Below are 72,089 nucleotides of genomic sequence, written 5' to 3'. Positions count from 1 at the left end.
AAACTTTGAGATGCAAGTCATGTGAACAGCTTAAAGAGTTTCCTGGTGACATGAAAGATCTAATCAGTCTTCGGCATCTTATAAGCAAGGGGGGAAAACAATGTAGTCAAACTCCAAGAGAGGTTGGCAAGTTAGCTTCCCTTCAAAAATTATCAGCATTTTTCGTGGGAACAGATAATGGATTTGGTATTGAAGAGTTAAAAGGATTGAATTTCCTTGGCGGTAAACTGGAGATCCATAATCTGGAGAATGTAAGAGACGGAATATTTGCCAAGGAAGCAAATTTGAAGGATAAACCAAGCATTCGACGCTTGGAGATGCACTGGAATGATAAAATGCTCATAATGGTAGTCGCAGTGACTATGCAGTGTTGGAAGGTCTACAACCCCATCAAAATTTGAAGAGTTTGGGAATTCATAACTTTGTTGCTTTGAGATTCCCCTCATGGTTGACGAATGAGAATCATCTTCAAAATTTGGTTTCAGTTGTTTTGCGGGGTTGTAATGGATGCACGCAGTTCCCAACACTCGGGCAGCTTCCATTACTCGAGGTTCTTCAAGTACGAAAAATGAATGCTGTTACACAGATTGGTAGTGAGTTGAGTTCTACAACAGTTCTCTTGAGTCCATACGAATATGTAATTGCCCTGCTTTAACATCTGTACCAGATTTATGGGGTTTGGGTTCTCTTCGTAAGTTATGTATCATAGAATGTGAAAAGTTGAAGGCTATACCAAATGGTATACAATGTCTCACCAAAATGGAGGAGCTGTACATCGGTGGGTATTCGACAGAGTTAAGTATTCTTCCTTTTCCTGCATTCACAGAGGAAACCTGTCATACATGCCTCGTATCACTTCGTTCATTACAGATTCATGGTTGGTCTCAGCTCCGTTCTCTACCGGGCCAATTTCAGTACCTTACTTCATTACAAGAGCTCATATTGTACGATTTTCCTTCTCTGGTGTCTCTACCAGTACTACGCCTTCTTCGTTGTGACTTTTTACGAGAAAGATGTTTCAGTGAAGAATCACACAAGATAGCTCATATTCCAGAATTTCTGTGCGATAAGATCTGTAAATGAAATGTTATTCCTCACACAGACTTTCTTGCAAGGAGCAAATCAGGTCAGGCATGGCTAAAATGTCCGGGTCAGAAGCCGAGTCAGATTTCGTCCGTTAATTTCCCACACATACACAAAAACTTTGCTTCTTCCAGAAGGGTCAGAAGCCGAGTCAGATTTCGGTAGACGAGAGTTACTAACCTTATCAGTTATCACGCCTGGGGCGTCTTGGCAAAAATCTGCTGCACTGATTCATCCCTTGTCCAGCGGTCCTCCATGGAGAAGGAAAGGATTTTTTTTTCTATTTACGGGAGATGAGAAGGATATTCCTGGTATCTTCTTGTTCTGCCGTCCTGGAGACGAACAATGGCGTACCAAGGAAGTACCCGGAAATACCTGTCCTAAAGGCTTAGCCTGCATTGAAGGTAAAATATATGTTAGGTGTGTGCTTACTTGCTGGTACTCCGTGGAGTTTTGTGACGATGAATCCCTGTTTATGAAGCCGACGAATCTATTGGATGACCAGGCAAACCCATTTCCCTTTGTAGTAGGGACGATGCCTGCCCTCGAGAGGCACTACGTGCAATGTTGCAATGAAGTCTTCCAGGTTATTAAAGTTTACGAGTCAGGTTCTCGGATTATTGATATTGCATCAATGATGATAATGAAGATGAATTTCTGTTTGATGGATTGGGAAGAGGTTAAGGATTTAGGTGATTATGTCCTATTTTTGGGACGAGAAACCACGACATCTTGTTTAGCATCTGATTTAGGTCTTTCAAGAGGTTGTGTTTACTATACACAATCGGATGATGGGAATGTGTACAGATTTGATTCAGAGAAGGGAATTATCACCGTAACTTTGCCGTGTCCAAATCTACCTAGGCCATGGTTTTCACCAGAATGGTTGATGCTTCCTCCAGTTGATGACAGAAATATAAGAGATACTTCAAGTTGCAGAGAAGTGGAGGACATGAATAATGGCCAAAAGGAAAATAAAATGTCGAAAAGCAGGAGTGACGACGAAGAAGAAGATTTAGAAGAGATGGAAAAATTTCCGATTATTCTTAGCAAGGAAATGCTAGAGATGATTGAAGCTTATCTCCATCCTATGGATTATATGCGCCTTAGATCCACCAGTAAAGCTGCCCATTCGCTTATGCATAAACCGAACTGGCAATATGCTGATATTCGCCAGGACACATCTTTATATCCCTTACTGGTTTTCCTTACAAAATACGATGGAGTCTTTAACTTCGTAGACCCGATGAATATGATGAATGAGAAGTATCTCATGAACTTATCGGAATTTTCAGATTCTGATATCCATTACTCTAAGGGTGGTTGGTTGCTCATGTCTGATGGTGAGAGTATAGTGTTACTCAATCCTTTCGCAGGACGGAAAGTCTTCCTTCCAAACTTACCGACAGAAGGTGGAGATTATGTTAATTTTGGTTATGATTTCAAAGGCATCTCCTTCTCATCATCGCCGACTTCTCCAGACTGCATTGTTGTTTCCATCCAAGGATGGACCAACCACAGTGTCGTAATCCACTATACTAAACGGGGAGATGACCACTGGAGTCATGGTGTCTTTAACAATAGTGGATTACCTACTAATGAAAGAAAGTCTATGGGATTTAAGCCGCGTCGATTGGTCCCAGTTTTCTATGATGGAAGATTCTATTGCTTAGACTCGAAGGGAGCTTTAGCAACTTTCTATTTAGAAAATGGTGCGCATTGGAGAGTCTTGGAAAACCCGAACGACCTTGTAACACTATATATCAGTGTTTCTTGGTAGAGTGTAATAGGAATCTTTTGTCCCTCTTTGTAGGACATATGGGGAAGTGGGTACGTATTCTCTGCAATGACATGGGTTGAGGTCGAGAATTTAGGAAAACATATGTTGTTTATCAGCTATACTTATTGTGTTTCGGCAGTTGCTCCGGTTAGTCGTATGGCCAACAAAGTTAACTTCCCTCGATATAATAATGGCGAAGGGGTTTTGTATTATTCTCTTGATACCGTCCTGTATCACTGTTAAGTTTGGTAATTCCCTTGTGTTTCATTCATTCATCACGTTTCAATTTATACAAGACTCATCTTGGGTTCCAAGATACAAACCCTAAACCTACCGACTTGAGACCGATTACTTGGGTCTCAAGATTGCTACGTACGGAAACGGACTCTCTACATAGACTGTCCAAGTCAGTCCATCTAAATGGACTGTCCAAGGTGGTCTCAAAACATGGTCTCAAGACATATTCTTGATCCCAACACTACGTATCTCTTAATACCCCCCCTCAAGACGGAGCATGTAGGTCACAAATGCCCATCTTGGACAAAAGACCTTGAAATTGAGCTTTCCCTAATGATTTGGTGAAGATATCTGCCAATTGCACCGCCGTAGGAGTGTAAGAAGGGGATATAATCTTTTGTACTATAGCATCTCGAACAACATGACAGTCCACTTTTATATGTTTGGTTCGTTCATGAAAAACTGGATTCTGAGCGATGTATAATGCTGATTGACTATCACACAGGAGCTGCATTCCATGTGGATGACGAACCCCCAAATCACCAAGTAATTGTTTCAACCACTTCAACTCACATGTTGCTGCTGCCATGGATCGATATTCTGCTTCAGCTGAGCTACGCGAAACAGTTGGTTGCTTCTTTGTTTTCCAAGACACCGGGGAATGCCCAAGACGAACAAACCATCCTGTCAATGAACGTCTAGTCAAAGGGCAACTTGCCCAATCTGAGTCACACCACCCTTGTAAACTCAGGTTACTATCAGAGCGCAACAAAATGCCTTGCCCAGGATTCTTCTTCAAGTATCGAACCACTCGAAGTGCAGCCTCCCAATGTTCGATTCTCGGTTGTTGCATAAACTGAGACAGTGTATGCACCGAGTATGTAAGATCAGGTCTAGTCACGGCCAAATAAATCAGTCTACCAATTATTCGTCTATATTTTTCAACATCAACAAACAAATCTCCCTGCGCCAAATCCAGACGATGATTAGTCTCCATTGGAAACTCAGCAGGTCTAGCTCCTAATAAGCCCGTTTCCATGATAATATCCAATGCATATTTCCTCTGGCATATATAAATACCCTGTTTACTACGAGCTATCTCCAAGCCGAGAAAATATTTCAATTTTCCCAAATATTTCATCTTGAAACATTGTTCCAAGTATGATTTAAATGTATGAATCTCCACTAGATTATTCCCCGCAATAATCAAATCATCTACATAGACCAAGACATTAAGCTGTATGTCTCCCTTGGTCATAGTAAAAAGAGAATAGTCAGAGTATGCTTGCCTAAAGCCGTATTTCTTCAAGGCTGTTGATAGTTTGGCAAACCAACAACGAGGAGCCTGTCTTAAACCATATAATGATTTCTTCATTTTACACACCATATTTGTCTGACCCTTAGCAAATCCAGGTGGTATCTTCATATACACCTCATCCTCCAAGTCTCCATGAAGAAATGCATTATGTACATCCATCTGATGTACTTCCCAGTGTTTAACTGCTGCGACAGCTAAAAAAGTACGTACCGTTGTCATTTTTGCAACTGGTGCAAAAGTCTCTTTATAATCCAATCCTTCAACCTGATGATTCCCAAAGATCACCAAGCGTGCTTTTAATCGTACCAACTTCCCATTTTCATCATACTTCTCCGTGTAAATCCATTTACTTCCTAGTGCTCTCTTGCCCGGCGGTAATTCTTGCAATTCCCAGGTACCTTGTTCTTCCAAAGCTTGGATTTCTGCTTCCATGGCTTTCCTCCACCCTGGATGCTTCATGGCTTCTTTAAAGTTGCGTGGTGCAGATCCAGCTGTTATAGCTGCAAGATATTTCTTATGCACAGCAGAAAATTTATCACAACTAACATAATATGTCAAAGGATACGGCGTACCTGAGGATGATGATTGTGTAGAATGAGGATGAGGTAGACTGTTTTCTCGAATGGTGTGCGTCACAAATCCTTTTAGTCTGCTAGAAGGGAGCTTCTGACGCTTCCCTTTACCCATCTCACCATCAACAACATTATTGCGAGAAGCAACATTTTCTGCATGCTGCTTATTCTCGGACGCAGCTGAAACACCTGCACCCTCAGTCTCGGTAGAAGGAGCAGCATCCTCGGTCTCAACTGAACCATCAGTGCTGCCTGTCTCAGTTGAAACTCCAACGTTGTCCGTCTCAGTTGTATCCCCACCTTGAGGAGCTAATACAACTTCTTCTTTGCTTTCATCATCACTCCAGTACTCATCAGGACTGTACTGAAGCTTCTCAGCCAATACACCGTGTGGATCAGTCACAGATGAAGTATTAAATCTCGACTGCATCATCTCAGTCGCCATCTGACGCGATACAACCTCAGTCTTAAATGGAAATTGATGTTCAAAAAAAACTACATCTCTTGACACCCTAAATTGTTTCGTGTCTAAATCATATACTTGCCACGCCTTTTTACCAAACGGATACCCAAGGAAGACACACCTTCTTCCTCTACTCGCAAACTTATCCCCTTTACCACTTTGATCATGCACATAGCACATGCATCCAAATACCTTCAACTGATGATATGGGGGATGTTTTCCAAATAAACACTCATACGGAGTTTTATGATCTAAAATAGGTGTAGGCGTGCGATTGATTAAATACGCAGCTGTCAATGCACATTCCCCCCAAAACCTTATTGGCAAATTGGCTTGAAATCTCAAAGCCCTTGCCACATTCATTATATGTTGATGTTTTCTCTCAACTCTTCCATTCTGTTGTGGTGTACCGACACAGGATGTCTCAAACACTATCCCATTGGTTCGAAAGTATCCACGCAATGCATTGAACTTAGTTCCATTATCACTTCTGACAATTTTGATTTCTTTATCAAACTGACGCTTCACAAGGGAAATGAAGTTAAGAAATGTCTGTTCAACTTCAGTTTTGGTTCGAAGCAAATAAATCCACACACCCCTTGAAAAATCATCTACTATTGTCAAAAAATAATGTGCTCCACATGATGACTGAGTCTTATACGGACCCCATAAATCTATATGAACCAACTCAAAAATACAACTGGATTTACTGAAACTACTAGCAAAACTACTCCTATGATGTTTTGCTCGTGGACAGATATCACAAGCATCATTATTCTTCTTTATTAACCTACTCATTCCTTGTAACTTTTGCAGCACTTTCTCTGACGGATGTCCCATACGCCGATGCCATAGCTCATACGTATCTCCAGTAACAGCCATAACTTCAACTTGAGGCACACCACAGAAAATATACAGTCCACCTTGTCTCTCAGCCACTCCAATCATCCTCCTCGTCAACCGGTCCTGTATAAGACATAAACTGTTAGTACATTGGATAATACATCTTTTCTCATCAATAAGTTGTGTAACCGATATTAAGTTACAAGTTATCTGAGGCACATAAAGCACATTCTCTAGTCTCAATCCCCCAGGTAGAATAACAGTTCCTATCTTCTTAGACAATGCAGACTTCCCATCTGGAAGTCCAATATTGCATGCCTTTATATCTTTTATCTCTATCATGTCATCCTTTTTATATGTAACATGATTTGTTGCCCCCGTGTCTACAATCCACACAGTTTTATTCTTCTTACCTTGGAGTTGAGGCGTGGATTTCTTGGAGTTTAAAAACTCAAGCACCTGTTGAAGCTGTGTTGCTGTGACTCCAGTCAGACCTGACGCTTCTGATGAGGATGCTCCACCTGAATGCCTTGCATCTGATATGTTGAGGTTGTTTGCTCGAACCTGGTTGCCTGCACCTTGTCCTCTACCTCCTCTACCACTGGTAAAGTTAGTGCCACCACGCCCTCTGCCATTGGTTCTGCCTCCTCTACCAGATCCTCTTCCACCTCTAGGTCTGTCTCCCCACCATTCTGGATATCCAATACGTTGAAAGAACCCATCCTCTGAGTGTCCATCTCTGTTACAGTACTTGCAATGCTTGTTAGGATCATATGTATTGTTAAACTGACGTTGATCAGATTGCACTCTGAATGCCATCACATTGTCATGTACCTCCGTGGATATAGCTACTTCTCCTATACGCAGACGCTCCGAGTTGACCATTGTCTGGTATGCTACATCTGTTGATGGCAACGGGTCTCTAGCCAACAGCTGTTCTCGCACGGAACTATACACAGAGTCTAATCCAATCAAAAAATAGTGCAAAAAGTCTTCTTCTCTCAACGTACTTACTTGTGATGCGATATTACAAGTGCAATTACCACACTTGCACTGAGGTACCTTCATGTATGTCATCATCTCATCCCATATCTTGTTGAGTCTCCCAAAGTACTCAGCTACACCTTCCGCTTTCTTTTGTTTGCACTCACTTAACGAAGTTTTCAACTGACATATTCTTGTTCCGCTCACAACACAGTACCTTCTCTTCAACTGTGTCCACAGCAAGTTTGCATCATCATAGTCTCCCAAGCTCGATCTAATTGATGAGTCTAACGTGTTGCTAATCCATGAAACAAGCATCGACTGGACAACAATCCACTCTTCCAACTGGTCACTATCTTCAGGTTTCGTGATTGTTCCATCAACAAAACCAAACTTTCTTTTAGCTATCAATGATCTTCTTATGGCTCTAGCCCATTCTTCATAGTTACTCCCCTTTAGAACAATCGGCGTGATGATGATACCTGGACCATCACTTGATCCTAGATGGTAGACTGGGTTCTTCTTCTGCATATCATACTCTATATTTTTCCCTTTGGATGATCCTGTTTCACCCTCCATTGTTTCTGTTAGGGTTCTTAACCGGCTCGTGATGCCATGTTAAGTTTGGTAATTCCCTTGTGTTTCATTCATTCATCACGTTTCAATTTATACAAGACTCATCTTGGGTTCCAAGATACAAACCCTAAACCTACCGACTTGAGACCGATTACTTGGGTCTCAAGATTGCTACGTACGGAAACGGACACTCTACATAGACTGTCCAAGTCAGTCCATCTAAATGGACTGTCCAAGGTGGTCTCAAAACATGGTTTCAAGACATATTCTTGAGCCCAACACTACGTATCTCTTAATAATCACTCTTTTGGAGATCAACAGCAACCATCTTTTCAGGATTTTTACGGTACAAAGGAGCAGTTATATAGTGGTTGGCTTGAACCTAAGTGGTCAGAATACACACATGATGAACTTACCTGGCAGATACCTCTCTAGTGGAGTGATGAGATGCGCCTCCAGTGGAGTGATAAGATCGTTGATTGCTTGCTGGGACTCACAAGCTAATGAGCACGAAACTCATCAGTATTTTAGTTCTTATAAACTGAACAAAAAGTGATGAACTAGTATTAATTAAGCCATTGATAAGAAAGGAAACCTCTGCCAAGTGTCTACCGTAACCTCCTGATATTTTTCTTTGGTGTGTGTTTTTGGCCTGAAGCTTGGCTTTAGGTTGTTTGTATTTTTTCCTCTTTTAAAATCTTAGCCCTTTTTCCTCAAAAATACAAAAAACCGATATCTGTTTGTTATCTTTGGTGTGTGTGTTTTTTTCTTCCTGTTTTCTGAAAATTTCTACTAAGTGATTGGGGTCAACTCATTTGAGGTTGCCCTTGACAGGGATATGTGTGCCTCCGTACACTAATCCCAAGTTTATTTTTCCTATAAGAAAAAGAACGCACTAAAGAAAATGATTACACAATTTGTGAAACAAAGTCAGGGGTACTGCCAATCCACTTAGGGTCCGGTTGGCACATCAAAAATGCATTGCAGGTGACTAGCTGTATAATGAAGATGGGAGCACATTAAATATACACATGTACCAGATCACTACGAAAGTAGTTTTCATTAGTTTTCTACTTAATAGTTGTAAATGCTAGGAGTTCTTGTATGTTTTCGAACCGTTCTTATGTGAGCAGTTAAACACTATGGTGCACAAAGCTGAAGTGTTTGAACAAAGATGATACTTCTTCCTCTTCACTTTTGCATATGGAGTTGGCACTCAGATTATATATGTATCTGTTTGATTTTAATGTAATATTGTGCAAAGAAAAAGATCTTGAAACCTTATGTTTTTCTTGTCACATTTTTGTATTATTTTGTTTTTGTAGTAGCTCCAGTTACATTGCATGCCAAACACCTAAAATGGAATTCCACCTTTGTATTATACCTTTTTGATAAGCATGCCCAGGGGTTGAGCCGGAAAACACTATGTAAGGGGCTAAATTTTTTTATAGAAATATGGGGGACTGAATGCTAATATTTGGTAGACTAAGTACTAAATAGTTGATAAAACGAAGGGTGCTTATATGGTTTTGGATATTTTCGGGGGTTAGAACCAGGGTTAGTCAACCCTCGGCTCGCCACCGAGCATGCCAAACACCCAACATTGAACTACATGTAGTTCTAATGCATGACATTGCTCGTAATTGACAATGTTATGCATTACTAAAACTTGGCATTGCCAAATGAACCCTTATTGGTTACGAATTCAACTCACCATCTCAGTTGGTTATTTTAATTTCTCAAATAGGTGACTTTCTTGACTGAGGGAGGATCCCCTCACATGCTTAGGTCGTTTTGACACCCAGAAATACATATCTTATGCTGGGTTATCAAGAAAATACAGTTAATATATGTTTAATTATCTCTCTCTAATCCTAATCTTGGATTGAAACTACTAAATCTTCCTTGATTTTAGGAAGCTAAAAACGTAAGGTTATGGTATACTCTAAAATAGCTATCATACCAATATCACCTAGGTTAGACGGTTATGTAGGTAATTTTTTAAATTATTCAATATTTTTCTTAAATTTTAAATTATTTTTATCTTTTTCTTCATACAAATTTTTCCATGATATACAATTATTCTTTACAAAATATGGGATTGGTTATTTAAATTATTCTATAATTTTCATAAATTTGAAACTATTTTTATCCTTTTCTTCATAAATTTTTTTCTATGATATAGAATTATTCTGTAAAAATATGGGGTTAGAGTATGGTGAGACAAACATAATATTGATAAACCTGGGATGGATATAACAGGGGGACAAGCATCTTTATTAATATATCTTATAATAATCCTAGTCAAGTTAGAGAAAATTCTTCCCTAACATGGCCTTGAATCACACCATCTCACATTTTGAGAGACATTGTTGTTAATAAAACCTACACAATAACAGATTTGAAACTAATATTTTGGAGATATGTTCCTTTTGTAAAGCTCTACATACTTAATAATAATGAGCATGTTCTGAGACGTGTAACACTATCATCTATTACATTGAAAACCAGTCGTTCTCAATCGTTGAAATTAAGTTTGATAGATAGAGAGGTTTGGCATTCAGAACGTGCTCATTTTTGGCAGATACTTTGTAAGAGAAACATATTCCCAAAATATTAGTTTCAAATTCGTCACCGTTTAGGTTTAATTAAGAAAAATGTCTCCAGATAGTGTAAGGGGAACCTCCCTCATAGATAACTTGACATCACTATGGAGACAAAAATATGTGGATATTCTTGTTATTTATCCCATTTATTGCCCTTCAACTATTACAAGACTCTCTACCTCTTCAACTGACCTTGATATACCTTTGATGTCGTTTATCCTTTGTAAACACCAGTCAGTTCAGTTATAGTAAAACCTATGCCAATATGATCGAAAATGCTATTTGACACGCTCAATAACAGCTAGTTAACAGCTGATTTTGACGTGGCATCATATGTGGAAGAAAGAACTGTTTATCTATTATACACGTCATGGATAATATTAATCTTTTTTTTTTGCTTCCATTCGTCTGTCGCACTTGTTGTCATCTTCTTTTTATGGTTTGTGTTAAAAAAAGCAATCAATAAATGTTTTGATTCCCGGGAAGTGGACATCATATATGTATATTGATCTGATTGACACAAATCAAAAGGCATAAAAAAAAGAAACAAAAATAATGAGATTAGTTAGATCTGATCATACTAATGCAAAAAGCATCAAAACCCCTTCTTCCTTCTGAATTCGATCATTAGATTGATGGAAAATTCCTAATTTTTGATTGATTTTTCTACTTAAACTAAACTTGGGTTAATTTTCTTTGTGATTCTGAAAGATCGATTAATGTTTTAGCAAAACAGGATTTGTTTTCGCAGTTCAAACTACAGACTTTCATTAAAAAGAAATTAAGTACATGTTAGAGAGAAAAATTACATAAGAGAGAGATATTGCATCAAACTAAAAATTGGATAGTGAGAAAGAGTAATAAGAATGTGAAGCTCATGGTATCTTTTGGTTCTTCTTACCATTTCAGATTTTGTACGAACAGTACTAATCTAAATTCGATATATTTTTTTATCGATGTTTTTCCCTTCGTACGATTTGGGTCAGTAAAACCATAGATGTTCTTCCACAAATGGTTCGAGTTCTTTGTTAAGAATATATTGAATTCAGATTAGACCTCTGAAGGAAAACTCAAACCATTTTGTCAATCAGACATTTTTTTTGTTTTTGTTTTTCAGAAGAAAAACTCAAACTCAAAGGCATAAGAAAAGAAACAAAAACAATGAGATTAGTTAGATCTGATCATACTAATGCAAAAAGCATGAAAACCCATTCTTCCTTCTGAATTTGATCATTAGATTGATCTGATGAGTCATTTTTGAAGTTAGAGATTCATTTTAAAAGTCAATGTTCCACGGTGCGTTTGAGATCGATGACATGGAGAATGAGTCATTTTTCACTCTCACATACATGTCATGTCCACATCAGTACAGCTGTCAACTAGCTGTTATTCAGATGGTCATGTAGCAGGATTGCAATATGATTAGTATCTTTGTTGAGACATGCATCACAATATAACACAAACATAACTATGAGGAAGATCAACGCTGGTATTTCAGATGGGATTTCGGAGTGATAAATCTTCAGTAAAAGAAATTTTATTTTCAGCGATTAGCTTTGTAGCATGTCGGCCAATGTTTGTAGGATTTAAAGTTTTCTTCTGAAATATTTTTAAACATCAGTTTTTTCAAATACACCAAGAAGTGGTTATGAAGCTGAGTTGACCAGAACTTTGGTTATTGCTTAACACTTCATAATCTAATCCTGGATTGTGATATCTGAACCCGAGTCTTGTAACACTGAATTATCAAAAGAAATAAAGGCCGAAACTGCTCTGGCAAAGGGCAATGCAAGAAAATATACGCAAGACATAAAGTAAAGTTTTCCAATTAGACCTCAGATTCATTAGAGTTATCTAGGATAAAAATATCCTCGCGTTTTTAGGGGCCACTCAAAAGGATTTAGGGGTCAACAATAAAACAAAATAGGTCACCCAAAGGGAAAATGTAGCCAGCCCTTATCTCGCGTAATTCGTAATGGCAAAATTACCCTTATATATTCGGAGGATATGATAACATTTTTATCCTCCGATTTCAATCGGAAGCCAAAATATTACACAGACTTCGATTGTAGTCGGTGCAGTATTAGAATGATTTCTGTTTCATTTTTTCCATTTCTTTTTCATTTTTGAGTTGTTAGAGTTATAGAGAAGAAGGTGAAGGAAAAAAGGGAAAACCCATTTTATCACTACAAAAATGGATGGATATGAAGAAGAAGGTGAGAATCATGGCGAAGACGATTTGGGGTATATGTTGAATGATCCAAACTTTTGTGGAGAGGAAAACCTAGACGACCCTTTGATGGAAGAAAATGGAGAATCGTCTGATATTGAAGCTAACGATGCATGTAAAACATAGGTATTGTGTTAAGAAACTCAAATACTCGATTTGCATGCGTTTGTGTGCTTTTGTAAACAAGAAAAACCGATTATTGCATGCATTGAATGCCATGAACTACCCAGATTCGGTAGATAATTTCTCGAATAAACTTACGAATATAACACACAGAGTACCAAATATGTATATTCGGTAGTTCCAAGATAGTAGTTTACTGTCGAATATGAGAAAAACCCCCAAACTGGTTTTCCAAAAAAATCTACATTCGGTAGTTATGTAGAGTTATTTACCCCCAAATGGCCCCAAAAACGAATTTCTCAAAAAATTTCAAAACTCAGAATTCTTATCCTTTACAATCGGTAATAGTTTAACATTATTTGACTGCCGAATATAACAGTGGCCTCAAAATAAAATTTACGAAAACTTGAAAATCGGATGTTTATCGATTAAAGTTATCTCCCGGTTATTTATATTCGGTTGTTTTACTATATATTTTAGCTTCCGATTATATCATTTTTTGCACTCAGTAAACTGTGTACATTCATTTGCATAAATCGGGTGTTTTGGGTAACCGATAGGATTCCGAATATAGTATATTCGGCAATTTGACTTATTTAATAACCTCCGATTATTGTATAATAATTTGTTGCTTTCATATGCAGGCCGTTGAAGAGTTTGTTGATGATTTCTATTTGAGGCCCGACACTTCCCTATAATATGCAAACGATTTGGTATACTCATTACTACTTTTTTTTTCAAAATTTATATGTTAAATGGTTATGCTTATTAGATTTGTTTTGTTTTATGCACGTTTAGACATTTGGAAGTAAGAAGGAGGCAAAGGAATGGCTTATGAACAAGGCAAAAGATAACATGTGCGTGGTAGTTCAAAATAATCATGTTAGTGACACTCGATTTGAAATGATTTGTGAGCGAGGTGGGACGCGAAAGAGTCACGAGGGAAAGAATAGTAAGTACGTACGGAAGACGAATAGGAAATACCGAAGCAATACCAAGAAGATAGGATGCCCATTTAAGATTGTCTTCTATAAGCCCGATGGTATTAAAGGTAAAGAGTATAAAATGTATAAAGTTGATAACGGTTGTCACAACCATGATGATCCGTTGGATTTAATTGGACATGTAATGGTTCCAAGTTAAAACCACATCAAATGCAGACGGTGAGGTCTATGCGGATCCAAAAAGCGAGTGCGATCTTAAGTAAAATAAAGGCGGACGACCCCGACAACTTGTCTTCTTTGTCTACAATTAAGTCGGCCCTAGCTACGATCAAAAGGACTGAATGGGATGGTAGAACGGTCATGCAACAATCGGAGTGGTTAGCGGAGTTACACGGCTACACCTTGAGAAGGGAAGAAAAGGATGGTATAGTGGTTCGTATTTTCTTGGCACATCCCGAAATGATCCAATTGGCTCAATGCTTTCATCAAATTTTGTTGATAGATGCTACTTATAAGACAAACAAGTATAACATGTCGTTGTTGAACATTGCTTGCCATACTTCGGACAAAAACACGTTTACGATTGCATGGGGTTTAATGGATCATGAGAACAATGTGAGTTTCATTTGGATGTTGGAGACGTTGAGGTCCATTTATAACGGTGATAATTTTCCAAGGGTTATTGTAACGGATAACGATCAAGCCTTAATGCATGCAATAGCGGTAGTGTTTCCGGAAGCCCAAAACTTGCAATGTACGTGGCACATTCAATGCAATCTCAAAACCAATTGCCATCATCATTTCCAGGCTAAAAGACCAAGGAAGGGTACCAAGAGGTCAAAGGAAGAGGATGAGCGCATTAGTAAATTAACCGTGGAAGAACGTAAGGAAGAGGATAGGTTATTTGAAGAAAAGTGGAAGGAGGATGGAATTATTTGGAAAATGTTCATGAAATCATGGGACAAAATCGTTTGGTCGAAGACCGAGGAAATTTACGAATGTAACTTGAAGAAATTTGAGGATGAATACGGCACGGACTACCCAAAACCGGTTGAGTATTGTAAAAAACAATGGTTAACGATTAAGGAGAGGTTTGTGTTTGCATGGACATATGAATATCGTAATTTCAAGAACGAGGCGACAAGCATTGTGGAGGGGTCTCATGGTCGACTAAAGAAAATACCAATTGGTAGTCAAAATGGAGTTGTGTCGATCCAAGAAGCAATCCATGAATTCACCAATCGTGATCTCGTAAAGATTAGGAAATGTATGCAATTTAGTGTACACCAATTCCCGCTTCTAAGGGGAGTTGTTCATAAAGTTTCAAGATGGGCAATAAATCACATAATGAAACAATTGAAGTTATATAAAACTTATGATGACGAGAATACGGTTTGTGTTTGAAAGGATATGATAGGTATTGGACTCCCGTGTGGTCATAAGTTGGGTAGGTATGTTGAAGTGATTGATATCAATGATATTCATCCATTTTGGAAGCAATTAAATTTCACTCCGAACACCCCGGTAGTTGATGGTCCGTCTTTCTTGGAGTCGGAATTGTGTGCACGAATAGCCGAGCGTTACGCTACATCAAACGGCACCAAAAAGCAAATATTGATGCATAATTTGGAGGAAGACCTTCACCCTTCTTTAAGGGAGGTTGATGAACCTATTAAGCAAAAGAACACCGGTAGGCCGAACGCCAAAGTGTCGAGGACCATCCAAAGAAAAGAGTTGAAGGAGTATTTGTCTAATAAAAGAATATTGTCTAGGAACGAGCGTTCGGAAGCCGAATTTGAAGATGGGCCGGAACCTAAGAAAAGAGGTCGTCCAAGAAATGATCAAAGTGGACCAACCACCCGACAAGTAAGGCCAAAGATCTCTACAGAGCCTTCTCAAGTAAGTAAACCCAATGTTGTCGAAGAAGTTGTTGATCAAATGAATGCCTCGCAACAAACCCAACCAATGGAAATTCTTACTATAAAAGAGGACAAAGGTACTCTTCGTTTACCTAGAGATCTTAATGGAAGACCAAATCGATCCACATATACAATATACAAAGAGTATTTGGAACAACTCCCTCCACTTATCTTCGAAGTATGTTGTCGATTGATGATGGACTTGCCATTGAAAAGTTTTTTCATTCTGATTTTTTACTCAATAATAACTGAGAGGGGTTACCCTCCTTATATAGATTAGAGTTCCAACGGCTCTAATTTTTGAAAATATGGCCGTTGAGGTCTCTGAAAATATGGCCGTTGAGGTTTCGTATCAATGATGCACTACAATCGGTTGCTAACGATACACGTATTTCCTCCGAAAAAGACATTCGGTAGCGAACTTAAATTTTTATCTACCGATTAGGTTGGTATTTCTAAACACGACTATATTATTCGGAGGCTAATTTTTTTTGTAAAGTCCCGAATGTACGATGGCCCAAAAATCAGAATTTGGGAAAAACTGATACTTTTCAAATTTTGAACTTGCAATAATCGGAAGTCAACTCAGTTACCCAAACTTCCGAATATGGGTTGTCTAACCTTCTATACTGGCCCTTGAAACCACCTAGAGCCATGGCATGGTTTGTTTTGAACTTGTAATATTCGGAGGATAATTTTTTTTTGTAAAGTCCCGAATGTACGATGGCCCAAAAATCAGAATTTGGGAAAAACTGATACTTTTCAAATTTTGAACTTGCAATAATCGGAAGTCAACTCAGTTACCCAAACTTCCGAATATGGGTTGTCTAACCTTCTATATTGTCCCTTGTAAAGTCCCGAATGTACAACACAAATCATTGTCATTTATCTGCTCTTCTTTACTTTACGACCATGACTACCTCCCAGTCCTGAACGACCACGGGTTTGAGCACCTTCAGTTGGAGCAGCTTCAGTTGGAGAACCTTCAGCGCTCGATGAAGCTCGAGTTCTTTTACCCGTCTTTGATACTGCCACCTTGGGCGGATGCCTCTTCGTGACTTTCTCCCCAAACTGGGCAGCATAATCTTCGTTATCCATATTATCAACTAGGTCTCTAGCCTCTTTGATCTTCTCAGCTGGCATGGGATCTTCGCTCTTCAGGCATGCAGTTAACATTTTGGAAACACACTTGAACCTATTCACCTGTTTTTTATACGTAATGACATAACATCAAACGGTAATTACCTAAGATTTATAGGAATAATATAAAATGAACAAAAATATAAGAACACGCACCAGTCTATCATAACCAGCTGGTTTGTCTTTGATGATACAATTATAACTTAAACCCGACGCAGTATTGTTGGATTTGATTTCACGGATAACAAAAGGATGTGATACGTTGTTATACCAACTCATATAGTATGGAGAATTTTCATCACCTCGGGTGGTTCGTCTACCAGTGTCGATAATGAAGTCATTCCTCTTATCCCAGTTATCAAGAACAGTAGGTGGGCCTGTGTGAACAATCGTGAGATTGTCACCACTAGAAGAGCACAACTCCAACTCCAATTTGTAATAATCCCCCATTTCCTCCACAGGTTGATGTTGTATATACCCGTGTTGTCGCATCACCCTAGAGGGGTTATACATCACATATCCTGTGGGGTGCCACAATGGTCCAAAATAAAGGGACAAGTCCGACCGAACATTTATATGCCCACTGGCTCGATCTTCCTTGTATGGATCAAAGCATACGTCCGAGGCCTTCAATTGGTCCAAAATCTCCCTCATACGAATCAGCTGCTGCTCTTTTGTCTTCAAATATATACTTTGTTCCTCTATGATTACCTTTGCACCACCCCGGGTTCTCTCCGGCCAACTTCAGGATAGGGAAGTGGTCATAGATCCATGCCTCTATACATAAGAAACCAAGTTTTAGTAAATAGATTGTGTATATTCGGTAGTAATTTCCAAACATTATTTCCGATTATATATAATCGGAAATAAAACTAAGTACCTATCCACCGAATAACCAACATTCGGAAATAGATATGGATCATTTCCTAACGAATATGCGTCATTTGGAGTTCAGTAACCTATAGTTTTTCTGGCCTGTATATTCGGTTCTAATATCAAAAGTATATTTTCGATTATATATAATCGGAAAACAAAATAAGTACCTAGCCACCGAATAACCAACATTCGGAACAAGAGATGGATCATTTCGTACCGAATATGCGTCATTTGGAGTTCAGTAACCTATAATAATTTGGCCTATATATTCGGCAGTAACTCCCCAAGACTAAACTCCGATTCTAAACAATCGGAAGTAAAACTAAGTAACATGTTCCCGAATATGCATAGTTTGGAGTTATGAATATGCATCATATGTATTGTCTACCGAATATAACTATAGAGTGAGTTACAGAGTTAAAGAAAAAACCTGCAATAGAGCCACGTTCCCGACAACTTGGCAGGTTCCTAGCCTCGAATCCTTTCTCAACTCTTCCATCAAGAATGCTAGGCATGCCGTGCCCCAAGAATAGTCACCGACTTCATGGAGAGGATCCAAAAGTTGTATAAGGTTGGCGTTGATACGGTTTCCAGAAGTATTTGGGAATATGACACATCCCAATACACAAAGGAGATATGCGGTGGCAGCGTGGTTCACTTGCTCATCAGTTAACGTTCCATTCTTTTCCTTCTCCAAGGTGCCTCGGAACATATTCATCAAAGCTGTAATGTTGATCTGTCTTGTTCTGTAACTTGCATGCCTCCTAAACTCTGCTGTTGTTGTCTCTTCGTCCCAACCTAAGCACTTTTTAGTGAGAGCATAAAGTTGTGCCCAACTTAACTGCTTTGTGTAGTTAAACTTCACATATGTGCCTTGTTCGGGAAGGTTAAGAATCTGCACAACATCATCCAGGGTAATCGTCATCTCCCCAAACGGCATATGGAAAGTATCGGTCTCAGGATACATTCTCTCCACGAACGCCGATATGGCCACACGATCATGTTCCAACAATGAATTCTCGGCGGCATTAGATAACCCCGAGTTGGCAAAAATTGACTTGAACCTTTCACATTCACCGGATAAAGGCCACGCAAGCATTTTTGTTGGTGCGGCGGTAGGTTTGAGTAGACGGGCCGCATCTTGATGATCCTATTAAAGTACATAAAAAAATCCTTAATACAAATATTACGATATAACACATAGACAATACATTAATAAAAAATAGTAATTTTATTACCTCGGTTTCGTATATTTCTCTGGCCCATGCGTCTTTGTATCCAAATAGCAATTTTCCTCCATCCGCCGGTAGCCCAAGGATTGTGCCTGCTGGAATACCCTTCTTCTTCAAGTGCTGAGGGAAAAGATGTGATGCTTTCTTAGCAATATCCTTCTTTACACCATCTTTTCCTTTTTTGGATTTTTGGGTACCACTTGGTTGCCCTTCTTCTTCTACTCTTGGCACTGGATCAACTGGTTCAATTTCATGGTGGGGTGTAACTTGTGGAGCAGTTGGTTCTGCACTTTGTTGAGCGGCTTGTTCAACACTTGGTTGCACCCCTTGTTCACTTCCTTGTTGTTCTACACTTTGTTCAGCACTTGGTTGCACTCCTTGTTGACTGCTTTGTTCTTGTAAGCTTTGTTGAACACTTGAATTATCTTTGGCACTCCTTTCCCTCCTAGCACTGGCTGTCACTTTCTTCCTCCTTTCTCGACTTTGTCTAAACAACAAAGAAAGGAACAATATTTACAAACTATACAATCGGAAGACAAAGTATGGAAATATAACCCGAATGTACACATTCGGATGTAAGAAGACACATACTGTTCCCGAATACAAAACAATCGAAAGCTAACTAAACATATTTACAACCGAATATGCATCAATTGGAGTTCAGAAGCTCTAAATTTTTCAACCTACACAATCGGAAGACAAAGTACACAATTATAAACCGAATGAACAAATTCGAAAGTAAGAAGACACATATTTTTCCCGAATGAAAAACAATCGGAATATATTTAAACATTTTTACAACCGAATATTAATCAACTGGAGTTCAGAAACTCTAAAATTTTATCCTACACAATCGGAGGTATAAAACATTATATTGTCTTCCGAATAAATACTGGCCCCAAAATGGGATTTTTCATATATCAGAAATTTTGAGATTTTTTCAATATATATATATATATATATATATATATATATATATATTCGGTAGTGAGTGTACTTTCGAATACTGTGTGTCTACTTAAATATATTCGGGATCCAAAAAATTCATTAAACTACCGATTATTACCAGTTTGTATCCAGGAAGATATGGCCAACAATATTCGGCCAATAACCATCAAATATTTCTCCCGAATACTGTCGATGTTCTTGAGAAATAAAGAACACGACTACATTCGGAAGTAAATAAGCATGAATATCGCCCGAATCTGGATAAATAACCGAAAACCCTAGAAATTTTTTTTCTCGATTCGTCGAATTAAAGCGAAATAATCCCCAAAAATGATAGATTCTTACCTAATTGGGTCCATTTGAAGTTGATGAATTGTTTGACTATCGGAATCGCCACCACCGACTACATCGACGGGTACTTCTTCTTCGCGTTCTTCGCGTTCTTCTTCATTTGCAGCAACAATTTCTTTATTTCTTGCTAAAATCCCAATCTTTGGATCGATACCCCAAGCAACGTTTTTGGTTCTAGGTCTGTGGGTTTCATTTCCCTTATCCATTGTTTTATAAACGAATCTACGATGTTTTGATTTTACGATTCGCGGCGATGTTTCGGTTGAACACAAGAACGAGGGAAAGTTTTTTTTTCTTCCACAATCGGAAGATAATATGAAACTTGAAGAAGAAGAAGAGTTGAAATGAGTAGAATTTTTTTTGATTTGGTTTTTATACAGTTTTACCAGAAGGGCATTTATGCAACTTCAATATCATATAGGGTACCCCTTAACTAGAGTCTTTGGCTGGGTATAAATTGATGGCCCCTAAACCCTTTCGGGTTCCCCTAAAAACGCGAGGAAAAATATATAAAGGAAAAAAGAATCTAGAAATACATTTATCCAATGTTGATAGTTAAGAAAAATCATTCTTTTTAGCTATAAAGTCAGTTGCATTATTTCATGACCTCTGGACATAATTGTAACCCAAAAATATGTTGCTGATTAAAGTTTGGTTTCGAAGATTTTCTAGGCAAAACTTGTGGCGTGCATTCAAGCCGTGAAAGGAAAGAAGGGAGCAAGGTTAGGAGACACAATTATCGCATCACTGAAAAAAGCTCAACCTCGTGGCGAAGTGAAGAAAGGAGACGTCGTCCGTGGTGTTGTTGTGCGTGCAGCCATGCAACGAGGCCGTTGTGATGGGAGTGAGATAAGGCTCGATGATAATGCAGTAGTCCTTGTCAACAAGGAGGGTGAGCCGATCGGAACTAGAGTTTTTGGACCAGTACCACATGAGTTGAGGAAGAAAAAGCATGTAAAAATTCTTATTTTGGCAGAACATATTACCTAATATTTGAAGTTTTTCCTAGGTCAGGATGATTATGTTGCTCCTGTTGAAGAAATACACCTGTCTATTTTGAAGCATACAACTCTTCTAAGTTAAACTTTTTGTGAACACGTAAATCACGAAGGCATCTATATGTTCAGAAACAATGTTCGCATTCTATACACTTGCTCGCACTGATGAGACGATTGTATTGATTCCTTGGCTCAAAACCTTCGGGTTTATCATTGCCTCGTCCAATATCATCACCATAGGCGTTCACATAGAGGAAGATAAAGAAAACGCAGTGTAAAAGTAATACTCGTGGAATATGAACTGGATGTAAAGTGATGAAATGTAAATAAGACTGGGATTTACGTGGTTCAGCACTAAGGCCTACATCCACGGGGTTGTCGTTTTCACTATGCATTTGATGATTACAGAGGTAGTCGAATGACTTTGTAGTTTACATAGGTTTGCGAATTTTAAAAGGTAAACTTACTCTAACAATTCTTCTCTCGACTTCTCTCTAAACCTCTCTCTATTTTCGATCCCCTTCTCTCTTGGTGGAGAGGGGGTATTTATAGGGTTAGAGTGTGGGACCCGTTTCTGAGAGCCGTTGGAACCTTACCTTCTTGTGCTTTTTTCCCATCACGCAGAGGTCTTCGTTCATTGCTTGATCACGCAGAGTCATCCTCGTTCGTTCCACGGGTTGATCGACACGTACACTGCTCAGAGTGTTTAATGCGGGTAGTTGAGACGCATGCTCGTGTCAGACAAGTGTCTTATGCCCCTGTCACATCCATGTCAGTCAACCTTCTCTTCACCGTTGATCTTGGATTCTTTTGGGGATGAGATAAATTAACTCTTCGGGAGTTATTTGGTGCTCCGCAGTACACCGTGCTTTTGGTACATCCTTTAACTTTTGTTACATCCTTTAACTTCCCATTCCTCCATTAACTTCCTTCTTTTTCTTTCGAGTATATAAAGGAGAGGAGAAAAAATTAATTTCATTCTTCTTGAAAATTAATTTCATTCTCCCTGTTAGACTTCATCCTTTGTTCTTCAACCATTAAATTCTCCCTGCCCTAGCATTAATCACACTCGTTTCTTCTTTGTTTCTGGTTTGTTCTCTCATTTGTCTTCTTTTGGGATTTTGTTTGTGGTGGTAAGGTTTCTTTTCTTCGTTTCTGTTGTTTAAAATTTTGTGTTGATTGTGTTGATTGTAAATTTCCTGCTGCTGTTGTACCTTGTTTGTGATGAAGAACATATTTCGATGCATGTATGCTAGTTTGCCCCTGTTCTTCTTCTCAAGTCGAGGAGGCCAGTGTTTCAATTGTATTGATTGAACTGTTAATTTTAGGGTTTTAGGGTTTTAGGGTATACATGCATGTATGCATGTATACTAGTTTTAGGGTTTCTGGGCTATGCTGAGATGAACTGTTAATTTTGTGGTTTTTTTTGATCTTTTGTGATGCCCTCGTGTTTGCTTCTAACTTGTTTTTTGTACCTCCTCGCAGCCATGTCTGACCATCCGCGGCTTCCTTATCAAACTCCGTCTTCCAGTCTGCCGAGATCCCCTCCGCGTAGAGAGTCTGATACATCTCCACATGGGGGAGATCTCTCTAAATTGTCGCAGATGGATCCCCGCGGTAATAGAGTTTCGTCTTCTTCTGGGACGAAGGCTTCACCTCCTAGAAAGGGGGATCCATCGAAGGGCCCTTCCCGGTCTCGATACGCTGCCATCCGTGCTCCTTCTCATCCTCGTTATGAATCCAGGTGTACGCAGACACCTCATCGCGGTGACACCTTCGATATTCCCCCTCTTCGTTCTATAGTGCTCGTGCAGAACCCTCTGTCGCCGCCTCCAGTACTTTCTTTCAAAGGGAAAAACTCCAAAGGTGCTGTGCCGAGAGCTGAATCATCTAAAAATCCTCCTTTCAAAAGAAAAGCTTCCGAAGCTTTTGTTGGTTCTTCCGATCCCGCGGAAGAAGAGGAGGCTGTCCCGGTGATACGCAGCGTTTCGGTTAGCAAGAAGAAAGTCACGTTTAAGCACATTGACCTTGAAGTTTTCAAGGAAAAGAATGAGCTCCAAGCCTTCGAGGTTCGTTTCTATGCCCCTGAGGATGATATTACTTACGAGCTCATCTCGAAGTATCAGTTTGATGAGTTTCATCTGTTGACTACGGTTGGAGCCTTCGAGGCGGGTCTTATGCTGCCATTGTATAAGTCTGGTGATTCCTTTTATTATGATGTGCTGGCTGGTCGCGAAGGCTCTTCCACCAATACTCATAGTCGTTCCGTGTCGCAATTATTGGGGAATTATCTTCGTGCACTGAGGGAATGTTATCTGCGGAGTAAGGGGGAGACGACGATGACATGTTACGTTCCAAATCCCGCTGAGAGGGAGTGGTATACTCCTGAAAACTTCAACAGCTCCTTTGGGGATTATGTCAATAGTAGGAACCGTAAACCGTGGAGTGTTAGTCTTCGTAACCTCGCTGCTCCTCGGGCGAAATTCGTCTCTTAAGTGAGGTGAGCGATGCCAAACTGAAATACGTTCCAGGCACCGAGGGGTCGGCTCAGCGGAAACTTTTTCCTGCTCGTGAAAGGATCAAGCGTGACCATGATTATGAGTGGCATGCCACTGTTATTGAAATTGTTGGTCCTTGGGCGTATGGTTGGATTCCCGGTCCGCGCGGTTGGCGTCCTTCTGAGAGTAGCAGGCCTCGTGAATCTCCTCCTGCTCGTTATGGAGATTTCTGTCCCTGGCGTTTAAATTTCGAGGGCATGAACTTTCCTTATGCTCTCGACGTTGTTGATGGAGACGAGGAAGAGGGTTCTGGTGCTATACTTCCACCGAAGAGTGCCGCTACTACCAAGGTATGGTTATTGCAGATTCTGGCCGGCCCCTCCTTTTTTGAAAATCAAACTTTGTGTATGAGGAAATAACTCTTTTTGTGGAACGTGTATTGGTTTGCAGGTGTCGAAAAAGAAAAAGATTGGGCCCAAGCAGTCTTCTACCATTGTGACGGGTGAGGCTGAGGTTCATGAAGAAGTTACCAGTCCAGTGAACGAAGAGTTTGCCGAGGATGAGGCAATGTCTGATGGGGAAGAACGCACTGATACTTCCCCTCCTGATGTCGAGGAAGAGGTTGGTGCGGGTTGTGATGGTGTTGATGGGGGAAATAATACCGCGGTGGCCGAGGGAAGTGTTACCGCGGAAATGTCTGCTCCTGCTGGTGATAACCCTGGTGGTCCGGAATTTATCGGAGGGGGTGAGGCTGCGGAAACTCTCCCCACCATTTCTCAAGAGTTCTCCTTTGACAGGATATATTCCGCAAGGGAACTCTTTGATGATGCCCTCGGTTTTCCCGAAGACTTTTCTTTGCTTTCCCCCAATGATGATTGGGATGTGCTCGGGGATTTTGGTAAGGAAAATGCTGCTGTTCAGAATGAGGGCGCGGATGATCACATTGCGCGTGGTGATGCCGAGACTTGTGCTGATGGGGAAATGACAGCAAAGGGGAAGTCTGTGGTTGACTCACCTTCCGAGGATTTCCCTCACTCGCTGATGTTTGAGGGTGAGGATGCCATAATGGATTGGCTCAAGAAAAAGAGTCTGTTTTGTTCCCCATCCTGCCCCGGTGGTTGCTGGAGAAAGATTCTGATGCTTATACTCGTCGGATGATGGAACTATCTTCCGAGGCGCGTGTTGCCGAGATGTGGGGGAAAATTGAGTGTTCCAGAGGCTACCCTCGTAGCGGACCCTCCATCTTCTGTTGCTGAAATGATGGCCATAGCCGATGGGTACCAATATGGTTTTCCCCAGCAGCGTGTCTTGGAGGTAAGTCCTCGTACATATCTCTTCGTGACACTCGAATCCTTCGGTGTAATAATGTTTGCCGTTTGATGTGTAGATGATGAGGAGTGAGCATTGTAACCATGTGTTGTATCAATTCTTTAAAGCGAAATCTTTGAAGCTGGAGGCTAAGCTTCGTCACAGGGAAAAGGCATTATCTGCGGCTGAGGTGGAGATAGAAGAACTGAAGAATAGCCTTAAAGAGAAAGAAAGGCTGGGTGAAGCGGAGGCTGGTCTTTCGTTCAGAGCTTGCCACCGTTCGCGCTGAGTTAGAGCAAACTCGCGGCAAAGTTTCAGCTTTCACAGGTTTAGTTCTTCTCCATCTTTTATCCCTCGTAATTCCTTTCTACTACTTTGTTGTTCTGTCTGAGTCTCCCCACCCTATCTTCAGTGGGTGGAGTCCCCGAGCTGATATGGCTTCGGAATGAAAGGGCACGACAAAAATCTCGTATCAAAGAGTTGGTCGAAAAAATTAAGAGCGAAGCCAAAAAGTGGGACGCTCGGGCTGAGGGATGGCGCGCAAGGCATGTTCAGATGGTTGATATGCAGAATCTGTATAACCATGACCGTATTTTGTTCAATGGTACGCTGCTGTGGACACGTGAGAATCTGCGGGAATCCCGTGAGCGTACTTCGTTATTAGAGGCTAGAATACATCTTCTGGAAGAGGAATTACGAAAGGCTCGCTCCCTTCCGTTTCCGGGAATTAGGGAGAGTATGTTGTGTCTTACCAGAGAAAGGGACGATGCCAGAGCCGAGGTTGGGGCTCTCAAAAGCCCTTGCTGCGTCTCGCGCTGAAATAGCCCGCCAGGCTGAGTCTGAGAGAAATCTCGAAGTATGCATGTACAACTTAACAAAGGGGTAACAGAGATAAACAACGAAGTCAACCATCTTCGTCACATGGATTCGATGAAGCAGGTAGAATTAGATGCAAGTCAATTTGCTCTCACCAACCTTCAACTAGATTATAAGAAACTATCCGAGGAATATGACTATCTTGACGAAGCGCGAGACGCGGTTGTTAATGAGTATGAAGAGGCTTCGGCTTGTGTCGAAGGTATAACCTCATTTCATCGAGTGTGATTATGTCTTTTCTGTGCTAACTCCCTTGTGTTGTCTTTTTCAGAGCTCGAGGGACAACTCCGCGCTGCAAATGAAAAATTTGAAAAGGCTCAATCTTCCTTAGTGCAGCAGGAAGGACAGACTAATTATTTTAAGAGTCTGGTGGCATCCCGCGAGGAGGCCGTTGGTGCTGCTTCTAAAGAAGTGAATCGTCTGTCCTCGTTGTTATCTCAAGCCCACCAGCGAACGACAGTTATTATGCATAAGGCTCGGTGTCAATTGGCGGAGGAGACAAACAAGATGCTGGAGAAGATTGAGCTTGGCCTTAAGACCGATCATGGCCTCGTCAAGAGCTATCCGCGTCGTCCTGTACCTGCCTCCTTGCCTGGCTCCTCGGGACCCTCTTCTGGTGGGAGCGTCCCTTCAACTCTTCGGAACAACCCTGCTGATGGGGCGGCATCTTCCAAGTAGAAACCACGACATTAGCCTTCAGTTAGATTTTGCTAGTATTTTGTAAAGAGAATGTTTTTTATGTGTTTTTTTCCTTGAATTGGCCTTGCCTCTCTTTGTAACCAACCCTTATGAAATGGATCATTCTTTTGGTATACCTGCAGTATCAGTTTGTTTTTTATTTTAAGCATTGTGAGGAAGGACATCAAAAACAAAAGAAGAATGTTTTAAATGTTTGGGTGCGATACCGAAGGGAGGTACCTTCGTGATCGTCTTGAGACCTGTCACCCCGCTGGCGAACCCTGGGCCAGAGGATTCCCAGACAGTGGGGGACAAGGCAACGTTCTAGGATATGGGGTTAAAATATTTACATACACCCATTCCGTCGACCCGTTTCCTTAAGATTGGTTGGGTATCTCTTTCTGCTGGGTGCCTTCCCCCTGGTCTTACACTCATAGACACTGATGGGGGAGCCCTGAGAGATTGTAGATTAACTACTTTCCCCAGTATTGATAGTTTATTACTCGATGTGCCGTATGTACAGGTGCTCGTCCCGTGGATCTGTTTGTTCATCCCGCGGAATTGCTTCGGCATTTGCAAAGAGTTCGTTTGATTGATAGATTGAGGTCTGCTAATCCTCGTCCATAGATAGAAACATGTAAAGCGGTTACGCTGCCTTCTTCTTCTGGTATTCTTCACGCAGATGCAAAGCTGCGTTGCTCCTATGGGTAGTACGGTTTGAGCCACTTAGCATTCCAATGATGCCGGAGGACCTCGCCTTTCAGATTGCGAAGATAGTAGGAACCGTTTCCCGCAATTTCGTGTATTATAAAAGGTCCTCCCCATGTAGGTGCTAACTTTCCCCATTTCTTCTCTCGTTGATACTGTGGGATTGTTCTTAGCACATACTTCCCCTCTACAAAATTTTGAAGCTTTACCTTTTTGTTGTACTCCCTCGCTAGTCTTCGTTGATAATTTTCCATCTTCTGCAATGATGCTTCCCTCCTTCCTTCCAGGTCGTACAATCTCTCTAACATCATGTCTGTTGTGAGATTTTTCTCCCATGCTTCGGTCTTTGTGGTTGGCATGAGGATCTCTGTTGGGATGACTGCTTCAGCTCCATAAGTGAGGATAAATGGGGATTCCCCAGTGGAAGATCTTCGTGTTGTCCTGTATGCCCATAACACATTGTGCAGCTGTTCACACCATCGCCCCTTATGTTCGTCTAATTGCTTTTTGAGGATAAGGGCGAGGGTCTTGTTAGTGGCTTCCGCTTGTCCGTTGCTTTTTGGGTATATGGGGGTGGATTTGTTCTTCCTTATTTTGAAAGTATCGAAGAGCATGTCTATATTTTTCCCCTGTAATTGCTTACCATTATCGGACACGATTTCCGCTGGTATGCCGAACCTGCAAATGATGTTTTGGAATATGAAAGTAAACACATCCACGTCTCTGATCCTGGCTAAGGCTTTAGCTTCCACCCATTTACTGAAGTAGTCTGTGGCTACTATCAAAAATCGTCTTTTCCCTGATCCTTCAATGAAAGTCCCGACGATATCTATGCCCCATTTTGCAAATGTCCACGGGCTATCTACAGAATTTAACGTTGTTGCTGGCGCGTGTATCTTTTTGGCGAAACGCTGACATTCTTCACATCGTCGGGACATTCTTGCGGCATCCTGTATCATTGTGGGCCAGTAATATCCTTGCATTTTTGCTTTGTCGGCTAGTGATCTCATGCCGCTATGATTCCCTGCGTCACCATAATGGATGTCGTTTAGAATTCGATGCCCCTCTTTCCTGGATAAGCAACGTAGTAACGGTCCGAGGAAGGATTTCTTGTACAGGACCCCATCCCGAAGATCATATCTTCCTACTTTGGAGAGTATTTTCCTGGATTGTTTATGATCCGCGGGTAAGGTTCCATATTCGAGAAACGCGTGGATCACCATTCTCCAATCATCTTCGTTGCTGAAATCTTCGTCTTGATTTGCTCTTGACAGGATATCTTCTTCGTCAAAATCGTTATGGATGTCTTCTCCTACCTGATCTTCGATATTTTCTTCCACTGTATCTTGATTGGTAGCAAAGGAGAATTGCGATGCAATTGAAGGCTCGTATACCCTTTTTATTTTAATAGCTTCGATTCTTTTGTCCTTCAGCATGGATGATATGTATGCTAGGGCATCCGCGTGCCTGAGATCCCTTCTGCATAAGTGCCGGAACTTGATGTTCGGAATTTGTGATGCCAATGTTTGGTCCAAGGCCATGTAAGCTGAGAGGGTGTCGTCGTACACATTGTACTCGAGCCCTATTTGCCATATGACAAGCTGCGAATCACTTGTCAGTCTTACATCAGTTACCCCCATCTCTACTATTAAGCGGAGGGCATGTACGACTGCCTCGTATTCGACAATGTTGTTAGTATGCTCTTTGAATTCTATCCTGAGTGCATGTACGATCCTTTCTCCAGTTGGGGTGGTGATAACAATGCCTATTCCTGCCCCTTCCTTATTTTTGGAACCATCGACGAAGACTTCCCATTGTCTTTGACTCGCGGGTTCGAGGACATCAATTGGATCCTTGCTTTCTTCATCGGCTTCTGGTATTCCCTTAATCTCTTCGTCGTTGTCCAGGGGGAGGTCTGCTAAGAAATCCGCCAAAACTTGGGATTTTTGGGAATGTTGAATTTCATGAATGATGTTGAATTGGTCCAGGTGGGTGTTCCACTTGGCTATTCTGCCTACTTTTCCCGCGCTTTTGAGGACTGCTTCCAGTGGTGCTTTGCATGGGACGCGGATGAAGTGAGTTAGGAAATAGGTTCTCAGCTTTTGAGTAGCCCACACCAATGCCAGGATAAGTTGTTCGATCTTCGTGTAGTTCCTTTCCGCATAATTGAGGGTCTTACTGACATAATAGATAGGTTGTTCTATCTTCGTATTGGTTTTGACCAACACTGCGCTAACTGCGTCTTCTGTCGCTGCTATGTACAATGCCAAAACCTCATCAGGATCAGGCTTCTGCAGGATTGGAATTGAAGCCAGGTGTTCTTTGATTTTTTGGAAGGCTTCTTCGCATTCTGCGGTCCATTCAAACTTACTCCCTTTTTTGAGAATATTGAAAAAATGTTTGCATTTGTCCGAGGATCGGGCAATAAATCTGCCCAAGGCTGCTATGGACCCATTGAGCTTCTGCACTTCTTTTAAATTCTTCGGGGTTGGCATTTCTACTATGGCATGAATCTTCGTTGGGTCTACCTCAATTCCCCTTTTTGTTACCAGATATCCGAGGAATTTCCCTGAGGTGACACCGAAAGTGCATTTTTCTGGATTTACTTTCATGTGATGTTTCCTCATTGCTTCGAAGATATCTCTCAGATCCTGGTGGTGATCTTTGCGCAGCTTACTTTTGACGAGCATGTCATCAACGTAGACTTCTAAGGTATTACCAATCCATGGCCTGAAGATAGCATCGACCATTCTTTGATACGTTGCCCCTGCGTTTCGAAGTCCAAAGGGCATTCTAGTGTAGCAATAAAGGCCATGTGGGGTGTAGAATGCTGTGTGTAGTTGATCTTCTTCTGCCAGGGCTAATTGGTTGTAGCCAGAATATCCATCCATGAATGACAGCTCTTCGTATCCTTCTACTGCTTCAACCAGCTGATCTATGCTTGGCAGGGGATAGCTGTTGGTAGGCTTTAAAGGATGTAAGAAAATAAGAGCAAAGAGGAAGCTTATTTGTTAACCGCAAGTGCACGGTGTCGATTGTAGCTTGTGCAAATACGGGTCGAATCCACGGGGACTAGGGTGTGAGTTGAAGTTTCCTAAGTTAATTCTCTAAGCAGTGAACTAACTAAACAAGGATATGAAAACTAACCGAATTAAACAAGACAAACAGGACATGAAACATCAAATATTGAACAAACTAAACAGTGATGGATTTTTGGATGAAAGTGAGTTTTGGAAACTAGGGCTTGGATTCCCCTCTCCACCTAAGCTAAGTCCTCCAACTATGAAAGTGAGCTTCTAGGCTCACTGATTAACTAGATGACAGTTGTGGTTCAAAGCCGGCTATTCATCTAAGGGTTGGTATAGAAAGATTACTAAGAACACTAAGATGAATCTAATCCTAGTAGTAGTTGGTGCTCTCACACTGCAACTACCCGCAGAGAAGCTTGCTTAGTGTTTTAACAACCTAAAAGGATATTCAATCCTAGACAGTTCAAGCACAACAAGATCAGAGCATGGATGGGACAAGTACAATTGAAATTTACAAAATAATTTAAACTAAGAACTAACCCTTGAGGCACTGGCTGTTCCAGTCCTCTTGGGTGAAGCACTGGCTAGCCCAGGCATATCTTCAACACAACACCCACAACATCTATTTATAGTTACAAGCACTCAATTAGGGTTACAATAATTTTCCCCCAAATCAGAGAAATTAGGGTTTCTAATTTACCTAATTTGATGGAATGATAACTACTCCATACGTCGACCCATTCTTATTCTGAATCTCCTGCTCCTCTCCATGCCTTCCAATTTCTTTTCTAACTCGACCTAATTCATTAATTTCTCTCCTAGGGTATCAGAGAAAGAAAATAAGAGAGATTGATGAAATAGATAGGTAGAGAGGTAGGGAAATGATGGGAAAGGAGATGGGTTGTAGTTGGTTTGGTTGTGGAGTGGTTGAGAAAGGTGGTGGAGGTGATGATGGTGGTGCAGGAGATGGGGAGTGGTTCTGCAGACGGGGGTGAGGGAGGTGAAGTCGATGGAGAAGAAGGAGGGGAGTGTTTGGTTGATGGGTATAAGTATTAGGTACTTGGGTGTGTGGCGGGGATAGCAAGCTTGATGATTTGCGAAGCTCAGCCGTTGGATGTGGAATTGATAGATCAATCTGACGGCGAGATAGAAGGGAGCTTGTAGCGACCGTTGGATGTATAATACATCAAAATTAACGGTGCAGATTAGAGTTAGGTGCTGTAGTGTGAAGCAGGATCTTCAGATTTTGATGCACGACGATGAGGCGACCGTAGGATGCTGAGATGATCCAATCTGACGGCTGAAGATGAAGGCGGGTATGGATATTGGAAATGGGTTTGGGTAAGGGTTTTGGGCCTTGGATATGCTAAGCCCATATCTCCTTTAAGAACAATTCTTCCTTGTTAAGTCCATTTATAGCCTTTTGGTCTTGTGCACAACATTCTTCGCGGCTTCCTTGCGTGATTCCTATCGGCTTCCACCACTTTTCTGCTCTTTTCGCTCTGTAATTCCATCCAAACTTTATTTAGAACCTGAAAATACAAAATTGATTAAGAAAAGTATTTATTCTTGAAAACAATGAAAATACAGAATATGGGATAAAATGGAGAATTAGAGCACAAAAGATGAGTTAAATGCCAAGAAAAATATATAAAAATATGCACTTTTTAGCACTCATCAGCTGTCCTTTGGACATGCCTTGTTGAGGTTAGTAAAATCGATGCATATCCTAACCCCTCCATTTTTTTAGGAACGATGACCATGTTGGAGATCCATGTAGGGTACTTGACTTCCTTGATGAACCCTGCTTCTAGTAGTTTCCGAAGTTCTTTTTCCACTGCCTTATGATACTCCGGTGCAACTTTTCTTATTTTCTGCCTGAAAGGTGGCGTGCCTGGTTTGATGCGCAGCTCGTGTTGGATTATTTTCGGGTCAATCCCCGGCATGTCTCCTAGCTTCCAGGCGAATACATCCGCGTATTCTTTAAGTAATTTGGTTAAGGAATCTTCTCTTCTTTCGTCCATTATGGTCCCTACTTTGATCATCTTCGGGTTTTCTTCCGTTCCTATGTTGATTTCTTTTACGGGCTCTACTGGTGTGAACACCGGCTTCGGATTCCCGAGGACTGGGACGTTCTTTGATTGCTATTTGGTATGTTTCTGTCCTTCGTTGGCTGCTGAAGTACATGTTCTGTGTTTAGGACATTATCATCTTTTGTCAAACCCCTCCCTGCGGTTTCCTTGAGGAACAGGTCTATGGCCTTTTCTTTCGCGGCTTCTTTATTTTTAATTTTTCGGGTTTTTCGCTGCTCTTCTTGTTCGTTGTTGATACGATCCTTAGTGGTTTGGCACTCTTTTGCAGAGACCCGATCTCCCTTGATTTCCATCACTCCCTCAGGTGTAGGGAATCTGAGATATTGGTAGTAAGTTGCCGCCACTCCTTTGAGTTTATGTAACCACTTTCGTCCAATAATGGCGTTATAGGGGGATGGGGCGTCAACCACGCTGAATTGTGTTTCTACTTTCATGGGTCCGGCGTTAACCTGCAACACGATGTCTCCCAATGGCTTCGTGGGTGCTCCATTGAATCCGTAGAGGGTGTAATAAGAGGTCATTAGCTGTTCTTCATGGATCTTCATTCGTTTGAATGCGTCTTAGAATAGAACGTTTACTGAGCTTCCCCCGTCTATGAGGATCTTTTTGAGGTTACATCCAGCCACTGGTAGTGTTAGGACCAAGGGATCGTTGTGATCTTCCATATCTTCTTCGATATCTTCAGCATCGAAGATAATAGGTGCGTACATCCACTCTTCGTGCTCGTCCACCTCTATACCATCAATCTTATATAATTCGCAGTAGTCCTCGAACTGCTTCCGTAGCCTCTTTCCTATCTGCGATGTAAGGGAGGGCCCCGCGGCTTCGGAACACGAGATGGTGTTGATTGTGTGGTTTCCCTCTGGAAGTTGGACTGGCTTGGTCCATTTGGATCTATCCTCGGCGACCTCCTTTCGTATGTAATGTTGGAGTTCGCCAGCATCAATCAGTTTTTGGATCATTATTTTGAGGTTTTTGCATTTCTCGGTCTGGTGTCCATTGAAGCAGTGATATTCACAGTAATCTTTAGACTTCTCGATTCTTGGGGGATGTTTTCCCTTAAACCACGGCCACTCCAAATTTTCCCTTTCTTTGATCTCTCGCAAGATCCGAGCATAGCTAGCATTGAGCTTCGTGTAAACTTGATCTTCGAATTTTCGATCGTCTTTTCGTCGTTCATCTCTTCGTTCCTTCCTATCTTCGTGAGGCCGTTCCACTGAGCTATTTATTTTGGCCCCATTGGTTTGTTCTGCGGAATTGGTACGGTGAGACCTCTGCGGGTATGCCCTCGGGTTCTCACGCTGGATTTCTTCAAGACGAGCGTACTTTTCAATAATTATTCGAAGATCTCCTTCTGTCTTTGGCACGCTTCCATGAATCTCAACAAATAGTGGACTCATTAGGTCTAATCCCCACTTGTAGCAGTTGATACTTACTACTGGGTCCACACTCCCTATGGCTTGGCAGATCTTGTGCCATCTGTTAGTGTATTCCCTCGTGTTTTCCTTGTAGCCAATTGCCAGCGAAAAGAGCTTATCCACTTGTTATACATGTAAGTTCTTAAGAACTTTTCTGCGAGTTGATCGTAGGAGTGGATGGAGTCAGGCGGCAAATTATCAAACCAAGACAAAGCCGATCCCTTCAGGATTGATGGGAAGTATCTACAGAGTACGGCGTCGTTCTGTCTCCACCTGGCTAAGACACGGTTATAATACCGAATATGTGCAGCGGGGTCACTGGATCCGTCATAGCATTCGAAGGTCGGGACAGGGCACTTCAGCGGAATAGGGGTGTTGGCCAGGCGATGAGTTAGGGGCGTGGAGTTAGCCTCTCTCATGACCTATTCTAACCTTCCCCCGCCTTGTCTAGTTTTTAACTGCCTGATCTCAGCCATCATTTCATCACGCAGCTCTTCCATCACGCGGTGGTGCCCTACGCTCTCCTGCCCGTGATAGTCTGACTCTTCGTCATTATAATACGGGTCGGATGCGCTACTTCCCCTAGCCGCGTCTGCTACGATGACTCTTCGGTCCCGTTTAGGTTCTGGTGCCTTTGAATTTGCTTCATCAAGTTGTTAGCTGGTCTTCGTGCTTAGGTCAATCCGGTCTTTTAAATATTGATTTTCTCTGGCCAGCAAAGCTACGACATCTGTGTAAACCTGCTGGCTCTTCTTCAATTCTTCAAGCTCAGCCATCAGTCGATGTGATTGGTTTGACCCCTGATTAGGAGTCCCAGCTCGTGCTACTACGTCCATGGTGCCGCCGTCTTCTACGGTTTGCACTAAAGGTGGTAGAGGATCAGCTTCGATTGTTGGCATTTCAAAATTTGGTCTTTCAGGCTGAGTGCCCATCTGCGGTGTTAGAACCGCCGGCACAGTTTGATTCTGATCGTTTGTTGATGGCATTCCGAAGGTTGGCAGATGCGCGGGTTGATGTGTTCTGGATTCAGCCACCCTTTCTTTTGGTTGATGGAATTGATTCGTAGCAAAAGTTTTGCTGGTTTCTGCAGCCTTCGGGGCTGCCGCAGCCGTACTGTACTTTGTATCCGCTGCTCTGAGAGCCGCGGCTGCAACAGAGTTAGCGTTCATAGGCGAAGTGATTTCCGCAGTATTCTGCCTCTGACTAGTCATTTTGGCTTTGTCTCCTTTCTGTTTGCTTCGGGTGATGACCGGGGTTGTCCTTGGTGCTTCCTTTGACGAGGCTTTGGATTTTCCTGCCTCCTGCGTCTTTTCCATCTTGGGTCCTTTTGTTGCTTTCTTTTCTACACAAGGGAATTTCAAACAGCGAGAAACAGAAATGTCCGTGTGGATCGGTTTAGTTTGCGAAATACCCTATTCCAAGATGGGGAGAAACTGCCCGAGGGCCACAGAGAAAACTTTAGGGAGGCTCATTTGATTAAAACATATGATTTAAAATACATGGGTTAAGGTCTATTAAAAGTGTGGACTCATTGAAAACACATGAAAACGCGTGAAGATCCCTTGGAAGATGCACGTAGATCCTTTGAAAATGTACGAAAACCCACCGAAGAGACAGGTCCGTACGAGATCTAAAAAATGTAAATCCGTGGATCTAAGCAATAAATCTTTTAACCAGTTTAAACTGCATCGATAGATACTGCTAGAGATAATGAAGATAATGGGTGTGTTTTTGAAGATAATAAAGTTAACAAAAGATAAATACTGCTAGAGCTAATGAAGCAGAGCAATCATATGCTAGTTTAAGGTGAAATCACAGGATAAGATAAATCTTTTACCGGGACGAAATCCCTGTTTCTAGCGCCAAATTGTGAACACGTAAATCACGAAGGCATCTATATGTTCACAAACAATGTTCGCATTCTATACACTTGCTCGCACTGATGAGACGATTGTATTGATTCCTTGTCTCAAAACCTTCGGGTTTATCATTTCCTCGTCTAATATCATCACCAGAGGCGTTCACATAGAGGAAGATAAAGAAAACGAAGTGTAAAACTAATACTCGTGGAATATGAACTGGATGTAAAGTGCTGAAATGTAAATAAGACTGGGATTTACGTGGTTCAGCACTAAGGCCTACATCCACAGGGTTGTCGTTTTCACTATGCATTTGATGATTACAGAGGTAGTCGAATGACTTTGGAGTTTACATAGGTTTTCGAATTTTAAAAGGTAAACTTACTCTAACAATTCTTCCCTCGACTTCTCTCTAAACCTCTCTCTCTTTTCGATCCCCTTCTCTCTTGGTGGAGAGGGGGTATTTATAGGGTTAGAGTGTGGGACCAGTTTCTGAGAGTCGCTGGAACCTTATCTTCTTGTGCTTTGTGTCCATCACGCAGAGGTCTTCGTTCATTGCTTGATCATGCAGAGTCATTCTCGTTCGTTCCACGGGTTGATCGACACGTACACTGCTCAGAGTGTTTAATGCGGGTAGTTGAGACGCATGCTCGTGTCAGACAAGTGTCTTCTGCCCCTGTCACGTCCATGTCAGTCAACCTTCTCTTCACCGTTGATCTTGGCTTCTTTTGGGGATGAGATAAAGTAACTCTTCGGGAGTTATTTGGGGCTCCGCAGTACACCGTGCTTTTGGTACATTCTTTAACTTCTGCCCTTGGATTTGTTCGGGCGAAGATCCAACGTCGACGGGATGGGCTTCTTGGCTGTGGGCGTGTGTCATCATGTTTTGATGACTTGGTCCGCATGCTCTCCACGTGTCTTCTCACATACACGTGTTTGATGATGAAATATGTACACACACTTTTGTTTGATGCTAAGCATTGGATTGTTGGTATCAATTCGAAATAACAATTCTCTCTTGTCATTTATACAGAATTAAGCAAACACGTTTCAAGATATAACCGAGCTTGTACCTGCAGCTTAATAAGACTCCCTCATAGTGCTGTGGTATAACCAAGCTTCTTCACAAATGCATCTTCCTGTTATCATCGAGAGGGGAAACAGAGAATGGTAATGTTGAACGATATGAACCGTAGGAGAACAAGCTGATCTACATCATCTCCCTAATCAAATTATTGGACTCGGCCATATCATTAACATAGAGTTCTTTAAGAAAGTCGAGCGATTTCTTGAGATCATACGGTAACGACTCCTCCAATTTGTTGTTATCGTTGATAGTTAACTTTCTGAGAGAAGTCCATGATCGTAAATCTGGTATAGATATCAATCTATCACATCCCTGTATACATAGAATCTTTAGGATAGGGAAGGATCGGTAAGGTGGTGGCGGAGTAAACCATTTTTCTAATTCTCCAAAATATTTAACACTCAACTCAATTAGTGAAGGGAATGCTGTTGTTGTAGCACCTTGGCTTTCTTCCTGTTGGTTTTCTTGGTAATAAAACTCCTCACCCAAACACTTGACAGAATTCATTCCCGACAAGAGCAGAACCCTGAGACATGGAAGCATACCTAGTGCAGAAAGCTTCTTACATCCATTGCAATGTGATAAATTTAATTTCACTAAATTCGGGAGACAAGAAAATGAACCCATCCACTTTGGAAGTTTAAAACCAGAGAACTTAACTATCAGCAATTCTTTTAAATTAGGATGAGGTTGGAGACCATCCAACACCATATCAGAATTACCAGCAGCCTCATCTTCTTCTTCTTCTTCTTCTTCTTCTTCTTCTTCTTCTTCTTCTTCTTCTTCTTCTTCTTCATTCCAATAAAGACTCAGTTCTCGAATGTTTTGCTTGTCTATTATTAACTTAGCTCTCTCGGCGTGTATTTTACCTCTCACATTTTCTACATGCCTTATTTCTAACATCCGAAGAGAATTAAGGTTCGCTAGTTCCTCAATCCCGCTTGAATCACTTCGGACGTTGTTCCGAACCGAGTAGAAATCTAATACTTCCAGACGAGTTAGCATTTCGATACCTCTAGTCCCTCCATTGTAACTGATCAGATGTCTCAGTTCCACCCAATTCTTGATATCTTTGGGAATCTTGCAACGAAACTCAAGGATCACCAACTCTAATTTGCAGACGTTGCTAGTCAAAGAATCTGGCAGTTCAGTTATTCTACTCCTAGACAAATCAAGAGATCTTAATTCTGTCAAAGCTCCCAGGTTACAAGGCCCACTGCATGCTTTCAATACCAACCTCTTTAAATTATGTATCAGACAGATTGAATCAGGTAGTTCTGTGATTTTTGTAAATGAAATGTTAAGAGCATCCACAGTGGGCGAGTATAACCAAATTTATGGGATGAGATCCTAACACAGTGGGACGGAGTAAAGATCAAATTTGGACCAAAAATCAATTTCCAGACCAAATATGGTCGCGACCAAATCCCAAATTCTAATATAGTCGGGCGTAAATTTAAAGTACGTTTGATGCTGGGCGTAAATTTAAAGTACGCTTGTTAACGGGCGGAGATTTAAATTACTCCCGATGAAAATTGAAATTAAATAAAAAAGAAAAAGAATGAACGGACTTTTAAATTACGCCCGATGGGATTTTACAAAAAATGGGCGGACTTTTAAAGTCCGCCTGATGGAATTTTGCAAAAAACGGGCGGACTTTTAAAGTCCGCTTGATGGAATATAAATGGGGCGGACCTTAAAAGTCCGCCTGATGAAAAAAAAAATGGGGCGGACTTTTAAAGTCCGCCTGACGAAATTTTAATCATGTACCGTTGCGTCACAACACGGACTAAACCCAAAATTTGGTCTTTTTTTTGATCTTTGATCTTTGGTTTTGATCGCACCACTGCAGTTGCTCTAAGGGAAGAGAACCAATATTTATGGGTAACTTCTTGATCTTCGTATCTGAAATATTTAACGTCTGCAAGTTTGTGAGCCGGAGAAGAGAATCTGGTAACACTTCAACATCTGAGTCCGAGAGATGAAGATGTCGTAAATTTCTTAAAGAACCAATTCCGTTGAGAAGCATCTGAACATTCTTGGCGTAAGAAAGGTTGAGAGTCTGCAGGTTGTAGAGTTGAGCGATGGACGCACCATGAGCATCTTCAATTCTAAAATCCTCAAGATCAAGGAACCTCAAGTGTATAAAAGGGAAAGATACATTTATCGGACTACCATAATCACCAAGAAGATACAGTACACGTAAACGCTTATTGCTCGGTAGATTCTGATCAAGAAAACGCCCTTCTTTGCAGAAAATTGTCCGCAGTTTCTTTGCATGGATCAAGGCGTTAGAGACTGATTCAGACGCTCCTTCTTTGATAATTAACTGTAAGAGACGGGCTTGAGATACATCATTCTCCATTTCACTTGCATTCAGACACGTAACTTCATGACTGCCAACGACACCTCGTGCAAAATCATGTACTAAATCGTGCATTTTGAACTCTTGAATATCACCAAGTTCATCCTTTTTCACATCTTGAAAGAAAGAGTTAGATAACAAATCAAGAAAATAATCATTACCGATATCTTCTGATGAGTGTCGGTTTCGTCCATTAGGGGGAAGGAGGAACCCTTCAGCCATCCACAGTCGAATCAATGTTTCTCTCTTATATACCCAATCTTTGGGAAATAAACAACAACAAGAGAAACATTGTTTCAAATGGGAGGGTAAATAATCATAGCTCAGTCTCAATATCGGCATGATTCCGCCACTTTTTTCAGAGGTTACTAAGCTTTGGTTGTCTCTGATAGATATCCAGTGACTTTCACTATTCTGTGAGTGCATAAGACCACCTAGAAAGGTTGCCGCCAGCGGCAAACCTCCACACTTTTTAGCTATCTGTGTTCCTAGATTCTCCATAAATTGAGTCTTAGATGCTCCACCTGGAGAAAAAGCTTTGTTCTTGATAATGGACCAACACTCGGCTTCTGATATTACATTTAGATTCTACGGAGGAATTACACCCCGTACCACAGATGCAACTTCTTGTTTACCAGTGGTGACAATGATTTTGCTGCCAACTGCGCCAACGTTTAGGTAACTTTTAAGTTTATTCCATTCCATGAAATCTTCAGTCCACAAATCATCAAGTACCAGCAAATATAGTTTGTTTTGCAATTCTTTTAGAACTTTATCTACCAATACATTAATGTTTGAAAATTTTGGGCATTTAGAACTAGTACTGGACTCCATAATGTCTAGTAAGATTTTGTAAATATCAAACTCATCAGACACACAAACCCATAGTCTTTTTATGAAGTGTTTTTCTACTGACTTGTAGATGGACTGAGCCAAAGTGGTCTTTCCAAGTCCCCCCATGCCTACTATGGATATTACAGAGACTTTTTCTTGTTGATCAGGACTTAGTGAAGATGAGGTTAACAGCCTTACTATCTCTGAGTTATCATGCTCTCTTCCTACAATCTCTAAATCTCCAAAGAATGAACGAGTTTCTCGCTGACGTTTCTCAGCAGTTTGGTCATCGTACCGACTAGTGGAACTAATCGATTCAAACCCAAACTTTTTCATATCAATTGCAATTTGGTTTAACTGTTTGTTGATAGCTTTGATTTTGTGAGCCATTTTAAAACTAGAGGCAACTTGGCTGGAGGATGAAAAAAAGTCTTTTACCTTACTGCAGCTCTTTTCAGATTGACGCATAGCTTCATAAGAACATTCATCTAGAACATCATCAGCATCGTAAGCAACTCCCTTGAGCCTTTTTATCCAGAGTGAAACTTCAGCATTGTTCCCCTGCCTCTTCTCTGCATTAGATGTTTCAGCCTTGATCAACTCCAAATTGTCTTTAAGCTTTTTCAGTTCATCCTCGACCCCCCAAGCCAGACTAATCTCACCGGAAACAACAGAAACCAGCCTTTTCAAAATTCCTGATGCACCACCAACAAGTGCATCCTCGACTGCCATTATAGTTAAGAGGACTTTATAAAGTTAAGATGATGAGAGTAAGATTAGATTGTCTATATGAATGCAGTAACAAATTCAGAACAAAAAGCAGAAGTTTAGAAAAGTGATACGAAATCTTGTTGTACCTCTATGTAGAAGACAGAAAACTCACTAATCAACTACCGCCATCAAAAAAACACCCAGTCAACAACTTGACTAGAATTTAATTAACCAAGTTGAAATAAATTAAGTTCATTTGGAACAGTGAGATAAGCCCACAACTGGCACCAAATTTCATGCCAATAAACACGATACCGACCACAACGTGGAGGACAGATAAGGAATTCATCTCTAAGACTTTCAATGAAGTCATGACATAATTGAATTTTAAACAGGTTAGGTAACTGTAGCTTTAGAGCATAACTTACCTTCTTCCAGATGATTTAAACAACTTCACCGCCACCACAACCACAATAGCCATAGACGTTACCACTATATCCATCAACACTTCCATAATCATCACCAAGAACTAACAAGTAAACCATCATCATCTCAATCGTTCGATTTGATGAGAACGAAGGGTTTGGATATCAATCAAAGTAACCCCATAGATATTGACTCGTATTCAACACACTAGAATTTAATAAGTATTTTTGGTGAGAAAGAAATTGTTTCTACAAGGCTTCACTGTGAGATAACCACACTCTATGAATCTTCAAGACTTCATAGTCTGAGATAACCACAAACAAATAAGAACAACAGAATAACAATTTAAAAATCTTTTTCAGAGCATTAGTAATTAGTAGTAAGTAGATCCCTTTAAGAAAGTGCTTCACTATAGGTAAGTTAGCCATACCTAAGAAGCATAACACAGTATATTGTACCTAACAGACAAATAGATTAAGTTAGGCATAATTTTGTTGCAACTCCTTACCTATATGACTAAATTTTCGAGAAAGAGATTTAGCTACAGATGACTTAACTTTCAGGATCTCCCAACACTTGGGGACCTTAAAATATGGAAGGATGAAAAGATTTACCAGTTGTGGTTTGCTTTTTTCCAGGGAACTCATAAGCAATCTGGGGAAGCCAATCTTTGACTGGTGGGACGGTTCCAAGTGTAGAAATTCGACTGCCCAACTCCAGCAAGATTATATCAAACAAATAGAGGTTCAGCTCCAACTAGATTCGTCTACCTTGGCATCAATAACTCTACACAGTGGATAAGAATAACATGGCAACTCAGATGGATTTGAACCATCAACCTCCGCAAACCTTGTAATAGGCTTGGGCGCTCTACCGTTTTGAGCTTATGAGCCCACCCTTAAATTTAAACTTTGTCAGCCTGAGTGAATTACAACTTTAATCCAGGCCAAGCAAACTTATCAGTATAAGTTTGAAACACGGTCGAAAGTGAAGAAAGATGTTTAAAATCGAGCAACAAGAACAATTTGATTGTGCTAGCAAGCTGCAAAAGTTCAGCATTAACTTGATTTACACTGTTCAATAGGGGGGCATCTACTTTATTTTCACTTGTACAAAAAGTACACTTCATTATACTTTTTAATCGCCTTTTCCCCTGATTATTGTAAATTCTAGCCTTTGAAAAAGAAAAGATAAATGAAACTTCTATCCAACATGAGCTTATAGCAATGTATGAACAACTCTATCATAATTTGCGGACAAAAACAGAGAACACTTTGAGCACTTAAGATTTCATGTAAAGATGAGAAATGAAATCTACAGCTAAAAAAGTTATGTCATTTCACATGAATCCCATAAGACGTTCAAATCACCGATCACTCTTCTTTCTACACCATTTAAAAATGTGTCTCGTTTACCTGCTACCTTGGGAGCTGACAAGATAATAAATTAAAAGTTCGTAAATTCTGTTAAAAAAAACTTTTCTCACATTACCTGGTGAGTGGAATTTCGGCATTACAGCAAAAACATCTGCAAGCATAATTGCAAAGCTCACACTGCACTCTCTAGGATCTATCGAGCAGGCTCAGACCATATAAAACTGCACCGAGAGGGGAATTAAGTTACACTTACAGATGAATGATAACAAGAAATTTTTAGCCCTCTTTTTAAATTACTAGTTCAGGCTGTAACTACAAATAGGACTTGGCTACATATCTCCCGATGACTCCTATCTAGCCAAAGCTTAGGAATGCATAATCAGGTGTCCCACTTTCACCAATGGTATGCTCCAGACTTCCCGCTCAGGCGTACACAAACAACTCATGCCATCGACAAAGCATAAGGCCGCCAATATACTAATTCAATACACTATTCCCTTTTTAAAATTTGTTAGCTTCGCTTTCCTTTGAAATAATTGGCTAAAGCTAAGACCAATCTTCAGACCCGCACTCAGATATAGATTTAACGAGCTAAGGAAGAGTGTCCTTTAAGGCTCTTATCGCAATAGCTATAAAAGGGGCACAAATTCAATAGGAAATGCAATAGAATTTTAGTTTGTAACAAGATTTCATTTTGAAACTTATAAAGAAAACAGGCTGCAGGCGCCATCGTGATCCGCAATATCATTTTGTTAGGTTACCCAACAAAGAACAAGGATGTATCTCTAAATTCTAGTCAATGAAAGAGAAATGATAGGCATCCGAATCTACAAATTTATCTGATTTCAAGGAGTTGAACACATTGGCATTTCAGGTAATAGATATGTAGGTCCAGTTTCTAGTTTCCTTCTTCTATGGTTTCTATCTAACATGCAAATGTACTTGCAACTGCAATTTGTATTGAAGATAATGTTATATTCCAACTAATCCTCCCTCATTATGGGTTTACAGACATGGCAACAACAGAAAAATGGCTTGCTGCAATCACAACCTAAACAAAAACAAATAAAAGACAGAACAAAGTAAAAATAAATAAAAAGTTACCTGTAGCAGATGTTGTGTGCTTGATCTTCATTGGTAATCCCTACCAAGTCAGAAGGTAACCCTTGATGATTCATCATGAGGAGGTAAAGGAGTCAGTTGAGCAAATGTAGTCATACCAGGTACCCCCCATTTACTACCATGGGGGGGGGCACCTGGGAAGACTACAGTAGCTAAACCCATTTAAGGTTAGTGTATCAGTATAAGTTTGTTTTACTATTTTCAGATTAAACCTTTTCAGCAATTTCACTTCGATAGTATTTGAGAAGAGAAGGAAAAGAAGTAATTGGATCTGGAATTATTATTTGCTGAGCATATGAATCTAATTATGAAAGAAAATAATGAAAAATTAGGGCTTTTTTCAAAGAGTTTGAGAGAGAGAAAAATAGATTAAGATGATGGCACTATGAAGTATGAAGTATGAAGTGCTCTTGGTGGCTGATAAAAGTTACTCGGGATCGGAGTCTGACTCGGAGTCTGATTCGTATTTAGTCAGATGTAAGATCGTCTGACTGGATTCAGTATTTCTATCACCCTCTTAGGGTAATTCTTGAATCTTGATAAGGTGACAAAGTGGCGGGCGTTTGGTCATTTAAAACATCTAACTTTCTGATCAAACTTCCTCTAATACTAGAGCACTTACTACTGACAACAAAGCTGAATTCAGTTTACTAGATCCATAAGATGATATGTGCTGTAGTATAAAAATAATGTGTGCAACAGCGATCAAGTTAAACAGACTTGAGATAGAGATAATCTCGATATATTTACAAGCAAAACCAGCTAAGTAATTTTATGCTGAAAGCCATAATGCGACGAATGAATTTGCAACAAAAACCAATCAACTGTGAATGGAGAGGTCCGGAGCTATTTCTTTGAGTTCGCTGATAGCCCATTTAGGGCTATGTTCGCTTACTTCGCAAAGGTTTATTTGTTTTAGCTTTGCTAATAGCCCATATAGGACTATGAGGTTGGGCATCCAATTCACAACCGATTGGCGATTAGAAGTCCAATCCTAATACACTATAAACATAGTTCTGATTACCGCATTCTTCTATGTGAGACTATTATTTGGTAGATACTCGTCGACAATGGCAAACCAAGTACACAACAAGGAGAATCAAAACCAGATGACGATCAACAAATCTTCGAGGCCGAATCATAGACTTAATGGACGTCAAGTATGTATTGTTGCTCAAGATACGGATGCACCTTTTCCTCTCTCATTGCTGTCTGTACTCTTCAATTTCCGATTCTTCTCATTTTTTTGCTCAAGATACTGTTTGATTTACGTTTTCCTTGGGAACTTCTTGTTTGGGAATTTCCTTGGAATTTTGTTGTCGTTAATGGAATAGGTAATCTTCTTGATTATACTACAGCGCAACGGTATCAGCTGACAGATTACTTGAACATGTCGCTGACCAATTGTTTTGATTACATAGATTTTTGATGGGTAATCTTCTTAATTACACTGTATTACATAGATTTTTACGAGCAAATTTAGCTAAAACATCTGCAGGATGTTACAGGTTCTGTTGATATAATTTACAGAGCAATAATCAAACAAAGAAAGCATCTCTCTTATGTACTTGATGAGTTGAAAATCTTCTCTTCTGCAGCACAATTCAAGTTTAGAAAATAGCTTCCGCCACTCATTTATTGTCTTTCTGTACAATTAGTTTTTTACAATGCATTTGTTGAGACCATTCTAGACTTCCCAAGACTGCAAGTGCTTCTGCTTGATCAATGTCACACACCTCTGTTGAGATGGTTTTTGCAGCTAAGAGAACTCCTGCATCATTACGTATAACCAGACCCGTATCAGAAGAGTTGCTATTAGTAGTAATCATAGAAGCATCAACATTGATAGAGACCCATCCATGTGGAGTAGGAGTCCGGTGCATATGCAGATGTTTTGGCCTAGTACTGCCTACTGATGCATGATGATCTATATGAATAGTGCTGATTGGATTATTGTTTAATGGCCTGGAACACTAAGGAGCAACGAGCTTTCCATACAAACCACATAGTAACCACCACCAGATTGGATAAATGATCTGCCTGAAATGAGACTGGATTCTGTTGTTGGGTCCACGATGAAAACCACTCTTGTAGGTTGTTAACTGGAATAAGATGATGCCATAAATACTCTGAAGTGGCAAACCAAACATCTCTTGCGAATGAACATTTTAACAGCAGATGAATTGTAGTTTCAACCTCATTCCCACACATTGCGCACATCTGACACTTTTGAGGAGAGTATTTATATATCACGGATGCAACAGGTAAAATATTGTGTGATAGTTTCCTCATAAAGAACTGAAGTTTGCTTGGGATTTTCATATGCCATAATTTTAACCAGTAATGTGCAGAGAAAGTTGTTGTATAATTCATACCTTGCTGGTGTTGGATAATTAGCTGATTATAAGTAGAACCCACAGTGAACTTGCCTGTTCTTGTGAAAGCCCGCTGCAAGTTGTCTATGGCTTGAGGAAATAATGGGATTTTCTGTATTTCATTGAGGGTTGCTGGGGTAAAATAAAGTTGAAGCTGTCATAAGTCCCACTGCTGATTGTTGTTGTAAAATGAGATAGAGTCGAATACTGAGGCTGATCCAGTTGAGGCTGAGGAGAGATTGTTAGCCAGTGGTGTTTCCATGGTTGTATTTGGTGACCATCACCAACAGCCCAAATATAATGCTGTTTAACTATCTCAAGTCCCTGTAAAATACTTCTCCATATGAAGGTTGCAGTAGCTGGTAGCACATCTGTGAGTAAATCCTTGTTGGCGAAATAGCGAGCTCTAAGTACTTGAACCCCTGGGGCATCAGGCTCTGTGAGTAATCTCCATGTCACTTTGCTAGCAAGGCCGGATTAAATAGATGGGGATTTTTGAAACCCTTGAGTGTGTCATGGCTTAAAGTGATGTCATTAGTGTCTTGGTCCATAGCTTCCTGAGATTGTGAAGTTGGATTGTGAAGTTGCAGTAGCCTTTCCCCTCAAAATCAGAAATGATGACGTGATGTTGTGCTAAGTGAGCCAATAAAAGTTGAATCATAGCTTTACTATGCCAGCAGAGTAGCTAGGTAGGCGGTGGGCACCAATAAGCCCCCCATAGCTTTCTTATCCCAGTCCAGTACTAATCCCCCTTAAAACTGTTTGCGCATTTATAATAAGCAATATAGTGGCTTCTTTTCTTTGACCAGCAATACTGTAGAAGGATCCTGCTTTCTGCCCACTGTGGGGTTGGCAAGCCAGGAGAACTGTATGGGGTTAGTGAATCAGGAGAACTAGTCTTGAAGAAAGTAATTGCACATATAACAATCAATCTCAAAGAGATACTTCTGGAAGACGCACTACGAAAGGCTGCCAGCGCGCATGAACTTCGGTAACATGCTTCTTTCAAACTTCAACTACGGCAACTTCAACTCAACTTCAACTGCCAGTTTCACAAACTGAAACTGGTTCAAAAGGTCAATAAAGCAAGTATTAGTCACAGACTCACAGCATGATCTTTAGTAACATACTTCTTTTGGACTTGAACTACAGCAACTTCAACTGCCAGTTTCATACAGCAACTCACGATAAGCAGCAATTGAAGCAATATTAGCCTAATAAAGCAATATTAGCCTAGCCAAAATAAAGCAATATTAGCCTAGCCAAAATAAAGCAATATTAGTCACAGCAACACACAATAAGCAGCAATTTGAAGCATATTAGCCACAACAAAAGACACATCAATTCGAAGTAGGACCCAGATGGATTCGAACCATCAACCTCCACAAACCATTAATCGGGGTTTGGGTGCTCTGGCCTTTTGAGCTTATGAGTCCATAAATACAGAAGTATAACAACCAAGGACCAGAACCAGAAGTGAAGTGATGAGGATAATTCATTTAGTTTTAGTTTTTCAAAGAGTATGTATGTGTGTGTAATATGTCTTGGTTTTTTTTTTTTTAGGTATATATGCATGTAATATGTGGATGGTGGACTACCAAATTTTAAACCACAACAAATCCATGGACCCATTAGTAGTTGGTTACATGTTGGCATCTAAAGATTCCTGTGACAAAAAGACATGAAAAGACATGAAAAATTAGAATAGAACACATGGAATGGAGGCCCCAATGGAAATATCAGCTCAGGGAAGTAGGCACTTACATACGAATAATTCTGAACATCAAATATCAAAGAACTTCTGTATAACAAAAACTTCAGATGTGCAAATTACAGAGCTGACAATACTTGTATAACAAGACAGATGGTATGGTAAATGGTAAATTAGAGAGTTGGTAAAGAGTACTACCACAAGCACCCCAAAACGCTTTCCTTCGCCTGCTCTTATACCTTCAATCTAACTACCGATTGATTTGATGTCCTTACCAAAAAATACAAAATCCCTCGATATACAAAACTGCAAATTGCTCTACCTCTCTTATGGATAGAACTGACATGAAAATTATATACAAACTTATGGAACTGACAAGAAAATTATATATACAAAATTAACTCAATATACAAAATTGCTCTCGATGTATCTTCAAAATTATAGTCATAGAATTAGATGGATTCGAATAAACAATTTAAATCTGAAAAAATAATCCAAATAGTGTATTATAGACCTTGAGAACAATTATTCATCCATAATTTTCCTGACATTCAAATAAATCTAAAACTAAGGAAAGAAATTGCATGCTTAAAAATTGAAATTAAACTTTGATTGCGGCGATGTATAAAATTTTGGGGGACTGCTTAATCAGTCTCAAGTCGAGCTGAGATTTAATATAAAAAACAGATAATTTAAGTTAATTTAAGTTAAAAAGATAATTTTCATAATTATACCTTGCAGAGTTGGATGGTCGGAAGCTGCAAAATTCCTTGATTGGGACGCCAGAGCCTTCGCTGATTTTGATGATCTATCCTCGAATCAGAGGATTCGAATTTCGATGTTCAGATTTACAGTGGAGTTTGATATGGAATCAAGAACATAAAGATGGACAGGACAACAACACACAGAGAACAGGAGAGAACCCAGGCAAAAAACACCCCGTGCGAACTCCCCTGTTCAACACCAAAACTCTTTTTTTTATTATGTATTCTTTTGACCTGCCAAGCAAGCGCACCCGTCATGGCAAAGGTCAGATGACAAAGAAGATCCGATACGCAAAACTCATACATAGAGCTTTTTGTATCGATCTCTTTTACATCTATCTCATATATATATATATATACCTCTATCCTCACAAAATCTCACAAAATTGACTGTTCACCATCAATTATACCTTCCGCTACCAATGATTTCTGTACATCAAAGATCTAAAAATCATGTATCGATTGATTTCTTTCTTCTGCTCTTGCACCTACCAACCTTGGTGAAACCAGATCCAAAAAAATTCCATCAACAATCATCCTCCCCGTTGCTAACATAATTGCCTGCAACTTCAAAAGAAAAAAAATACAGGAATCTAGATCTAGTAAATTTTGAAACCGTTTTGAAAAACCAATCCGAAGAAAAAAAATTCAATCGTGAAGAAAAAATTTAATCTAAATAGAAAAAAAGAATACAGGAATCTGATCCAGTAAATTTTGAAACCGCTTTGAAAAACCAATCCGAAGAAAAAAAATTCAATCGTGAAGAAAAAATTTAATCTAAATAGAAAAGAAAGATACAGGAATCTAGATCTAGTAAATTTTGAAACCGTTTTGAAAAACCAATCTGAAGAAAAAATTTAATCGAAATAGATTTGTTTTCGAGGCAGAAAAAAGAAAATTAAAACCACCTAAAAAAGAATTTCTGAAAATCAAACAAAAGAAAACTCAAAGAAAGTTTCTGGTGGATCTAGGAATAAACGAAACGACAAAGAACGAAGAGAAGGCGAAAATCAGAATAACTAAACCAAGAGAAGAAGTATTTATTTATAGCAAAACCTAGAATGAGCCAACGAATGAGATTAAACGGTGTAGTTGGAAACCAAAGGTTGAGATACAGATAACGTGATTTGGTTGGTTATTAGCTGTTCTAAGGCGGTCAAGATAATCTACGGTTTATTGGCGTTGAACTTTATGTATGGTCCTAGATGCATGACGCGTTTTAGTCACGTTCTAGACTCTTCTTTTTTTCCTGTGCCCGACTCCTACCACGAAGTCCGTTTCGGAGCGATTGTATAATACTACAAACTACAGTATATCCTAAATTGAAACAAACATAACAGCGAGCGTCCATCCTGCTACCGTGGCTTGGGCTAAGGCCAACCCTTATGGACTAGATTGAGCTGTTAAATTGGCCAAAAGTGTTGCAAATTAAAAAATAAGTGTGAGAAAAAAGTTAACATCTAAACCTGCTACTTCTCTCTCCTAACATTTGCTCGCATTTCAACTAGCAGCTAGTTTTAAAAGCTGAACCGTTCAGCGCTCAAAAAGTAACCAAAATGCTGAACCATTCAGCGCTGGGAGAAAATTTTATGATCTAACGGGTGAGATTTAAAGCGCTGAATTGTTCAGTGCTAGATGGTGACCCCCTGACGTGGTCTTCTACTCTAGCTGCTAGATTAGAAGACCATACGGTTTAGCCTAACCCCTGTGGGCTAGATTGAGCTGCTAGATTGGTCAAAGAGTTGCAAATCAAGAAAAAAGTGTTGGGAAAAGTTAACACTATTTTTGTCTACTTCTCTCTCCTAACAAGTGCTCGCACTTCAACTAACAGCCAGATTGAAACGTTCAAAAAAAATGGTCACAATGTTGAATGGTTCAGCGCTCATAAAAATCACACGGATCACAAAAATCACAAAATTTGATCTGATGACTGAAATTTAAAGCGCTAAATGATTCAGCGCTCATACCTTAACGCTGAATGGTTCAGCGCTCAAAATCACAAAAATCACACGGTTCACAAAAATCACAAAATTTGATATAACGATTGAAATTTAAAACGCTGAACCAAACAGCGCTGGACAGTAATCCCAGATGAGGTGGACTGCTAATGTAGCTGCTAGGTTAGCAATACCATAGGACTTAGGAGGTTTGCCCTAACTGACGTGAATGGCCACTCTAGCTGCTAGATTAGAAGACCATAGGGGTTAGCCTTAAGTAGTCCCTTAATAGCTGTAGGGTGAGCTTTATGTGGTGGTTGGCACCGACGGTGTCTTTGTATATGCACCGTTTCCAAGAAAGCCGATCTAGATATTATACAGGATCAAGTGCAACTTCCAATACCCCCTCGTTAAACTTACCTCTTGATATCGTATAGGGATACAGCACACGCCTTGTATACCACATTCACGTTTGCTGTGATCTCTGTGGCTAAAACGAAACGTCAACACCTCTGTGGCCTCCTTAGTTACAAAAGCTAGTGCTAAATGATTTAATTTCTCAAAGGATTTACCAAAGCAGTTGCCTAACTAGGTATTTAATTAGGATTTCAGGCTCTGACGAATTAACTGCACTCTCAAGATCAGAAAATTTTCTAAAACGGGAGTTAAATCATACCTAATATAGTGTAAAGAACAGTGTTGTCATTCCCTGTTGTAAATTGCTAGAACGCCGGACAACCAAGGAGACGACCTATAATCCGCCAAATGCTTCGCGCAGCTGCCATGGCCTAGAGGGACCTGTTCACCGTGAAGATACAAGTTATGATATCATTCAAGTATGAAGAGGAAGATTGAATAATGGCATAAACACATGGGAATGGAAAAGGGTTTTCCAAAGAGTACGTAGATGAATATCGAGACGACCTCCATTTCTCATCTGGTGTGAAAGAAAGCAATGAAGTCTATACAGCTCCTAGTATCTCTAAGTAAGCAAACACAAAATAACCATATTTGTTGGGTCTGGTCCTAAGATAAATATCTTAATTTCAAAATGCTGGTTATTCGAGGGACAATATTTACTATCAGTATTAAATAGAAGCTGGCTGCATTTGATCTTCAAGTTCAATCAGCAACAGTCGCAAGATACTTTTTTCTTTTTTCCGGAAGTCTGGCTAATTATGAAGCACTGTTCCAAGCTTCCCTTCAACCTTCCACGAGGCAACTCACTCTGCCAGTTGCCAACCTGGAAACTGATTCAATAAGGTCAACAAGTCAATACTCACCGAAGACAACACAGTTTCAAAATAGGACCCAGATGGATTTGAACCATCAACCTCCACAAACCACATTAATCTGGTTTGGGTGCTCTTGCCATTTTGAGCTTATGAGTCCATAAATCCCACAATTAAGTTTGTCGGTTCGTTTTGAAAAAAGTCCAACACTTATTTTTTTTTTTGAAGCATGAAAATATTTAAAAGTCCAACAATACATGAAGGCTTTATACAAATGCAACACACTTCAGCGAGTCCCGACAACACTTTTTTTTCAACAACACTTTTTTTTTTCCAGAAGTCTGACATTTGGTAGCACTTGAATAAGAACTAAAAAAATACCAGTGCAATTATGAACGATTCTTATTTCTGAAATATAAGAAATCATGATAAATCTGAAACTTCAAGATAACCGGCTGACAATTACTGGGCTCAGCTAATGAATGACATAATTATAAGAAATCATGATAAATCTGAAACCTCAAGATTACCCGTTGACAATTACTGGGCTCAGGCTCAGCTTACCAGATCAGAGTACTTGAACAACAAAAAATCGCCAGATTGGAATATTAGTATAAGAAAGTTGTTCCTTTCGCCTGCGCTTTGGAGTATAACCAAATCTTGATAAATAAATTCTGAACAATTCTTATGTCAGAATGAATTTCCAAATAAGAATGACATAGTTATAAGATGCTAGGAGTATAACCAATTGGTACGCATATCTACTTGATAAATAATTCTGAATAATTCTTATTTCTGAATGAAATTCATAACTATGGAATAAAGAATGATAGTAGTAATAGTAGTAACTACTATAGTTATGAATGAAATTCATAACTATGGAATAAAGAACAACTAGTTATAAGAAATCATGATAAATTTGAAACTTCATGACAACTACAGGGCTCAGCTCACCAGGCCAGATTACTTTGAAAGCTCACCAGGCCAGAGTACTTTGAACAACAAGATCCATTCACAGTATGAGAAACCTGTTTCTTCTCCTGCGCTTGGAGTTGATGTTTCATTTTTAACCTCAAATCTTAAGAACTTTAAGAAAATGGAATGCATTCCAACTTGAAACTAACATCTCAAAAAGTACCCAACTGTAACCAAAATTTAATCAACTGTACCCAATATTTAATAATTGACCAACACATTCCTCTTAATGATTGAATTTCTCAGAATATTGAATTTCTCGGAATAAATTGATAAATCGAAGAAAGTAAACAAATGAGCAACTGAGCAACTGAAGAAGTTGATGCTTTTGCTTTATATGAATCAAACTAAACAATAATGCTTTTGCTTTATATGAATCAAACTAAACTATGTTTCGGGGGAAAACGGTGGAAAAGAAAATATATACAATACACACTTTTAGTTACCAGGTTACATTGTAGCGGGGGATCAGAATTACGGGATGTATTAATTTCTTCGGGGAATGTATTAACTTGTTTGGGAGGATTCGTTTCATTCGGAGTTCAATCTAAAATAACATGCTAAAAATCAGGTGTATTGTAAAAATAATTTTACCTTGCGGGTTAGATCGGCAGATTTCTGAAACTTCCTTGAGCGAGACTCTATAGATCCCATGATGTTGATTCGAACCTTGAAGACTTTGATGATCTTGATGATCAGAAACATGATTTGTATGGCCATAGGAATTCAGAGAGACAAAGGGACACCAACATACAACAGGAGAGAACCCGGGCAAAAAAAACACCCCGTGCGAACTCCCCTGTTCAACACCAAAACTCTTCTTTTTTATTATGTATTTTTTTGACCTGCCAAGCAAGCGCACCCGTCATGGCAAAGGTCAGATGACAAAGAAGATCTGACACGCAAAACTCTTACATAGAGCTTGTTCACCATGAATGATACCTTCCTCCTACCAATGATTTCTGTACATCAAAGATCTAAACATCCTGGAACGAATGATTTCTTTCGTTCTTTTTGCTCTTGCACCTACAAATCTGAGTGAACCCAGATCCACAAAATTCCATCCAACAATCATCCTCCTCTCCGTTCTCACAGAGTTGCCTGCAAAATTAAAAGCAAAAATAGACGGGAAATATAATTGAATAAACTGGAATTGTTTTGAATAAAATTTTAATTTCGAAAATCTTTGATCTGAAAAAGAAAAATTGTTCGAAATCGATCTCACGGAAAATTCGAAATCAAATATGATGGAAAACCTAAAATAAATAAAAATAATGAAGGAAGCGATTGCGAAAATTTTCTACATCTAAACGTACGAGAAAGAACCAGAGAAAGCCGAAAATCAGAACAATTACTAGAACAAGAGATGAAGCCTTTATTTATAGCAAAACCTTAGAAAGAATGAACGAATGAGATTAAACGGTGTAGTTAAATCATAGGTTGAGATGCAGCTAACGTGATTTGGTTGGTTACTGGGCTATTTTAAGGCGGTCAAGATAATACCCGATTTATAATGGAATGACGCGTTTTAGATTTTTTTAGTTGCTTGTAAATGACACACGTTCTAGACTCTTCTTTTTTGCCGAGTCCGACTCGGACTCCTATTTAGAAACGGTACCCGCCATCCGTTTCCATGTGTAAGAAGATAAGATCGGATAATATCCAAATTTATGAGACCGGATCTAAGTCGAATATGCCTTAATTTGATTCGAGATTTGAACTGACTCGGTCCGAGTTGAATATCAGGTTTTTGGATGTTTGGTTTGGATCACAGTCACGCTGGTGGCCTAGTTTTAAAACACAACGTAATAGCGTGGTCCATCCTGCTATTGAAGATGAAGCACCTTAAAAGTTGTGGGGCAGTTTCCTGTTGTGTGGTTGGCCGTTCGCACCGACGGTATCGTTGTAAAGAACGGGCTCCTAGCTCAGCTGGTCATCCCCGTCCCCAAAATTTCATACGTTCAAGGAGGTCTCAGGTTCGAACCCCCAATGACGTAAAATTGCAGGAATTAACATGGACAGTAGAGTTAGCTTGCCCTCCTTGTGACACAATCTCAGCCCCCTCCCGCTTCGGCTTCCTTGGCTAGGTTACCCATGAGGCTCGCTGGTAGGTTAGCACGGCAACCTGTTCAATTCATGTAGTAGTGCGTTGTTGGAGCCTAACTTGTTACGCTTCCAACTTGTTAATGTAATACTCTTTATCCAATAATAATAATAATAATAATAAATAATAATAATAATAATAAATAAAAAAACGGGCACCTAGCTCAGCTGGTTATCCCCGTTTCCCAAAGTTTCATGCGCTCCAGGAGATCCCAGGTTCGAGCCCTCAATGACGTAATATTGCAGGAATTAGCATGGAAGGTAGAGTTAGTTTTCCTCCCTTGTGACACAATCTCAGCCCCCTATCCGCCGTTTCGGCTCCCTTGGCTAGGTTACCCATGAGGCTCGCTTGTAGGCTAGCACAACAACCTGTTCAATTAATGTAGTAGTACGTTGTTGGAGCTTAGCTTGTTAGGCTTCCAACTAGTTTGTAATACTCTTTATCCAATAATAATTTGAAGAAAATAAGCTCAGACACCACAATGTCTTACTCTGATCAACACAATGATGGACCAGCCTAAACGATGTCAGTTGAGCAAGCCTAAGAGCAAACAAGCTCAGACCTGTGCGAACCTAGATGCTTGCCGCAAGAAGCTCTCGGATGAACACTACGCTGTAGCAGTCAAGGTTTTGGGATCAGATGGTGTGGCTGCATTCACAGTAAATACACTTACAGAACTCCAGCGTAAACACCCTCCGGCTCCTCCACCAACGATCCCTGCTGAATCCATTCAGTGTGATGCCATTTCAGTTGATCATGTTTATGTGCTCAAGGAAATCAAAGGTTTCCCCAAAAGAACCTCATGTGGACGAGACGGGTTACGTGCTCAACATCTCCTTGACGCCATGAGCGGCTCAGCAAATGCAGTAGCGGATGATTTACTTAATTATGTAACCAAGGTGGTTAATTTATGGTTAGCTGGCAACTGCCCATCTGCACTTGGAGAATTTATAGCAAGCGCTCCTCTAACTCCCCTGCAAAAGCCTGGTGGTGGCATTCGGCCTATTACCGTAGGCACCATTTGGAGGAGATTGGTATCCGAACTGGCTGCCACAAAGGTAGGGAAAGAAATGTCGTCGTACCTCGGAGATTATCAGTTTGGCGTTCGGGTCCCATGCGGCGGTGAAAGCATCCTTCACGGAGTCAACATGCTACTGGACATCAAAGGCAATAGTTCAGACACCACCATGTTACTCATTGATTTCATGAATGCATTTAACATGGTGGATCGTACTGCACTAATTCAGGAGGTAAGGTTACACTTCCCAGCTTTGTCTCGATGGGTCAAATTCTGCAATGCGTCTCCGGCCAGGTTGTACTATAAGGATTTCATCCTCTCCTCGGCGCAAGAGGTCCAACAGGGAGACCCCCTTGGACCCTTACTATTCGCTCTCACACTGCACCCTGTTGTGAAGAACATTGCAACCAAGTACAAACTGGACTTACAGGCGTGGTACTTAGACGACGGCACGATCATTGGTGACACCCTAGAAGTTTCTAAAGCTCTACAAATCATTAAGGAGGAAGGTACCAGTCGAGGTCTACATCTCAATATTCACAAAACGGAAGTATTCTGGCCTAACGCAGATCCCCGGAGCTGCAACAAAGACGTTTTCCAACCTGACATTGGAAGGCCAACAGCCGGAGTCAAACTACTAGGTGGCCCGGTTAGCCTAGACCTACAGTTATGCAAAGACATGGTCTCCAAACGAGTCGAGAAGACTGTGTACCTTATGAACATGGTGAAAAAGCTGAAAGACCCCCAGCGCGAGCTATTATTTTTGCGCAACTATGTAGGAGTCTCTAAATTGTACTTCACAATGCGTACGACAGCACCAGCTGCTGTTGAGCATGCTGCCTCTCACTATGATGACTCCCTGCATCAATACCTTCGGCTGTTAATTACAGCAGATGGCTTCGGTTTTGGCCCACTTCAGTTCCGGTTGGCGACGCTTCCTATCAAAGACGGAGGCCTGGGCGTCTATACGATGTCTGACATGTCTAAATATTGCTACCTTGCCTCGCAGTTCCAGACGCAGACGGTCCAAAGAACCATATTGCAACAGGTTGCAACTTCAAGACCGAGTGAAACTTCACAGCTAGCCCTGCAGACATACAATCATGTATGCGGAACTCAGTCTCCTCCTCTTAGCTTTGGTACTACATCCCCCCTACCCATGCATTTCATGCATTCGTTTGTTGTACAATATTTTGAAGCTATCAAGAAACAGATCCCCATGGCCTATACCATGTATGTGAGAGACACTGTGCTTTGGCAGAGTAACAAAATAAAGCATGCACAAGACTACCTACTGGCAATACCCATCAGCGGCTTAAACCAAACAATCAGCCTCGTCATTTCAGATGCGTCCTCAGCTACCGTTACGGCATCCCCCTGTTCGAAGAAGGAAGTCGTTGTTCTTTTTGCAACAGAGAAATGGACATATACGGGGACAATGCACTACATTGTGCCAGTGAGGTCGGGCTTAAATTCCACCATGATCTTGTATGGGATATCTTTGTCGACATCTGTTTTAAGGCTGGTATTTCGGCAAGTAAAGAAGCGTCACTAGGTCTCTCTTCAGGGACTACCACTATGCTACCCGCGGATTTGCTGGTGTACAATTGGATCAACGGAAAGGATACCTGTTTCGACAACACCGGTGTGTCTCCTTTCACGAGTGATATTCGTTATTTTGCACCCGATCAGGCAATTGCAAAGGTTGTCCTTCGCAAACACAACAAGTATCTCGCTACTTGTGAAGCAAATGAATATGAGCTGGGTATTTTAGCTTTCACCACACTAGGTGAACTTAGGGAAGACACTACCATATTCTTAAAAAGATTGAAGAACTGCCTGGATAATAATAAGAAGAAGAAGAACGAGCCCTATCTCAGCTGGTCATCCCCGTTCCCCAAAGATTTGATGCGCTCCAGGAGGTCCTAGGTTCGAGTCCCCAATGGCGCAATATTGCAGAATTTGACATGGAAGGTAGAGTTAGCTTGCCCCCCTTGCGATATAATCGGCCCCCCTATCCGCTTCGGCTCCCTTGGCTGGTTCCCCATAAGGCTCGCTGGTAGGCTAGCACGGCAACCTGTTAAAGTAATGTTGTAGTGCGTTTTTGGAGCTTAGCTTGTTAGTTTTTCAACTAGTTTCATATAATAATCGTTATCCAATAATAATAATTGATAATTATAAATATTTCCAATATAATAACAATAATTGTGTTGAGTTTTATAATAATAATAATAATAAAAGCCTTATTTTCCATGTAATATTACTTTTTTCCCTATTTTCAATAAAATCCCTCAGAGGTACGTTTCAATAAAAATAAAAATAAAATAAAAAAATAAAATAATAATAATAATAATAAAACGCCCTGAGTGGCTATTTATAATAATAATAATAATAATAAAACGGGCACCTAGCTGAGCTGGTCATTCCCGTTTCCCAAAGTTCCATGCGTTCCAGGAGGTCCCAGGTTCGAGCCCCCAATGGCGTAATATTGCGGGAATTAACACGGAAGGTAGTGTTAGCTTGCCCCCCTTGTGACACAATCTCAGCCCCCCTCTCGCTTCGGCTTCCTTGGCTAGGTTACCCATGAGGCTCGCTTGTAGATTAGCACAACAACCTGTTCAATTAATGTAGTAGTATGTCGTTGGAGCTTAGCTTGTTAGGCTTCCAACTAGTTTCATGTAATAATCGTTATCCAATAATATAATAATAATAATAATAATAATATTTAACAAAAAAAATATAACTAATAATAATAATTAACGGGCCACTAGCTCAGCTGGTCATCCCGTTCCCCAAAGTTTCATGCGCTCCAGGAGGTCCCAGGTTGGAGCCCCCAATGACATAATATTGCAGGAATTAACATGGACGGTAGAGTTAGCTTGCCCCCCTTGTGACACCATCTCATCCCCCCTCCCGCTTCGGCTCCCTTGTCTAAGTTACCCATGAGGCTCGCTGGTAGGTTAGCACGGCAACCTGTTCAATTCATGTAGTAGTGCGTTGTTGGAGCCTAGCTTGTTAGGCTTCCAACTAGTTAATGTAATACTCTTTATCCAATAATAAAATAATTATAAAAATAATAATAAAACTGGCACCTAACTCAGTTGGTTATCCCGGTTTCCCAAAGTTTCATGCGTTCCAGGAGGTCCCAGGTTCGAGTCCCCAATGGCGTAATATTGCAGGAATTAACGTGGAATGTAATGTTAGCTTTCCCCCCTTGTGACACAATCTCATCCCCCCTCTTCGGCTCCCTTGGCTAGGTTACCCATGAGGCTCGCTGGTAGGTTAGCACGGCAACCTGTTCAATTAATGTAGTAGTATGTCGTTGGAGCTTAGCTTGTTAGGCTTCCAACTAGTTTCATGTAATAATCCTTATCCAATAATATAATAATAATAATAATAGTAAGCTAGCACAGCAACCTGTTCAATTAATGTAGTCGTATGTCGTTGAAGCTTAGCTTGTTAGGCTTTCAACTAGTTTCATGTAATAATAATAATAATAACTAGATTCTGATGATCGCTTAAGAATCATCACAACTAGGTCTGACAATAAAATAGTCATTTCATTAATGTATTTTATTGTTTTTTGAGAATAAATCGTCCAAGTAACTAGAAGTTGATCATTAAAGGTTGCCCTAGGCAGGGATATGCCTTCAATGTCATCCCAAATCACCAGCTCAGTAAGAAATACATATGAAATATACATATGAAATAAAATTGGAAATTTGGAAGGAAGGACTGACTTTTGTTGGCTCATTAAAAACCTTGTCAAAGAAAACCCATTGTGGTAAACCCTTGGCTAAGGAAAAGAGTGCAACGCCGAAAGTCCATAAAACTATAGCAAAACTACTAGAAAGCTAAAATTACATTTATAATTGCTCAAGCTTATTGAAAATCTTCGTTCTCCATCTGTACCCGGGGAGCTGTCTTCTAATGTTGGCTGTATGTATGTCGTCACAAGCAAGTTGCGGAAGATGAGTGTCTTCACTCGCGATAAAACTATCAATGTATGGTCCTGAGCCCTTCTACCAATAGCAAAATTAATAGAAGTGTCACAATGGCTTGTGCAGGATAACTGAAATGTCATAATATCAAATCATTTCATTAATGCGACTTGCGGTTGATTTGATTTTTTTCCCAATGTTTGCTTAAAAAATCAAGTTGCTGCATGACAGTGCTGCAGAGACTTTCATACATCATTTTTATTTGTTTTGATCGGTACTTTCACTTCATCGTTAAAATTATCACCGTAGATCATACAGTAAACGCCTCGTAATGTATACGACATTTCCATGTTTGTTTTAAGTTCGAATTTTTTTTTTTGTTTTATTTATGAGAAAAGAAATATATCAAAGTTTCTCTCGTAATTTTACTACCTATAGCCCAATAAGTTTAAGTTAAAATAAAAACTAAAAATTGAAATAAAAAATCAAACAGGTCTTTATATTTTTTTTCTAACAATTAAACTTAAATCCTTCTAACTCAAAATCAAAATAAACCCTAATTTTTTCTCCGTAATTATACTTAAAACTAGATTACCGCTGCTACGGTGGGACGGCCAACTGATAGAAAAAATTGACGCAAAACTAAATCTTGTACTCACAGTTTAGTTCCGCCATAATGGCACAGACTCAAAATTGGTTTGGAGATTCCTGGAAGAGGAGGACACAGTGTGGGTTCAACTAATGTCTGCTAAATACTTACGGGACTCTTCTTATGGACTGTTGCTCCGAATAATAAGTGCTCAACTATCAGGGACATCATGGTGGAAGTTAGGCCAATTATGGTGAATATGGTTTTCTAGCAGGTGGCTAGTGGTAAATAGGTGAAAATATTTGAAGATCTTCGATTATCGGACCATATTGAGCACCTTCTACCTAAGAATTTGGAATCATGTATTAATGTTCAAACTGTTTCAGATCTTATTGACCCTAACATTAATTCCTGGGAAGTTAATATCTTACAAAAGTTATTTCATTCAGATGTAGTGCCGAAGATAACTTCTATTGTTCCTAGTCCTGGAAATGAAGATATTTTAACCTGGTCGTGACTACAACAGGTAAATTCTCCGCCGAATCCTGTTATCATTTGTTAGCTAATAATATTCCAATTTCTTTTGCCATTATCCATTTCCCTTGGAAAAATTCTGATCTTTCACCGAGATTCTTCCAAAGATCCGTATTTTTATATGAAATGTATTACGTGATGGTATTGTTGTTAAGAAGAATAGTAACAGATTTTCGAATCATGATGACAATATGTGTATTCTCTGTAAATAAAAAGATGAAACAATATATCATGTTCTTTTTGAATGTTCTCTAACCGAAAAAAGTCTTGAAGAGAAAATAGAATTAGTTGAATCCAGATTTGATCTTATTGAGGAGGAACTTGATGATTACATAAACTATGAAAATAGTCTGGGAATCTCAGAGTAAAACTCTTCAAGGATTTAAATACTAGGAAACTTCTTTTGAGGATTTTATTCTTGAGAAAGATAACTAGGGTTTGGTATAGCAAAGATTGTAATTACACATAGCTAAATTCCAACGTTTTTCATCTTGCATGTTTTTAGATTTATTTATTTAAATTCTAAAATTGTTGGAAGATGAACTTGCAGTATGTAATCATTATTGGTTTAATTATTGCAAAATTCTTATGAAATATTGTGCCTTTACATTATTGTGAATCGAGCTAATATTTCATATATGATCAGAAGTTAAATCTATTATGTTTTTATAACAGAAAATATAACAAACTTTTTGAGATTTTTCTTGCAGTATTTATCTTTTGTGATCATACTTCTGTGTTTTGCTGCTTGACACATTCCGTAATATTCTGTTATGTTAAGTAAAATCGAGTAAAATTATCTCGTTGTTCGTAACTGACCTTGAGATTAACTTATGTCGATACTATGGATACATATCTTTGTGATTTGTTAATGTCCACAAATTCTTTTTTTCCCGAAAGTTAGGTAACTCATGTTGTTCTCTTGTGAATAACATTTTACGGGGGAGAGTTTTTAAATGAACTTGTGCTTAATTGTTATATCTTTGTGAGGAGTGTGGTTGTGGAATTATAAAGAGGATGCTTGGATCATTTAATAAATAGGTTTATCTATTAAACAAAATATGTAACTAAGAAATACATATATTGTAACTAAGAAAGATGCCTACAATTGTATTAAATTGCAAGTGCGCAGTGTCTACTATGTAGGAAAGAAAAATACAGGTCGAACCCATAAAGATTAGATTTGTGTGAAATTGAATTTATAAGTCTAACTAATACTAATGCAGATTTATGGGTTGTCGAAACAACTAAATAGTTTGTTTTATGAAAGATCAAGATATAAAATGCGGCAAAAAAAGAGAACGATTTAAAACAGTTTATGGGAAGGTACTAAGACAGTTAAATTCGTCGCTCAGACCACACTAGAATTCAGTCACTGAAATTTTTCTGTTCCCTTATAATGGATCAACAATGAAGATACGAGTCTTTCGCCTTTCCAAAAAGGTATCAAATATGGATAGTTCAATATCAACCAAAGCATTAATCCCTAGTATTAGATGTCTTCTCACAATGCATCTAATCACATACTAAAGATATTAATTAAATACGAGTTGATGTGCAATATACAAGTATTCTAACAACCTATGATACATGATATACTAGGTGAAAGACATATATTGCAGCTCAAAAATTATACATCTCCTAACTCAGTAAAGCACGACAAAAACAGAATCATAACATGAATATCTAGTAGTAGTCTAAGGGTTTCATCTTAACCCTAGCTTGTGAAATTAGAACATACTGAAAACAATAGATAAATGAGATTCAACTATCAATAAACACGTTAATGCAACAAAAACCCAATTGGTTTATTTTTTAACTAGTCTATTTTAGAAACCTAAGAACAAAGGAAAACTAATTAGAGTACTTCTCCTCTATCCTGCCTACCCAATTACACCAAAATATCCCCTTTTATACAATTTCCCTTCAACAAATACAATATAAAATTTAGGGGTTTGATGTTCTCGAGGCTCACTACTGCATCATACTTCAAAATACAAAATCATCTCACAGCGTCTTTTGATTTTATCCACATTCCTTTTCAAAGCAAGCTTCTAACGGTAACTTGATGTGAAATGGTAATAGGTTTCAGAGAAACGGAGAGCGAAATAGGGATAGAGAGGGAATGGGGTTAAGGTTGTTTTCTATTGACAGAGAAGGCACTGTTATCGGGTGGAGAAAGAAAGAGATTTATTTTAGTTCTGATGTGAATTTGGTAAAGGTAATGAAAGGTTTGTTTGGGTGTTAAGCACTAAGACCAGGCTTGGGTAAAAGAGAGAATAAAAATTTGACCTGGTATCTTTGTTTTCCAACCATGAATGACTCATTTGGCACCATCTTTGACTTGTGAGCTTCAATGAAAATAATTTTCCTGCCACTTTAACCAAAGTCACATGCCTTCTTTTGAACTCCATTTCTCAAGTGAACACCAAGTCCTCTCTCATATTTTTCTTTGTATCAACCCACTGCTTTCTTGCTCACCATTTACTCTACCACCTAGAACACGGTACAAAATGAGAATATTCCGACAAAATTACCCTTTAACAGACATATGCGCAAAATACAAGATTTGTCATAAGATGGAACATTTAAGCTTTTGGGGCACAATAAATGCCTCTGAGATGATCTACAAATATGCATTACTCCCTCCGTTCCAATTTAGATGATGTTTTGGGAGTTTTCACGTAGATTAAGAAATGGAGAGAGATACAAAAAAAAATTATTTATGTCCTTAAGAAAAGTCTTCAAACATTAATTACTATTAGTGTATTTAAAAATAAACTTATGGTTCCAAGAAAAATTGTGAGGGTATTGTTGGTAGTTTTTTGTGAAAAATATGAAAACTCTCAAATAATGTGGAATAAAAAAATAACCCTAAACACTCATCTAAAATAGAACGGAGGGAGTATTAAACAATTATCATACATCTAGAGCTGTTAAAAGGTGAGCCGTATTGTTTGCTCCTTTTTGACAAAACTGAAAGACATAGAGCTAAAATAAGAGTAAGCATTTCCTTCAATCTGCTGATGCAGTTTTTAACTTTCCAGGGATACTGGTAATGATCGAATCTGAGGGAATTGATAATGATCAAGAGTCACCCTCTAGGATAATGTTCTTGAAGCCCTTACTCATTGCCAAATCCACTGCAAGTAACGCTCCATGGGCCTCTGCCTCCACTATAGATGAAAATTGTAACACCTTATTCTGACAGCCTTAAAAGCAACCTTCCAATCTCTAGCAACTGCACTACAACCCATTTTGCCCTGCAGCTCCATCAAAATTCACTTTCATGACATTAGCAGGTGGTGGTACCCAATGATGGATCTGAGCTTCCGGTAAATCACTTTCAGCTGGGTCAATACTCATCTCATCATTACTACCCTCTAGATTGAACCAATATAAGGCTTCCTTGATAATATTATGAATATTGAAAGTGCCCTTGTTGAAGGAGATGTTGTTTCAAGACTTCCAAATCGCCCAGAACCTACACGTACCCATCTTCAACTTGGAATGATTACCCCATTCATTAAGGCAGCTGATGACGAAATCCTGAACAGTCTTTCCCTCGAAAGTGTTGATTCTAAGGTTCATGGGAGAAGCAAAGAGGATTGCCCGAGTAGCTTGGCAGTTCATAAAAATATGATCAATTGTTTCAGCTTCAGCATTACAAAACCTGCTATGTCTACCAATATTACCTGCAACTGCCAAACCATTATTGATAATTCTACAAAGGAATAAATGGATTTTGGGTTGAAGATTTATGACCCTCCAAAAATTCTTCCACGGGAACTAGGCATTATGCGAATTACTAGGCTATCTATTTGCATTAGTCTTGAGAAAAGATTTGGTTGAGAACACTCCATTAGGGTGGTGAATCCATAACATTTTTTCAGAGATTTTATCCTCCATAGCATTAGGTAAATAGGTACCCATAATCTTCTGATTCAGATTGATTGAAGAACTGATGCATCTTTACTTCGTCCCATTTTTTCTCACCTAGAATTATTAAGTCTTTTACCTTCTTGATATCACCATTGGCTTCAGTTATTCTTTCGGGTACTTACTCTGCAAGTTAGGAATTCAAGGTCATGCCAAATATTGATCTTTTCACCATCTATAACAGATCAGTAGCAACCATCTTTCATATCTTCTTTATAACTAAACATTGCACTACAAGTGGAAGAGCAGATTGAAGGTTTTTTAACTACCCAGAAATTGTTTCCTTTAATGTATTTTGCCTCCATTAACTGCACCCAAAGATAGTCAGCATCATCAAATAACTTCCAGATTAATTTTGATATCATAGCCTTGTTTAAGGTCTGGAGAGATCTTATTCCGAGACCCCCTTGCTTTTTAGCTAATTTCATTTGGTCCTATTTAATAAAATGCATTTTCATTTCCTTCCTGCTATGGCCCCACCAAAAGTCCCTCATAGTTCTTGTGAGAGTTTTTATAATCTTCTTTGGAATAACGGAGGTAGCCATGAAGTACGACGGAATGAGTTTTCATTATTATTATTATTATTGGCAGAGAGAGTTTGACTGACTTTCCTTGCTGATTTGTTCCACCCCTTATTCAGTTTCTTCGTCTTGATTGATTCATTATTAAATGTAGACGATGAAATGTCCTCCTTTGCTTCAGTATCGTCAATTTGGGAATTAGGTTTTAGAACTGGAGCGGGATAGACTTTATCTTTAATTGATTTGAGAAGGTTGGTTGTGGGATTGTCTTATATAGTTCGCTAGTATTTCCTTCCCTTGGACTTGGGCCTGGTTAAGTTGTTTAAACTCTAAAGTTAACGAGGGTGACTGTAAATTACTAGCAACTGCTTTTTCATCTTCATTGTTTTGTACTGTCACACTTCGTTCATCTCTCTGCTCTGAGTCATTCTTGTTTTGTCCCCCATTTAACGAAATGCCGGAAGAACTTTTGTCACCTATCATAACAACTTCCACTTGCTGCACCACTCCTTCATATCTGTCTTGCTTACCCATCCTAGATTCCTCCATGTGTTCGTTCTGCTCACTGCTTTTGTCTGTTACATTTTCTTTTCCAATCTCCAACCGACCCATTGTCCCATTCCCAGCATGTGACACACTGTTTATGTTGAGCCCGTTAGTTTCTTCCACCCTCAGTGCTGCCAGGTCTATCTGAAGATGATGTGTAGCATCATTTACGTCTTGTGATATATTGTCAGCAATCAACGGCCATTAAACGTCATCTCTCAGTTTCTTCATATGAGTACAATAATGGCTGGATTTGATTATACCTGGTTTCCCTGATTTGCGAAAAGCATGTATCTCATCCACATATCTTGTCATGGATTTAACATAACCTCAGAAGTTTCTCATACCTAAACGGAACCTTTATTTGCTTCCTAGTTTTCAGAGTTATTATCATATCCTTAGGAAGAGGTCTTGTGGTATTAATACGAACTCTAACTTTGGCGTACTTACCCATTTTGCAGCTCGCTGAGGATCAATTGGGTATGGTTTACCTATAGGTTGCCCATGATGTGACTCCAAAAGTACACATGCTTAAACTCATACTCCTCTATTAAGAAATCTTCTTGGTATTTCTCTAAAATCATTAAATCTTCTTTTGCTGACCACGACGATCCTTACAAAACAGCTTCCATATCACACAGAAAACTAAACTTGACATTGTATATACTACAGCCCAGATCTGAGATTCATAGAGAACCAGAGAGTCTCCACGCCTTAGTAAGCACTTCGTTCAAGATGGACAAATTGTAATCTCTTCCTGAGTTGAACTTAAGTACTAGACTTTTGTTGTACCTATATATAGTTTATTTGACCCGTCTCCTGAACATCTGCATAAACAAGGGTTTGAGGTTCTTCTATTACGTTAGCAGCTACATAGATCAACCCCCCTTTTTCATCGTTTACATTAGAACTTGGAGCCATGGAAGCAAAAATAAAAACATCAAAAGCTAAAACAACTGAAAGCAGCAGGAAAAAGGGAAGGAAAGAGAAAAAGAAAGAAGAGATTAAGAAACAACACACTATAGGATAGTGTTAGAAATAGCATCCAGAAATGGGAGATAATCACATCCAGATAGGAAGAGATAAACACAACCAGGGAGAAAGAGATAGAATCTCGACAAAATCAAGAGAGCGACAGCCAAAATTGACCACAAAGAGAGAAACTAAAAAGATTTGGTTATTTGGCAACTCTTGATGCTTACTAATTTTTTTCCAATCTTTTTAATCAAATTGCAGATTTACGTTTAGGTATATTTTACAAAAAGGTAGCCGTAAAGGGACCCCCTCCCTTCGGACCCTCTGGACGATCGGTCCAATGATGGTACTACCATTTTGTTTATTATTTTCCGGCTGTTTTTAAATCAACGAGAACTAAAAAGCATACGGATTCTTTTATTTTAACTAAAATTAAATTTTACGTTTTATCATCAAAAATATTGGGATGTACATACTATTTACTTCTAAAAAATCAAGTTTCTAGGTAATAAGATTGGAGTTTGAGCAATCTACCATGAGCCGAGGGAATTCAACGAAAAGCGAAGCAATATTCAACAAATATTAGCATACTATGCTAGTGAAGAACATTTAATCAAACAATATAGTTGAACAAGAAATCCAATCAGGCCGAACATGTTAATCTAGTTGCAAGAATGGATTTTAGAAGTATCCAACAAGGTGATGGTGCACAGTAATCTCTTCAAAGTAAATGACCTTGGATGATTTTTGTTCATTTACATAATTGGTTAGGTTCAACCAGAACACCAAATTTCAGACAAGCAATGGTCATGCTTAAAATGAATAACACATATGGATCATTCGTTCAAAGCTGTGGTCCAAGACGATAAATGTAGGAAGTAAACATTTTGCTTGATCAATGTCTGTGTTTGGGCGATAAAGTAATCAACCTGAATATTGCAAATAAAATATGACAGAAACAAAAGGAAATAACTAGCCTAAAGATACTCAAACTCTTGAAACTTTTGAAAGATCCCAAATTTTTTGAAAGATTAATAAACTAAAATCAGTCCACAACTCAAATAATATAAACATACATTAATAATAAATTAATACAAATTAACCTCCTCTGACCTTGTTTCTCTGCATTATTAATAACTGACATACCTAATAGGAATGCTTGTAATGATTAAGATAGTGGTCATTGACTTTAGTTAGAAAGTCATTAAAGACAGACCGTATTCAATGTGTTTGAATTGAGTCTGTCTGTATCAATTTTATCATCTCTGAAAATACTAAACTCCTCTTCTTTCATCTTTGTTTTACTTTCTTGCTTTCTTATTTATTATGAGATTATCAATTCTCATGGTATCAGATTAAGTAACGATCCTGTTTTTGTTTCATCATCAAAGCGTAACAATTTGGTCAATAATTTTTAGCTTCTGGGTAATACAGATTCAACAATTTTTCCCAAACTGTTTTTAGGGTTCATTTTGATACTTTTATGGTCACTACAAGAAGAAGTACTTACAACAAAAATCGTTATAACAAGAACAGTCGAGGTAACAACATTAACAAAAAAAATTCAACAAACATCAACAATCTTAGTCCTGTTCATAATATTGATTCTCAAGCTATTTTGAATAATATTTCTTCATCAACAACAATGTCGTCTTCCGCTGGATCTCGTATTTCTTCTTCTCTCCCATTCACAAATATATCAAATTTTGTTTCTATGAAATTGGATGGGTCAAATTACTTACTATGGCGTGATCAATTTGAGGGTATTTTGATTTCTACTGATCTTTTTGGTTATGTAAATGGTGAATTGCAAGAACCATCACAGAAAATCATTGCTAATGGAATTGAAACAGTGAATCCAGAATGGGTTTCTTGGAGAAAGTTAAATCGATTTGTGTCTACATGTCTTAAGGCTACTTTCACTGAAACCGTAAGTGGTGATGTTCTTGGTCTCGCAACAGCTAAGGATATTTGGGATTACCTTGCTACTAGCTTTAGAACTCAATTTCTTGCTAGGAAAAATATGTTTAGAAATCAATTACATGGAATTAAGAAAGGAAATCAATCTATTGTGGTTTATCTTCAAAAGATCAAATCTATTGCTGATTCTTTGGCTGTAATTGGAGAAAAACTTAATGATGGAGATTTACTAATGTTTATTCTAAATGGGTTAAGTAGTGATTATGATGTGTTTGTCATATCTTTACAAAATAGAGAAACACCATATACTTTTGGTAAATTGAAGGCAAATTTGCTTTCTCATGAACAAATTCTTTCTGATAGACAACATCAAGCTACAAATGTTTATGATGAGCAGAATTCATCTGCTTTATATACAAGGAATGCTTCTAATGGATATAATCATAATAACATAAGGAATGATGGTAATAATAAGAATGGTAATGGTGGAAATTGTAAGAACATTCAATATCGGTATGGGTCAAGTTCAAATACTTCTAATGGCTCAAGTGCAAATGGTGGCTCAAGTGCAAATGGTGATAGGAGACCTTATATTGACTATTCCAAAAATGTACTGTCAAATTTGTAAGAAGAATGGTCATATTGCCACTAGGTGCTTTTTTAGATATCATCCACCTCCAACTGGTACTTCTAATAGTGGTAATTCATCTGGATATAGAGCTCAAGCACATTTTTCTACTTCTGATAATCAAGTTCATGATCCAAGTACTTCTTCTGTGACTACTCAACATTCTTACACCAACTCGAATGTTAATGATGATCCATCTTCCTCAAATACAGTATGGCTATCTGATAGTGGTGCTTCCACACATATGACTGGAGACAGATCTTTATTGCAGAATACTTCTAACTACAAAGGCAAAGATATTGTTATTATTGGAAATGGTAAGACTCTGCCTATCTCTCTTGTCGGTAATTCTCATATTTACACACCAAAAACAAGCTTTAGATTAGACAATGTTTTACATGTACCAGCCATGAAACATAATTTACTGTCAGTTGCCAAGTCTACAAAGGACAATGCATGCTATATTACTTTTGATCCATTAAGTTATGAGATAAGAGATTTGCATAGTCATGCTTTGTTAGCACAGGGTAAAATGGTCAATAATTTGTTCCCATATCCACTCCTATGTTGCAATATGATTTTTCATCTCTTCTTGCTTCTTCTACAGTTTGGCATAGCAGATTAGGTCATCCTTCTTCTAAGATACTTCAACTAATAAAAATATCATTGTCAAGTCTATTAATTCTCAGAGTATTTGTCATCCCTGTCAATTGGAAAAAAGTAAAAGACTTCCTTTTTCTTTATCTAACTCTCATGCTTCATCTCCACTTGCACTAATTCGTTGTGATGAGTGGGGTCCTTCCCCTGTTACCTCATTAGCAAGTTATAGGTACTATATCCTTTTTGTTGATGATTTCAGCAGATTTCACTGGATTTATCCAGTGCAATTTAAAACTGAGGCTTTAAATTGTTTTCAACATTTCATGAGTTTAACTGAAAAAAAATTTAACAAAAAAATTATAGCTTTTCTAACAGATGGTGCTAGTAAGCAGTCAAAGGTAGTTTTAAAGGGAAGGAAAGAGAAAAAGAAAGAAGAGATTAAGAAACAACACACTATAGGATAGTGTTAGAAATAGCATCCAGAAATGGGAGATAATCACATCCAGATAGGAAGAGATAAAAACAACCAGGGAGAAAGAGATAGAATCTCGACAAAATCAAGAGAGCGACAGCCAAAATTGACCACAAAGAGAGAAACTAAAAAGATTTGGTTATTTGGCAACTCTTGATGCTTACTAATTTTTTTCCAATCTTTTTAATCAAATTGCACATTTACGTTTAGGTATATTTTACAAAAAGGTAGCCGTAAAGGGACTCCCTCCCTTCGGGCCCTCTGGACGATCGGTCCAATGATGGTACTACCATTCTGTTTTTAAATCAACGAGAACTAAAAAGCATACGGTTTTGCTAGTCACAATATGGGTTTCAAGGAAACAGATTTAATCATTAGTCAAGCCGAAGTCAACGAGGGTACTATCGTGAAAAAGTTAAAGCCTCGAGCTCGAGGACGTAGTTATCCGATCAAAAGACCCACCTGTCATATAACTATGTATTGAAAGATATATCTAAAGATCAAGACTATTTCATATGGTTAAGAAAAACTGGATATGTGTATATAGATAAATATACGGATGTTAGAGAGAGGTATCTATGTATGGTAGAGCATGAAAGACTAAAATGGGCTAATAAAGAAAGCGAAGAAAGCGAGGGTGTATGGAACAAAAAATAAATCCACTTGGTTTTAGACTTGGTACAACCCAAAAGCACCATTCCCTTTGGTTTGCACAACCAAAAAGTTATTCTGAGGGTCTACAGGAAGATCAAAAAATATGGGATTGTATCAAGAATTATGTACAAAAAAATATGAGAATATCTTTGGGTGTAGAGGGAATTGCGCGTATCGAGATTAAAAAAAGAATCGACCTGGTCCAAGTCATAATCTATATGGGATTTCCAAAATGGTTAATAGAGGGTAAACCGAGAGGAATTGAAGAATTACAGATCAATGTACAAAAAGGTTTTAATTCTGTGAACCGAAAACTCAACATTGCTATTATACGAATTGCAAAACCCTATGGAGACCCTAATATTCTTGCGGAATTTATAGCTGGGCAATTAAAAAATAGAGTTTCATTTCGAAAGGCAATGAAAAAAGCTATTGAATTAACTGAGCAAGCAGATACAAAAGGAATTCAAGTACAAATTGCAGGACGTATTGACGGAAAAGAAATAGCACGTGTCGAATGGATCAGAGAAGGTAGGGTTCCCCTACAAACCATTCGAGCTAAAATTGATTATTGTTCGTATACAGTTCGGACTATTTATGGGGTATTAGGCATAAAAATGTGGATATTTGCAAACGAGAAATAATCAAAGATTTCTTCGTTGACTTTTCTATCTAGCACAGGACCAAAAAAAAACAACACCTTTCATTATTTTTCCCTTTAATCTAAAATGATCAATTTCAAATCTTTTAATTCTATAGGGTTAAATAAAAATTAGATCGACCCTTTGGTATAATTGTTATGCTTAGTGTGTGACTCGTTGTTTTTTTTAGTTTAGATTAGATTAAAAAAGGAAAGGACGGTCCCCTAGTCTGAACTAAGAACTATGTAACTAATAACCAGCTCATTGCTTCGTATTATCGGGATCCAAAGAAACAGTCACTATATGATCTATTGATCATATCGTTGTAGCAACTGAAATCTTTTTAATATTACATATACATAAAAGAAAAACCAATCTGATCATGGATTGTGATATGAAATA

The 72,089-nt window shown here is 39.3% G+C and overlaps 2 protein-coding genes and 2 long non-coding RNA genes across 4 annotated transcripts; all 4 read right to left on the bottom strand.

The window, feature by feature from the left end:
* Positions 1–36,900: 36,900 nt before the first annotated feature.
* On the bottom strand, positions 36,901–39,364 carry LOC113305440 (putative disease resistance protein RGA3). Its single transcript, XM_026554471.1, has 2 exons — positions 38,622–39,364; positions 36,901–37,303 (listed from the first exon to the last, which is right to left on the bottom strand). Exons 1-2 carry the CDS (start codon positions 39,362–39,364, stop codon positions 36,901–36,903), a joined length of 1,146 nt encoding a protein of 381 aa, XP_026410256.1.
* Positions 39,365–39,730: 366 nt separating this feature from the next.
* On the bottom strand, positions 39,731–40,708 carry LOC113305439 (putative disease resistance protein RGA4). Its single transcript, XM_026554470.1, has one exon. The coding sequence runs from the start codon at positions 40,706–40,708 to the stop codon at positions 39,731–39,733; it is 978 nt and encodes a 325-aa protein (XP_026410255.1).
* A 4,310-nt stretch (positions 40,709–45,018) lies between these two features.
* Positions 45,019–49,480, bottom strand: LOC113306631. Its single transcript, XR_003338750.1, has 2 exons — positions 47,751–49,480; positions 45,019–47,652 (listed from the first exon to the last, which is right to left on the bottom strand). It is a non-coding gene; the product is annotated as an uncharacterized LOC113306631 (long non-coding RNA).
* Positions 49,481–51,953: 2,473 nt separating this feature from the next.
* On the bottom strand, positions 51,954–54,049 carry LOC113306630. Its single transcript, XR_003338749.1, has 2 exons — positions 53,548–54,049; positions 51,954–53,450 (listed from the first exon to the last, which is right to left on the bottom strand). It is a non-coding gene; the product is annotated as an uncharacterized LOC113306630 (long non-coding RNA).
* Positions 54,050–72,089: the final 18,040 nt, after the last annotated feature.

This window comes from Papaver somniferum, chromosome 8, assembly GCF_003573695.1.
Source record: "Papaver somniferum cultivar HN1 chromosome 8, ASM357369v1, whole genome shotgun sequence".
NCBI lineage: Eukaryota > Viridiplantae > Streptophyta > Magnoliopsida > Ranunculales > Papaveraceae > Papaver > Papaver somniferum.
The sequence above is the reverse complement of the archived record's forward strand: the minus strand, read 5'-3'. Positions and strand labels throughout refer to the sequence as shown.

Excerpts from the sequence above, each read along its gene's own strand:
- LOC113305439 (XM_026554470.1), bottom strand. The coding sequence starts at position 40,708 with ATGGCAGTCGAGGATGCACTTGTTGGTGGTGCATCAGGAATTTTGAAA.
- LOC113305440 (XM_026554471.1), bottom strand. The coding sequence starts at position 39,364 with ATGGCTGAAGGGTTCCTCCTTCCCCCTAATGGACGAAACCGACACTCA. Across the intron at positions 37,304-38,621 it reads CCCTTAGAGCAACTGCAGTG|GGTTCTGCTCTTGTCGGGAA; the intron begins GTGCGATCAAAA and ends TCCATGTCTCAG.